Below are 71,494 nucleotides of genomic sequence, written 5' to 3'. Positions count from 1 at the left end.
AACAAACCACCTACTTAATCAGAAGTGGAAAATTGTCTTACATAATCAATTATTGGTTAACAAGTTCTTTTCCTTTTTCATTTCCAATAATTTAGCACCAGAATATTGCCTTCTCAACCCTAAGCATTTCACAGTAGTCTTTGAAGTAAGTACCTACTTCAACTTCCAAAGAAATATGTGCTCTGTTTTAGCCATTAAATTCAGTTGTTTTCTTTGGACTTATTTTTAATCACCTCCCAAAAACCATGACTCTTTTCATGAATTCCCAAACATTTTCGTGGCACTCCCTTCATGTTGTGTTCACCATAAAATTCTTGATCCTCCTTCAATCACTAGACGCATCCAGCTCCTCAGCAGAGTTTTACAAGACCTGCGGCAACACATTCAGCTGTGGCGACACGATCACCGGTATCGGATACCCTTTCCGTCGACAAACCGATCCCATCTACTGCGGCCACCCAAATCTAGCCCTCACCTGCGATGGCCGAAGCAACGCCACGACCATCGACATAATGAGCACGACATATCGGGTGCTGAGGATCGACCAATCCACGGAGACCATGAGGATCGTTCGAGAGGATCTGATGGAAGGGCCCTGCCCCCAAGAGATGGTCAACACCACTCTCGACTACTCCCTCTTCGACTACGCGGGTTCCTACGCGAACTTCACGTTCCTGTACGGATGCCCTGCGTCCAACTTCCCAGGCTTGAGCCTCACCCCCTGTGGGGGCTCCAGGTACAGTGGCGTATACGTGTTTCCCGGGACTCAGGGGCCGGGGAAATGCAATGCTAGCGTGATTGTTCCGGTGCTTTTGGGCGTAGAGGGAGGCGGTGGAACGGAGAACACGACGAGAACTTTGAGTCAAGTTGTGCAGCAGGGCTTTGAGGTGAGGTGGAAGGTTGACGGGAAGGCTTGCAGTGATTGCACGGAGTCGAAGGGCCGGTGTGGGTACGACGTTGGAACTAATCAGACGAGCTGCTTTTGCCCTGACGCGCCTTACGTTTCAGATACATGTACAATGCTACGAGGTATGAGCTTGAATGGTTTCTACTTCCTCACCTTATAATCTTGATTTCAGCTCATCCTCACATGTCCAAGCATTCCACCAAACTTTCTTCCTTATTGCTGATAATTTGTTCATTAGCATGAACACAAAATACTGATACACCATGGAAGTGAAGTTACCATTTAGTTCTGCCGTGTCAGCAGAAAAAATCCAAGATCCATGAGGTTGAGTCAGTTAAGCTTGTTGACTTGATCCCAATGGTCCGGGTCAACCCGATTATTTATAAGCCCTCGAAACCAGTCCTTAGCCTGATACCTTGTCCTTCAATTTAGATCTTGGGATGTTGTGACACGATTGAAGTTCGTGTTGACAATTGAAACATACTGGAGTACAACCTAATAAATAACAATATCTCACATAAGTGCTAAAAGAGAACTGAAACCACTATGTAAGTCTCATAGTATACTCCTCCTATCTCGAATTAGTTTTAAGATGAAACTCTGGATTTCTATCATGGTAGTATTAGAGAGGATCGTTGCTAAATTCAACTATCCCAAGATTATATTTGGACCGAAACTGAAAAATGACTGACTCATGAGTATATCTGGACTTTAAATTTGGGTCAGTTCGATTTTAGGATGAAACTCTGTGAATTGGTTGGTTTGCTTTTCACAATATCAGTTTACCTTGAGACTTCATAGTGCGAGGCCAATTATAACTTCTGGCTATTGGCCTATTGGGGTGTTTTGTTTCTCATATAGTAGGTGCCCCTTTAGCACGTCTTGTAGATAAAGTTAGTAGTTCAAGTGTTAGTCCTGATTTTGCATCTACGTCTGAAAGCGTGAAGTATTTTAAACTTTTAATGTGATTGTTTCACACATAAAATACACTAGCACCTAGTCATGAGTTTGAAGATTTGACAAATGATATAGGTTGGCAAATCTTGACTAACTCCACCACTTAGATATTATGTTACTGTATTTAATACTGATGTATACCCATAAATAAAACGCCTTTAGTTTTAAACTAAAGTCCGCCGCCCACGCAGGAAGCTTCCATTTATGGCAAACTTAGTCAATCCCATACGGCCATACATAATGTAACGTTTAAAACAAGTTGATTAGTTAAACAAACTCATTCTTCCCCATACGGCCATCTTCAAAAATGAATGGAGGATTTGTCCCTCTAATCCTCCTCGTGCTATTCGGAATCCCAAGCTGCGTCGTATCGCAGCAGACTCAGTTAGAAACCTGCAGCCAGCCATTCCGATGTGGAGATCTAGGGGATATACCCTATCCATTCTACGGCGGAGACCGGCCAGTTTGGTGCGGCGCTGAGGGATATGTGATGAGCTGCAGAGACAATGTTCCCCTCTTAAACACCTCATCACTACTCTACCGCGTCCTTGAAATCAACGACCAGACGCGCACTCTCAGGGTGGCGAGAAATGACTTATGGAGCGACCTTTGTCCGCAGCAGGGTCAGCAACTCCCTAACACAAGCATAGATACCAACCTTTTCAGTTTTGATCAGCCCTCTAATGATCAGACCATCACTCTGCTCTATGGTTGCAATGTTCCTCCACCAACCCGACTGTCCAATCAGTTCAACTGCGGTGGCAGCGCGGCTTTGTACTTCGTTAGAACAGAGCAGATTAGTGCCATCTCATGCGATGGCCTTCGAGTTACTGCTCGGGTAACTCAATCTGCAGCCTCGAGCTTGGAATCAAATCTGAACCCCGATTTATCAACCAGTCTATTACAGACATCACTTCAAGGTGGATTCTCGATCCAGTGGGCACTGAATAACCAGAACTGCCAGAGGTGCTTGGGATCCGGTGGAGCTTGCGGCTCCAATGCTTCATCAGGATCGTTTCTTTGCTACTGTGCTAATAATGCTTCATTTCCATTAACTTGTCCAGACGGTAACAATTCTTTCTCTGCTTCATTCATCTCCCAACCGCATCACTGGTTCTAAGCTTAAGTTTTTGTTATTTTACATCTCATCTCATGATCTCAACTTCGCCATCGTTTGACTTCATCTTCATACTGTTCTCAAATTGACTACTAATATGTGCATTATTTGATATTATAGTTAAAGATTATAGGACTAGAAATCGATATCATAAATTCAATAGTGGTCAAGTTGTTGGATGCCTGTTTTCGACATAGAATTTATAGTATACTTTTGAAAATGGGTATAATGATATTGTCAATGTTTGTAGGCTATAAAATTCAATGGTGGGTTTGGCCAGTCACGTAATTATTTTATAATCTTATGCGTTGTCCCCACTTAACAACAACTAATAAAATTGGTATTGAATATATTGTACTAGTACTACATATTTTCCGCATAGAGTCAATATATAATTTAGTCGAAAAGGAAACATGCATCACCCCCTTTACCCGTTATCGATTCCAAAGTTCAACCTAATCCTCCACTTAATCTTCTCTCTTTTATTAGTTATTTCTCTCCATCATTATTTTCGCGCGATCAACTATCTGTCTATATTGGCATTGAATATTTATTGATTTTATGAATTTCTTCCAAATCTATTTGGAGTACTATTTAAGCAATTCGAAATGTATTTATGGTTAAGTTGATCTGATTATATGAACAAATGAAATTTAGTTATTCAAAAACTGAACTAAATTAGAAATTTAATAAATTTCATCTTTTGAATTAACCACGCCAGAGTGAAAAATACCGTTCAAAAATCAACCTAAAAATGCCAACTCACCTCTTCCCTCCCTCCCTCCTTCCCTTCCGCCACCGATGCCGCTCACCCTCTTCTCTCTCCTCGCCACCGCCCTCCTCGCCGCGGCGTATTCCCAAACCATCACCACCTTCTCCAACTGCGACCGCACCTTCTCCTGCGGCGCTATCCAAAACATCTCCTACCCCTTCGTCGGCGGCGCCCGCCCCTCCCACTGCGGCCTCCCCGACCTCGCCCTAACCTGCCGGAGCAACAACGTCACCGTGTTAACTCACAACAAGCTCAATTACCGCGTCCTTCTCCTCGATCAGGCGCAGAAGCGCCTCGTCCTCTCCCGCGCCGATCTCTACCACACCACCTGCCCTTCCCGATTTCGCAACTCCACCCTCAAATCAACTCTTCTCTCCTCCGACGCTTCGCAGAATCAGGATCTCACTCTGTTCTACGGCTGCAACTCCACGGCCACCTCCATGACCAGACTGCCGCACAATCTCTTCAATTGCAGCTCTAGCAGTTTCAATTTCAGCGACGCGTTTTACGTGGTCGGGCCTGTGCCGCGCGATCCGATTTTGAAATTCATACATTGCAATGCGACCATCAGCTCGCTAATTTTGAGTGAGGTCGGCGATCAGCTGGCGAATTCACAGCTGAGCCTCGGGGAGGCTCTGAAGCAGGGTTTTAGTGTGAATTATAGTGTTCCTGAAGAGAGATCGTGCTCTGAGTGCTACAAATTGGGTGGGCAATGTGGGTATGATTCAGCATTGAGTCAACTCGTTTGTGCTTGTGGCGATAGGCCTTGTCCTCTTGCTTTTCCACTACCTCCTGTGTCTACTCTGAGTCCTCAAGGTATTGGGGATTTCTGTTAGCCATAGTTTTTTGAATTTTGATGTTTATGAGTTTGCTTTGGATGGAAATTTCTCGTTTGAATTCATTTACTGGTTCGATTATGAATTAATTCCTTATCTAGGTCTCTGTTCTTGGTTAGCATCTTTAGGCATTTGAACGTGCTTCTATTTTAAATTTTTGAATGAATTTCTACGCTGTCAGTCTATCAACAGCAAAGAGGTCAATGATTTAGTTATAATAATTAGGAATCGTTAGTTGGCTTTAGTTTTTCTATATTTATTGTCGCTTTCTTTGCATATGCAGCAATTATATTCCTTTTCTTGTGGGAAGTGGATGGGATGTATGTTTGAAAACTTTATTACTATGATATGCCACCTGCTTCCAATCTCATCTTGCAACTAACACTTTGTAGTTTCATGGCTACAGGAGGGAATGGTGATAACTCATCAGATATGGGGAGGAATATTGGTATGTAGATTAGCTAACTTGACAAACTATTTACTGCAAACAAATTAGGTTGATAATCTAAAGTTTTCATCTTTCTGTCCTCATCCAGGCCTTTTCATAGGAGGTGCAGTTCTTGCTGGTGTTGGCTTGGGATGGCTGATTTTCTACTATAGACAGAAGAGAAAACAGCGCCTTCAGCTCCAAGCTACTGGATCTACTCAAACCGCAAGCAAGGACGCCTTGACGCCTCCTTCGAGCAAGGACCCGTCTACTACGCCTCCTTCAACTAAATTCGTTAAAAGCATCCCTTCGTATCCGTCTTCAAAATCTGATTTTGGTAGGGACAGCACATACTTTGGGGTGCAGGTATTCACTTACCCGGAACTTGAAGAAGCTACCAATAACTTCGATCCATCTAAAGAACTCGGTGAAGGTGGCTTTGGGACTGTATATTATGGTAAGGACACGGTTTTTTGCTAATTCTTGATCGAATTTAAGAGCTCTCTGCTCACATACTTTATCCGATACAGGGGTGCTCGCTGATGGTCGTGTTGTTGCGGTGAAACGGTTGTACGAGAACAATTTCAAGCGCGTGGAGCAGTTCATGAATGAGGTTGAGATCCTAACTCAAGTGAGACATCCAAACCTAGTGGCTCTGTTTGGGTGCACATCCAAGCGAAGTCGAGAGCTGTTGCTTGTTTATGAGTACATACCGAATGGAACAGTTGCTGATCACCTCCATGGAAAACGCGCTGCATCTGGCTTGCTATCTTGGCCTGTTCGGCTGAATATCGCCATTGAAACTGCTGAGGCGCTTGCTTATCTCCATAAATCTGAAATCATACATCGTGATGTCAAAACCAACAACATACTACTAGACAACGATTTCCATGTCAAAGTGGCTGATTTTGGGCTGTCTAGATTGTTCCCACTCGATGCTACTCATGTCTCGACTGCTCCACAGGGGACTCCGGGCTATGTTGATCCGGAGTACTATCAGTGCTACCAGCTAACAGAAAAGAGTGACGTGTACAGCTTTGGAGTGGTCTTGATTGAGCTCATATCGTCCCTGCAGGCCGTGGACACCAACAGGCACCGCCACGACATCAACTTGGCTAATATGGCTGTCAACAAGATCCAAAACCATACATTGCACGAGCTGGTTGATTCGAGTATTGGCTTTGAGACGAACACTACCGTGAGACGGATGGCTACATTAGTGGCGGAGTTAGCTTTCCGATGCCTGCAGCAGGTGAAGGATATGAGACCATCCATGGAAGAAGTTGTGGAAGCTTTGAAAAGCATCAAGAATGAAGACTTCAATGCTCACAAGGTTGAAATTGTTGATATTTTGGTGGATGATGAGACTGGGCCGCTCAAGAGCAGCGTTGCGCCGCCATCGCCGGACTCCGTTGCGGCTAGCGGCTCAACGCCCAATTCTAGTGCGTGAGTTCACTCACCCTAATGTTTTGTGTTCTTACATTATATACATGTACTTGTTTCCTTTCATGTTTATGTCTGCCTGTCTATGTAGAGCCACATGATTTTGATAACAAGGATTAGAGGAATGTATATAGTGAATGGAGCTGTGTGAATATTTACAGATATTTTTGGCATCATTTACTACTTTATAAGTTTAGGATTAGGCTAGACTAATTATGAAATAAATGTAATCGGATTAATTAGTTTGTCTATTAGACAGGTATATGTACTCAATTTTATTACTCCAGTTTTTACTGTTAATATTTCTTGTGTAACTCACCTACTCAGTGTGTATTTTTTATATCAAATCATGGATAGTAACTGACAGCATCTGCAACACGGATGTTCCGTCACAGTTCCGGGGAATGAGACGGGATCGGGATGTGTTGCAATTTCCAAGCATCCCGTCCTCCATTTGTTCCTCGGACAAGACGACAGTGGGGGCTGTCCCTCCACGCCGCCTAGTTAACCAATGAGAAACAGCCGTGATGCCCATTCACGAGCCTGCTAGTGAGCTTCGTTTTACCCACGTAAATAAATAATTTCAGCCGCCATGTTAATATATTGATCACCGAAAAATTTATGTATTAAACATTTCAGTAGAGAATAAGGTTTCATCGTATTAGAGAAAAAGAAATTACCAAAACTAAAAGTGATTATTTTTATGCAACGGACCATAATGAAAAAGGTCCATATTTTTATTTAACGGCAGAGTATGTAAATAGTTAAGTACTCCCTCCGTCCCGCTCAAGATGACACGTTTTCTTTTTTTATTTGTCCCAACTAAGATGATACATTTCTTTTTTTGGTAACTTTCTATTTCCAATTAATACACTCAATCACTTTTTCTCACTCCTATTAAAATATCCATCTTTCTTTTTCTCTCTACCTTAATACTTACATCCACCTTCTCTCTCTCCAATTAAACACTTTAACCAATAAGTCCTAAAATCCCATGCCGACTAGGCAATGTGTCATCTTAGCCGGGACGGAGGGAGTACTAGTTTAGGATTAGCCGCCATTTTAATATTTTCATCAATGAAAAAATTATGCAAAAGATTCTATTCTCAAAACGTACACTCCCTTCGTCCCCACTTAAGAGCACTCCCAATGCACTCGGCGTTAAATCCGGCGTTTTATCGCTGATTATCGCCGAAAATTCGCCGGCAATGGGGAGGAATCGGCGATAATCCGGCGTTAATTCGGTAGAATTAACGCCGAATCCCGAAAATTCGCCGGATTATCGCCGACCACTGTGGGCGATAATCCGGCGATAAAAATAGTTTTTTTTTTTTTAATAATTAATTTAAAATAATTTCCCCCCTATTTTTTTTTAAATTTTCGTCGTTGTAATTTTTTACTCGTGTTTAATACAACGAACTTTATTACTATTATTTGTCTTGTCTTATAAATTAGCTAGCTTTATTATATACAAAAATAAAACAATTAAATTAGTAATGATGTAAAAATGAAATGTTGAGTTAGGGAGAAATAAGGGAGAAATAAGGGAGAAACCATTGGAGCAGTTGGCTAAAAGTTGGCTAAAAACTGGGGATAAATTTTGGTGCTGATGTGGTGCTGATGTGGCAGGAGTTAGAGAGAAATAAGAGAGTTTTTAGGGAGAGCATTGGGAGTGCTCTAATAAGACGTAAGTATTTTTTTTTTGAGATATCAGAGCATCCTTAACCCCATCCCGGATTTGGGCCGCAAGTCCCCTCCAATTTGGGGTTCCAGGCCACAACTCTATTAACACCGCAGGCCACAACTCGGGCCACAACTATTATTTTGCATTATTCACAACTACTACCTATTTTACTCGTAAAATAGAATACGTTGAACAATTAAAACCGGAAAAATTCATTGTTCAGTCGGAAAATAGAAAATTACAACATTGAAATTTAAAAATTCGAAAATAAAAATTTAAAACATAAGTCAATTGCGGTTCCAAATTTCTTCAATTAGATCCGCTTGGAGGCGTGTGTGTTGATCTTCTTGGCGCATCGCCGCTGAACGGGTCATGACATTGCGCACGTCGGGAGGAACACCTTGCACGGGCGGATCGGTGACAGTGTAGCTACTGCTGGCGCTGGCGAGCGGATCGTCGCTCCAGAAAGTGACGTTTTCTCCCTCGTCCTCAGCGATCATGTTATGCATTATGATACATGCATACATGATGTCGGCGATTAGGGGACGGTGCCAACCACGGGCCGCTCCCTTCACTATAGCCCAACGTGATTGGAGGACTCCAAATGCTCGCTCCACATCTTTCCGAGCCGCCTCTTGCTTTTTGGAAAACAACTTCCTCCTATCCGTAGTCGGACATGTGATGGTCTTCACGAACACGGGCCATCGAGGGTAGATCCTGTCTGCCAGATAGTACCCCATAGTGTACCGACGGTGGTTGGCCGTGAACTCTACGGTAGGCGCTCGCCCGGCACACAAGTCGTTGGACAATGGAGACTCGTTCAACACATTGAGGTCATTGTTCGACCCAGCGACTCCAAAGTAGGCATGCCAGATCCACAACCGTTGGTCGGCAACGACCTCCAACACAATCGTTGGATGTGTGCTCTTGTGCCCGCTAGTGAATGCTCCTCTCCAAGCCATTGGATAATTCTTCCACTGCCAGTGCATACAGTCGATGCTGCCCAGCATCCCCGGGAAGCCGTGGGTCTCCTCGTGCATTCGCACCAATCTGCGAACATCGTCGGACGTTGGCTTTCTCAAGTATGTGTCCTTGAATGCTTCGATCACTGCCCGACAGAATTTGGCTAGGCAATCGCGTCCAGTATGCTCGCTCACATGGAGGTACTCATCAAACATATCTGCAGTTGTTCCGTAAGCGAGTTGGCGGAGGGCGGATGTGCATTTCTGCAAAGTCGATACACTTTGCCGCCGACAGCATCGAAGGTTTGCATAAAGTACGCGTCACGAGCTACAACTGCGTTGACAATGCGCAAGAACACATGCCTCCGCATCCGGAACCGGCGATGAAACATCTGATCACTCCATCGAGGATCTGCAGAGAAATAATCCATGAAAAGCCACAAACCAGCTTGTTCACGGTCTCGGTGGATATACATCCGAGTACGCGGTACCCGGACGTGTTGCTCGTTCCACGCTTGAATAGCAGCTTGATAGCGTTCCACCTCGTTGTTAATTTCTTCTTGGATTGCGGGCATCGCCGTCTCTAACATTTGAGCCATTTGAGCTTCGATTGCTCGTTGACCTTCACGGCGAGGAGGCATTTTTCAAATTTTATTGTGAGAGTGAGAAAAATGAAGTTGAAGTAACATGAAAATGGATGGAAGAGTGGTATTTATGTATAAATTTTCGAATTAAAAAAACTAAAATTATGAAGTAGAGTCCCGGTCCGGCCCGAACCCCAAATAACGCCGGGCCGGGACTCTCCGCGGCACGACCCAACACGTTTAACGCTAGGCCGGGATGGGACTCCGGAGCGGCCCAGGGACGCAACTGCATCCTCGGGACCGTCCGGGCCGTGACTCCAAATGCTCCAACGCTAAAATCGGACCGGGACTCACGAGTTGCGGCCCGGCCCATTACTGTTAATGATGCTCTCACAACCTAAATGAGATGTACAGTATCAATTTTTTTAGAAATAATTAACTCATTTTTTTTTCTTATTTTATCATCTTTACTCTTAATGTGTTATTTTTTCCTTTTTTTTTTCTTCTTATTTTCACTATTTACTAGTATTTAATTCACTAAACACATTGCTATCTATGTTCACGTAACAAAATAGAACACGAGAAAGGATGGAGTATGTAAATAGTACTAATGAGCTAAATAATACTCCATCCATTTCTTAAAAATAACAACTCTTTTCTTTTTAATCTATTTTTTAAAAATAATAACTTTCAAACTTTCCATTTTTAGAAATCTTACACCCTTACACGTCCCTAATAAAGTGGGCCCCATAATCTACTAACATTAATCCCATTACTTTTTTCTCTCTATCTCCCTATTTTATCAAAAAAAAATTTCTCTTTTACTTAACCAATTTTTCTCTCCCTCTCTCTAGAGCATCCACAATGGTCAGCGAGCGACCGGCTAGCCAATTCTTGGCGTTGACTGGTCCGCTCGCCGAACCATTGCAACTGGCGAGCGCCATTTCAGTGAGAATTTCGGCGAGCGCTGGCCGATTCCTGAGCGCTCGCCGATCCGCTCGCCGCCATTGTAGGCTGGCGATCGTCAAGCGATCGACGAGCGATTTTTTTTTAAAATTAAAATTTTGAAACACTATATATACTTGATTTTCACGCCATTTTCATTCGCACCACTTGTTTTAACGAGTTATCTCTCTCTTAATTTATGTACAAGAGCAACAACGCGAAATGAGTAACGCGGGTGGTAGTAGTGGTAGTAGTGATGAGGAGTATGAACGGCAAATGGACGAAGCATTGGAGGCCTATACGGAGGGTGAGATAGACCGGCTGCTAAAAAGGGCTATGCAGCCGGCGGTACCTCAACCTCCACCTGTTGTCCATCGCCGAGCAGTGATTGCTCGGGATCACGTAGCTGCACATCAGCGGCTATATGACGACTACTTCGCTCCGGAGCCGCGATTTAACGCCAACCTGTTCAGGCGGCGTTTTAGGATGCGCATGGAGTTCTTTATGCGTATCGTTGACGCTTTGGAGCGTCGATATATGTGCGTCCGCTTCAGGCACGATGCGGTTGGTAGACCCGGCCACACCCCTATTCAAAAGTGCACTGCGGCAATCAGGAAGTTGGCCTACGGAGGCGCGACAGACATGTGGGACGAGTATCTCCACATCGGTGAGACGACTGCCCTGAAGTGTCTGAAGCAGTTCTGTGAGCGCGTCGCTGAAATATTCAAGGACCAGTATCTTCGAAGCCCTACCCCGACAGACTGTCAGGATCTGATGCAGATGCACGGGGAGAAGCATGGGTTCCCGGGGATGTTAGGCAGCACAGATTGTATGCATTGGGAGTGGAAGAATTGTCCCGCTGCCTGGAAGGAGTTCTACACCACCGGGTACAAGGAAAAGAATCCCACGATGATCCTCGAGGCCATAGCTGATTATCGGCTGTGGATTTGGCACGCGTATTTTGGGGTAGCCGGGTCGAACAACGACCTCAACGTCCTCAACTCGTCGCCCCTTTTCAACGAGCAGTGTCAGGGCGTCGGTCCGGCCATCAGTTTTGTCGCCAACGGCAACCGGCATGATATGGGCTACTACTTGGCGGATGAGATATACCCTAGGTGACCCGTCTTTGTGAAGACGATCAGATGCGCAAATGAGGATAGGAAGACCTACTTTGCGGAACGGCAGAAGTCGGCACGCAAGGATGTGGAGCGCGTATTTGGTTTGCTCCAGTCCCGATGGGCGGCAATTAGGGGTCCAACGCGTTTGTGGCTAGCCTATTGCTTGTCCAGTTGCTTGTCCTGATGACATGGCAGGAGGAATTTTAGTGCTGGATGATGTGGCAGGAGGAGAAATAGGCTAGCATATGACTGGCCTATTTACTATTGTGGATGATGATCTTACTAGACCAAACTTTCCATTAAAATTCGTGCCATTTCAAATGTCCCTAGATTTTCCATTAAAACCTGTCCTGTTTCAAATGTCCCCTATTTTTAACTAACCGGAGGGAGTAGTGGACTACATTTTTTAATTAATGGTCCAAGATAAAATCAAGCCGTTAGCCTTGAGGATACCGTGTGCTTGACTAAAATGAGTAATATGAAAGCTATCCTAATTGCCCATTCGTAAAAGGAAAGCAATTCATAGAATTAGCATTCGGTGGTAAATAAATTATCAAGATTAGATTATAAAACGATAAACAAAATAACCAAGGTGTTACGATTTCCAAATACAGTTACAACAGAATTAAACATCGCCACTGAATTAACACACACCGCCGCCACCTTCACTCTGGAATCCCGCCGAGCACCGGCCGCCACGCTCTCCTCAACAACAATCGTTGCCGGAAAGTCGCCGACAGCGGCCGGAGAGAGCGTCCATCGCCTCTCCTCAATTCGCCGCCGGAGGGCAGCAGCATTTCTCGCACATTATCCGATGGCGGAGGCGACGAAACAAACAAATCCTTCAGCTTGTTGCTCACCAACGACTCTTTCCCCTTCTCCGGCGCGCTTCTCTTCTCGCTGCTCCCCCTCCGATCGGTGGAAGCATCGCAGCATCGCGGAGGCAGCCGTCTCCCGCCGCCGCCGCCTCCGCCCGTCGCGCGGCTGAGCAGCATTCGGAGTGTTCTTCTCCGGCGGAGGTGGATCACTGGACTCGCCGACGGACTCCTAGCAGGACTGGCGGCGACGGCGCACGCCAGGAGCTTGAATTTCTGCAGAGTTGCCATTTCCCCTTCTTCAATTGATGATTTTCTGGCAAAATTGATTTGTTTTATCGGTTGATTTGTGGATTTAGATTCAATGGCTGAGGAAATCGGAGTGGAATAAGATAGAGAAATTAGGGATTGGAATATAGTTAGAGGGGAGAGAGGGGAAAAGTGAGAATTGGGCTTGTTGTGAAGGAAAGGGATGGGGATGGAATAATTTGTTGCTTGTTTATGCTTATTTTCAAGGAATAAGTATGGGAGTGCGTGAAGAGAGAGAAAATAAAAGTGTAGAGAGAGAAAAAGGAGAGAGATGGAGGGGTGGGTCTTTTGAGGCTTCCATATGTCATCATTCTTACATGTGGCTCTCATTCCTTCACTTTACTAGGGTGTATGTTAGTCCATCCGCTATAGGTGGACAAGTTTTGGTGGACAATTTTTTTTTTTTGTCCATAGTCTCATTTTATTTGTCCACAGTCTTAAAAAAAAGTGTTCGCAGCAATAGTGAACACTTTTTGGTGGACAACTTTCACTTTATTTTTCTTGTTGTATTTTTTAATTCAATTTTACAATTAAAATTATCGGACTAAAAATAATTAAAGAACGAGACAATAAATAATAAAATTAAAAAGTGCGATGAGACCAAATATTCGTTGTATTCATGGATACCGAAAAATTACACAACGAACATTTAAAAAAAAAACATACAAAAACAAATAAAAACACCGCCACCATCTACTCGGTGGCGGAGTCGGAAACATCGGCCTCATCTTCGGAAACATTAGGAAAAAAAAAGGTTGGCTTGAACTCATTGTAGGTCAACAAAACGCGCTTCCAAAAGCCAATCTCGGTATGATCGGTGCTAACACAGGGGTCGGATGTGACGGCATCCCATGCCCTCGCTACAGCAATCGACTCGTCTTTGGTGTAGTGCACGGCCCGACTTGTTACCGGCGAATCGCTACCGCCGCTGCCATCCCCATCGCCGTCGCCGCCGGCCCGCCCCCCACCGCCGTCGCCGCCGCCGCCTCTCCCCCCACCGCCGTTGCCGCCGCCCCTCCCACCACCACCGTTGTCGCCGCCCCTCCCACCACCACCGTCGCCGCCAGATCTCATCGGCGGGGTCTCCGGAAGGCCCGGACTCATCATCCCCATCATCTGCTCCAGTGTGAACCTATCGAAATCAGACAAGGGAGTCTGGGTGCGCTGGAAAGAGTGAGAAGGGGTATCCGGCCGCGGATGGTTGGGCGAGTCCATAGTGGGTCGATAATCTCCAAACGCCGAACGACCCAAATTCCTCTGATGAGAAGATTGAGCCCGATATTGGCTTTGTTGCCATGGCGGGGATGTCGGTGACCACGACTGGAATGGAGGGCGACTGGGACTCGATCCCCGGGGGGTGGGACTCGATCCCCACAGCTGAGATGGCTGGGAAGAAGGATAGTATCCATATCCCGATTCTTCCGTGCCGGGTGAATCTTCGTCTCTCCCGTGCATCTCGGTAAAATCTAGGGTTGTGAAATTGGGGGTGGAGTGAAAATGGGTGTGGAGTGGAAGACAAATTGGTGGATATTTATTTAAATAAGTCAATAAATTAAATAAAAATTCGAAATTAAAAAAAAAAAAAAAAGGGAAACCGGCGGTCCGCCGCGGCGGTGTCGCCGCGCAATAGGTAGGCGCGGCGGCCGCCGCTTTTCTCTCTCCAGCGGCCCGTCCTCGCCGCAAAGCCGGCGATACCCCTTCCGCCCCAACAAATTCGTCCGCCCCCGGGGCGGACGCCTTCCCCCCTATACACCGCCGCGGCGCCGCCGGGAAGGGGGCGGCCGGCGCGCCGCCCCTATAGTGGATGCCCTTACAAATACATTCTACTACTATCCCGTGTCACAGCAGTGGAGATGTTTTTTTACGGCACATAATCTAGAAAAAAATATATTAAGTTAAATTTTAAAAAAATAAATAAAATATAAAGAGAATAAAGTAAGTGAGAAGAAATATGATTGATTTTTACTAAAAAAAAAATAATTACTATTAGAGCATCCATAATAAGGATAGCCTAGCCATAGGCTAGCAATAGCTTAGTCAAAAACTCCTCCTATCATATTATCATGCTCTTCCCACACTTCCCACAGCCTAGTTATAAGCTAATCAAACAACATTCTAGCAATAGCCTAGCCAATGCCCCAGCCTAGCAAATAAATTTACAAATACGATTAACTCATTTTAATTATTGGTATTTATAAAAAATGAAGTGCAATGAGTTTTAAATATAGAGTATAAATTAAAAAAAATTAAAAAAATGGATTAGCCTATCGCTCGCCGCGCAATAGGCTAGCGATCGGCTAACCCGTTAGTCCGTGCCTGACCTCTCATCCATCGCCCGTTCATCCGTCACGTTAGCCTAATGCAGTAGCGGATGTCCGCCACACACTAGCCGCCCGCCTGTGGCTAAGGCGGGCGGACGTCCATAAGATGCTTTTATGGAACGTTACAGTATATTTTTTAATTGATAATATTAATTTTAGAAGTTTTTAGTTATTATAATTGTTTAGAGAGAGAAACAAAGTTAAAGATTTAATTGAAAGTAAAAAATAATTAAATATATTAATTAGAGAAATGAAGTTATTTAAAATAAAAATATGTTATATTGGTCGAGATAAATAAAAAATGTATGTCATTTTAATTGGGGTGAAAGGCATAGTAAACCTTTATATTTTGATACTTTCATACTATTATCATATCATTTATTTTAATTAATCTTCTGTAAGAAGAATACTAGAAAACTATGTTATACATTATCGTCCACGTTTTAGTTTAGTGTTAGATTCTGATAAACACGTGTAATTAATATGCAAGATGCCATTTTAGATGCATACTTATCTTCAAATGAAAATTGTTTATAGGATCATCCCACTTTAGTGTGTCTATAATTTTTTTGTAGTAAAGGCCTAATTTAGTTTAATGAACTATCAGTTGTCACTCAGATGTACATCAAAAGTGTGAGTGACGAACTACTTATCGTACTTATTTTAAAAATATCGAAACTCTATTATTGATGTATTGATTTTTTTTTTGAATGTAGATTGTAGGCAAGAATCTCTAATTAGTCCCCACTTTTATTGTAAATGCTTTTTCCATCTCCTCAAGAAAAGAAAAAGTAAAGGGGAAGATGGTCAAAAGGTGCTTGGGCTACTTGTTCTTTTCCAATATTTTTTAAAAATCAAATTTCGTTACTTTCTTATTCACTTATAGGGACTATGTTGCATAATATTGGAGAGTGCAAATCTATGTAATGATTTGCATGTCTATGAATAATTGCTGAGAACATAGTGTTTATTTGCATGTCTACTTATTTTCCAATTATGAATGTTTCTATTAATTTTGCTATAGTGAAAATATATACGCATGTTATAGGCATGTATGATGAACATAGATAAACAAGGAAGCTGCAAGAATTAATAAGTATATGCAATTTCAATTGTCATTTCAACAAAAAAAAACACACTTAATAATGCTCATTAATCAATAAAACAAAATGTGAAAAATAATTTTATAAATTTACAATGAGTCATTCCAAGTTTTTTCAAGACGATTGGGCACATAGTGACATAGATATATTTTTCACAAGCAAAATGCCCCAATAACTAAATTTGGGAGAGATTTTTGAATTCAACTTTCGTTTAACTTTTATTCTATATATTCTTTTCTTTTTCACTGGTGGGTCGGGACTACTCAAACTTGAAAGTGCTTGAATCAAGATGACAAGCCTTATGTAAAGATATTGAAAAAATGATTGTTCAAATAATAATCCGAATTAAAGTTAAATCTCATTTTAGTTTGCCTTTGGAAATGTTTCTGCTTTTTTACATTTTAAAGGGTAATTATTTCGGCTATACTTCTAACTTTTCCGCTACCCAAGTGTGATTTTAAATCTCATATATTGTCACATGTGATGACCCGTTTTGATTTTATTAGCACTAATTTTGAATTGCTAATTAAATAAAATTATCTAAATTTTAGAATAAAGTATAAAAAAACTCATGTTGATTAATATAATATTGGTTTTTGCAGAAAAAAAATGTCCATATTCTTGACTAAGCATTCAATATTAACATAAAAATAATAATAATACGAAGTAGTATATTTTTTCTAATCTTAACTTTGAGGATTGGAACCTAGGTTGAACAAGTAGAAAAAGAGCATTTTATCACTAGGTTATTCATATTTTTGGTGTTTTGGGTATACCCCCTCCGTTCCATAGTAATAGAGTTATTTTACTATTTTGGTACGTTCTGTAGTGATATAGTCATTTCCATTTTCAGTAAAAGTCAACACATTTTTCCACACTTACTACTCTCTCTTACTTTTTTTCTCTCTTTATCTCTCTACCAGTCTACCGAACACAATTTTTCTTAATCTCCGTGTTGAAAAGAAACGTCTCCATTACAATGGAACGGAGGGAGTATATAATTGTTCCCCTTATTCTTAATTTTGTCCTCCAGTGCTCTGTCTAGAGGGAATGGTAATGAGTTTGGTCAAACCATTTTTGCTAGGATGAAAAAAATATAAATAATTTAAAAAATAATCTAAAATTGATTAATTGAACCAAGAACGGTGTCGTTTTGGCCTATTATAAATCCGGCGTATCCATTTAGATTTATCCTTTGCTTAATTTTGCCAGAAATAACAGGTTGGGACAGATTGAGAAAATTAAACATGAATACAAAAGTTTGTGATTTGATTTTTGAAGTTTACACAAAAAATCAAAAGACGCGCTATGTTGATTATGTTGACAGCTATTACTCATGTATAACATTTTAATACTCCCTCCGTCCTGACTAAGATGACACATTTCTTAGTCGACACAGAATTTTAGGAGTTATTGATTAAAGTGTTTTGGAAAAAGAAAATATAAGTTTAAGTATTAAAGTAGAGAGATAAAGAAAGATGAATATTTTAATAGGAATGAGAAAAAATTGTTGAGTGTATTAATTGGAGAGAGAATGTTTCCAAAAAAGAAAATGTGTCATCTCAGTTGAGACAAACTAAAAAGGAAAACGTGTTATCTTAAACAGGACGGATGAAGTATATTACTATATCAATTAGAATTAGAGTAAAGGCCAAAACTGGTCCTGAATATATGGTCATTTTACGATTTTGGTCTTAAACTTTATCTTTTGGATTTTTTGGTCCTGCACATTTCAATTAGGATCACAATTGGTCCTGCACATTTCAAATCGGATCACAATTGGTCCTCCGTCAATAGTTGCGTTAATTTTATAAGAGTCAACGGATTTAACCCAATTTTGACCAAATTAGACTTTTAATTCTTATTTTGAAGTCACTAATTAATTCATATCACTAATTAATTCAAATTCACCTGAAATTGCGATAACGCGATGGCGCGACAGCGCCCCAATTTGCCAGCTTTGTTCCACATTACGGTTGTCTTCGCCACCCTCATCGACAACACAACCTTCTGCTTGGAGTTGTAGGTCGCATTCTCGCAGGCGCAGCGGAGCTCGATTTCGCCATCTCGGCGGTTATGATTCGTGTGATTGCAGCTATGATTCTAAACTTGTGCTGAAATTAATTTTTTTTCTCAGATCCTCATTACACTGCCGATCAAAACCTCGACATTCACGAAAATCATCCAAAAATTCACAGCCCACAAATTTTCCTCAGTTAAAAACTCCACCTTTTCCCCGAGATGGGCTTCCTCTACAATCTAGTCGACGTTGTGCTCTTCTTCTTCTTCCTCAACATCGCCGCCCAATCCTGTCTCCCGCGGCACCTCTTTCCGCCGCTCCTTTTGGAGCTCAAGAGCTGGTACACGGAAAAATACGGCGATTATTTGACCTCTGAAAGTCCGCATTTCTTCGTCGGGCTTGTTTGGATGGAGCTCGTTTTCCAGTGGCCTCTCGCTCTCGCTCTCGCGTCTCTCTACGCCCAATATATATTTACTAAAATAATAATTATGGAATAAATTAGTGACTTTTAAAAATAAGAATTAAAAGTTTAATTTGGACAAAATTGGGTTAAACCCGTTGACTGTTATAAAATTAACGGAACTATTGACGGAGGACAAATTGTGATCCGAATTGAAATGTGCAGGACCAAAAAATCCAAAAGATAAAGTTTAGGACCAAAATCGTAAAATGGTCATATGTTCAGGATCAGTTTCGGCCTTTACTCTTAGAATTATTAGAACATTTCTGACTGCAAAATACTGCCTAAGATCTTACACTTAAAATGATTAATCTCATTAACAAATAGCCTACTATTGCTGTGTTTGTACATACATGGAATGTGTTACCAACACTCCAATAACGCTATATATATGGATTGGAAGTGTGCATACACTCCGACATACTTGATATGATAAGCTAAGTGTAGTAGGTATTCAATATTGCTTATATACTGCTGCTTTTTGTATATACATACTCACATTGTTGACCAATATTTTTATCATTAAGATTGCAAGATGGAAAAAAATATGTTGAGATACAAACACACAAACGAACAAGAAAGAAAATGCACACTGAATTCACGTGGTTCAATCTTTTGATCTACGTCCATGGAAAAGATGAGATGTTTTACTGATTCACTGTTGCTTGTGGAAGAACAGAGACAAACGAAAACGATCAAACTACTCTCAAAATAATCTAATTGTGTATATTCTAACTTCTAAAGTTTTTATTCATCAGTCGTAAAATTAGTGTTGAGGCCAGATTTACAGTGGATTCTTCATCCTATCTAACTTACCATTAATCCTCCTACGCCGTCGCAGAAGCTTCCAGTCATTGGAAAAATCGACTCAAAATGGCATACTTAGTCAATGCCATACATATGTATAATGTAATGTTTAAGACCAGTTGATTAATCAAAATCATATTCTTCAAAAATGAATGGAGGATTTGTCCCCCTAATCCTCCTCGTGCTATTTGCAATCCCAAGCTGTGTCGTATCGCAGCAGACTCAGTACGAAACCTGCAGGCAGCCATTCCGATGTGGAGATGTAGAGGATATACCCTATCCATTCTACGGCGCAAACCGGCCTATGTCGTGCGGCGCTGTGGGATATGAGATAATCTGCAGATACAATGTTCCCTTCATAAACACCTCATCACTACTCTACCGCGTCCTTGAAATCAACGACGAGACGAGCACGCTCAGGGTGGCGAGAGACGACCTATGGAACAGCCCTTGTGCGCAGACTCAGCAACTCGCTAACACAAGCCTAGATACCACTTTTTTCAGTTTTGATCTGCCCTCTAATGATCAGAATATCACTCTGCTCTATGGTTGCACTGCTCCTCCGTCCCAACCCCGACAGCCCAATCAGTTCAACTGCAGTAGCGGCGAGACTTTCTACTTCACAACAACAATTGAACTGACAGCTGGTACCACATGCATCGGCCCTGAAGTTACTGTTCGGGTGACTCAATCTGCAGCCACGAGGTTGGGATCAAATCCGAACCCCAATTTATCATTCAGACTATTGCAAGCATATCTGCAAGGTGGATTTTCGATCCAGTGGTCAGTGGATAACCAGAACTGCCAGAGGTGCTTGAATTCCGGTGGAGCTTGTGGCTCCGGTGGAACGGGATCGTTTGTTTGCCACTGTTCTAATAATACTTCACTTCCATCAACTTGCTCAGACGGTAACAATTGTTTCTCTCTTTCATTCTCTGTTGGTCAATCAAAGGCTGCTGCAAAATGGTTGTTTTCTTGGATGCATGGCCTACTACTACTAGTCGTAGATATATTGCTGGACTTTTTGTGCAAGAAGCCAAGAATATTACTCCATATAGGTTGAAATGAGTGATATGATTCAAATACAGTAATTAAATATAGGTTGAAATGAGTGATATGATTCAAATACATTAATTATCACTACCTCCGTACTTGAAAGTTTAACACAGTTTATCATTCTGGTCCGTCCCTGAAAGTTTGACACACTTCACTTTTTACCATTTTTAGTAGTGGATCTCATATTCCATTAACTCATTCATACTCACGTTTTATTATAAAATTAATACTTTAAAAGTAGGATCCACATTCCACCAACTTTTTCAACTCAATTTTCATTACATTTGTTAAAATCCGTGCCGGGTCAAACTGTGTCAATATTTGGGGGACGAAGGTAGTTGCAAATTTTCTTTAGCATTGCTAATAAAAAAAATTTCATGGTAATTCTGAACTATCACTTATCTGATTTTGATAAAAAAAAGACCAGATTCCACGGAAATAGCGTCACATAATTGTGGAAGTGTGATTTACTCCTTCCGTCTATTAAATATTATTCAAGTTTGACTCAACATGGACATATATACGCTATGAAATAAAATGTACATGAAAAAACGAACGGTAAATTAATAAACTTTGATCAATTTCTAACTAACTTTTAAATGTCCGATTTTGCGTAGATATTAATTAGTATTAAATATATATAAATAATGATATGGTAACGAGTATTCACATTAATCATTACACACATGATCTAACCGGTTAATCGTTTTGATTTCAGGAACTAATGTACCGAAATTTGCAATTATTGCGGGTAAACCCTTCTACTGTTAGTCCTATAATAATAGCTCTTTCTTTTGTTATTTTTGTGGTCTTATTAAAAGAGTCTCTTTTCACTTTTACTAGATCTCACATTTTTGTGATTAGAGATTTTTTTTACCCGCTAGCCTTTATGATCGTTCATTCTTTCTGCCAATGGATCCAGAATCCTATTAATAGGCCCTCAGAAAGAAGAATAGCAGGATAAAGCCTTTGTCTGACCTAGGGGTGGATATACCATACCGAAACTGCGGTGTGACAAAATCTGATATCATATCGAAATTTTGATATACCGCAATGCGGTGTAAGGAAAATTCGGTATGATTAATTTTTGATACCGTTACCTTACCGTTATTGCGGTATTACCGAAGTACGGTAAGGTATACCGTAATGCAAAATATTTAAAAGTAAGATTTTCAGAGATATTTTTTTTAATTCTATTTTATACATACCGAAAATTAGGTATAACGTGGTATACCACGGTATAAGAAAATTGATACTGCTGTACTGAAAAAATTGCGGTATTCAGAGAAATAATGATTTCTCTTTTTTAAAAACAAAAAATGACTTTCATTCTATTTACATTTTATTATAAAAGTAATACTCATAAAAATGAGACTCGTGTTTTACTAACTTTTCCATAATTCTTTTTATATTTCTTAAAATCTGTATTGAGTCATCTCTACGGACTCCTATTTCGGGATGGAGGAAGTAATTAAGTATTCAGTTTACTAATTATATGACTTATTGCACTCTATGAATTCCCAGGAAGTTCAGTCGGCGCACTTGCTATAATTTTATCAATCATAATTTGCTTCTTCAGAAAAAATCGCATATTGCAATACTTGAGGAAAATCACTAAAAATTCGAACGTGGAGCAATTCCTACTCAACCATGCATCTCTGTCACAAAAGAGATATAGCTACTACGAGATCAAGAGAATGACCAAATTCTTCAAAGACAAGGTTGGACAAGGAGGATATGGCATTGTCTACAAAGGTGAGCTACATGACGGTCAACCTGTTGCAGTCAAGGTCTTAACCGATACTCACGATGACGACGCGCAGGAATTCATCAACGAAGTTGCAAGCATCAGTAGAACCTCGCATGTCAACATTGTGAGGCTCTTAGGATTTTGCTTCGAGAGAAAGAAAAGGGCTCTAGTCTATGAATTCATGCCCAACAAATCATTGGACAAGTTCATCTACTCAAATCCAGAATCTTCGTTGGGGTTGGACAAGCTATACTTGATTGCGGTTGGGGTTGCTCGAGGCCTTGAGTACATGCACACAGGCTGCAACACGAGGATCCTGCATTTCGACATCAAGCCTCAGAATATACTCTTGGACGAAGATTTTTGCCCCAAGATCGCTGATTTTGGGCTTGCTAAACTTTTCAAGAAGAAGCAAAGCATGATATCACTGCTTGGGATGCGAGGGACTATAGGGTACATTGCTCCTGAAGTGTTCTCTAGAAATTTTGGGGTAGTGTCTCACAAGTCGGATGTGTATAGCTATGGAATGATGCTCCTTGAAATGGTGGGAGCGAAAGAGATGGCTAAAACGACCGAGCCTATAATCCAATCGAGTGAAAACTATTTTCATGAGAGTGTTTATGAGCTTGTTTTGGCGAAGAAGGAGAAGATTGATGATGTGATTATGGGAGATGAGAAAGAAGAAAGTAAAATGAAAATGTTAATGGTAGGGGTTTGGTGCATTCAGACGGCTCCATCGGATAGACCGTCGATAAGTAAGGTTGTGGAGATGCTACAAGGGAGTGTGGAGTCTATAGAGATGCCGCCGAAGCCATCTTTCCCTTCTGCTCCGCTGCTTGAATCACTACAGTTTTCATCTTCCATGCATATGGAGATACAATAGTTTCCATCTTTAAATTGTGGACGTCTCAAGAGCAAATTAAGACATTATTTGAGGAAGATGCAGTATCTTTTACGGCATTTGTTTGTGCTACATATTTTCAGGGTGAAACTCTTGAAGTTAGAGTACTGATGTTGTAAGAATTCACCAATCAAATCTTTTTATACTATTGATTAACTTGTTTATGCACATATACATATAAGCCATTCAATAATCATCATGTACAAATCACAAAGAAGACAAATTGTACTAACATATTTGATGATAAATCAGAGATTAAAATCATTTAACGTGAATTTATATGACTAAAAATGTAAGTTTTGAACCTATATAAAGAACACAACTTTTGGTAAAATAAGATTAAATATAAACATCTAATAGTAAAATTGATACATAAAAATGAAAAAAAAAACATTCTTTTAATAAATTCGTAAATACAAGCAGAATAAGAAAATCAACGGTAAATACTGCAACCCAAATATAGTAACTGTGATTAAATTCTCAGGCACCTTATTTCCCCAATCACTCGAATATCTCGGGCTCCACCGGAATTGCGAATTAACTACGTCGCTGTTCTCCAGAAAAAACTCGCCGTACCTCACCACCGCCGCCACGTCAGCTACCTTCTTCCCCACCTCTGAATCCGCCTCCGCGCACGCCGCCAGGTCCGCCGCCGCTGCGCCGATCCACGCCTTCATGTTGCCGCGGTCGTAGCTCTCCAGATCCGGATCGATCCCCAGCGTCTCCAGAATATTACTGATTTGATCCGCCGCGTGACTCAACGAAGTCGAGCAGCTACTGAGCGCGCCGTCGGATCGAGTTATCGGGATGATTTCGGAGATTTTGGTGAGGGAGGATTGCAGAGAGAGGAGAAAGATCTGGTTAGGGTTGGCGTCGGGCGGGGGATTGGTTTTGGATGATATGGAATTGATACATGCGGATTGGAATTCGAAAGGGGAGCAGAATTCAATAACCGCTGGATTCGATCTGATTGATTCGGAGTTGAGTTTTTGAACGAGGGAGGTGATTGTTACACCGGTGATTAATGCTAGTAGGATGATTAGGGAGAAGAAACTTGCGATTACGATTTTGTTGCGTCTGCGAATTGATGCGAGTTTGTCTTCTCTCAGGGGCTCTGAAGCAGCTTCCATGGCTACCTTGCTGATATGCAGAGTAGTAAATCTATGAGTTCAAGCTTTGAAGTTTGAATCAAGTACAATTTCTGGAATTTCAATCTCACAATTATTCCAAGGTTTTTTATGGTGTGGATTTAAAATGGAAGAAATGAGTATCTTCAGTGGACTGACTTGACTCTAATTTTATTGGAAGGTAAGTCAACTCTATGATTTTATTTATGATTAATTGCCAGATAATGGTTGAATGTAGTATGTACAAGACACAACTCACTCTGGAGTTTGATTATGTTGGTTACAAACCCATCCCACATTGAAGTAAGGAAAGTTGGAAGATGTATAAACGGACAATATCAAACTAATGTTGCAATTAACGATCCTAACAGATTCTGATACAAATTGAGATAAATTTGCTTGGATGAATGAGACATGCCATAATCATCAGAAATGTTAAGCACATGTAATGCCTTCCCAATGGCAGTGGTGGGAAGTGGAGTTGATATAAGGCCATCCAAAATTCTTCTGTGCTTGGAATTCTCTGCTCGAATTTGAAATATTCATTGCTACTGCTTTGCTCGACATTAATGTGGTGATTATGAGAATCGATGATGAAATAAGTACCGAACCCTAAATCCATCACTTTACCTAGTCTGTATTACCTTTACCTAGTAGTTGTAGCTCTGATGAAATTCACACAAAGCAATTCTATTAACGATATTCAATCTATATGGTCTGTATTATTTAGTTGTTGTAGCTCTAACAAAATTCACACAAAGCAATTCTATCAAGTAGTATTCTCGACTGCCTTGCTGCAAATTTTCTAAAATTTCGTTATCTATTGTGTAATCATGCAATCCATTTGTCTAGTAAGCAAGTGCTATTAGGACAAGAAAGTAATCTTTGTCTTAGTGAACAATTCATTTTATGAGGTTGCAACATGCATTGCATTACTATGAAAAAGGGAAGTGTGGAAAATTTGTAGCAATAGTTTAGGGTTTGGAATATCTTCTGTTTATGAAGCTCATCAGACTTTGTTTTGTTGACTATTGAATGCAATACCAATTTATACTCATGCAAGTAAAATAACTTAGTTTGAAAAACAGAGTAAAAGAGACTAGGGTAGCAATCTACCTAGATGAAAAAAACATTACTCCCTCCGTCCCAGATAATTTGACCCAGTATTTCATTTCGGGCCGTCCCACATAATTTGTCCCATTTTACTTTTACCATTTTTGATAGTGGACCTCATATTCCACTAACTCATTCCTACTCACATTTTATTATAAAACTAATACTTTAAAAGTAGGACCCACATCCCACCAATTTTTTCAACTCACTTTCCATTAGATTTCTTAAAACTCATGCCGGGTCAAAGTGTTCCAAATTATCTGGGACGGAGGAAGTATTTATTAATCACATAAATATGTTCAGAGCAGAGATACTTAACTAAACCCAACAGTATCTAATCATATATACATATATCAACATTTATTTGATCTTGATTTCACAATAATTTACAACATTTAAACGAGAAGAAGACAAAGGAAACAGAGACATTTTCATATGACTACTGAGCATCTACATATTTATCATAAAAGAAGTTGTTTATCCAATTGTAAGCTCACTCTGAATGCATGAGATGAAGCACAGATATCAAGAGGAACGGCATTGCCAACTGTGGTGGGCGCGCACCAAGTTGCTGAGCCACTTCCTTCATTGACGGCCGCTGACTCTGGATCACAACATACACATTTCAGTGCTGTTTTGACCACTCCAACCACTTCCATCACCATTCTTACATCGTCGTCCGGAGATGCTAGCAGCTAGTCCAAGAGTTGTTGCACCATCATGTTTTCAGCAAACCGTGCGGATCTCGCCACCAAAACAAACTCGCCGATCTTTATATTCTTGATTCATTACGCTATTTCTCCTCTTTGTGCCTTCTAATTTTATTCTCTTCTCAACTTTCCTATTCCACAATATTATTAGTTCTCTATTTCTTTTGAAGGGGAAGGAGAGGGGCCGTTGATTTTTGAGGCGACGCTTCGCTACTGGATTGATGAGTTCTTCGACGAGGTGAACCTCATCAGTGGAATTGTTGTAGTAGTTGCTCTCTTTTAAGTTTTGGAGATTTTGGTGAAATTCTTGAGTTTCTCCCTTCAGATAAAAGGTAACAACAGTGGCGAAGGTTGAAATAATATACCGTTTTCTGACCACTCTTCGGTGGTTGATCAGAATGCCTCTGCATAGAGACAATGATAATGAGCTTACTTGAATGAGTGCCGGAAAGGATCACCTAAGCCATTTTCTACAACATTTCAAGCTACACCAATAATAAATTGATATGCTTATATTATTAGAAAAGTTTTAAAATATATGTAAGTCATTTCCTACAACATTTCCTCCTATACCAATAATAAATTGATATGTAAGGACGAAGAAAAATAACTAGTATTAAACATATTTTTAAAATATGAATAAATAAAAAAAAATTTAAATTGATTGATTGAACCAAAATGACGGTTTGTCCTATTAAGTCACGCGTATCCACAGACTTATTTGCATACAAACTCTACTTAATTTTGTCAAAAAAAAGACAGGTTGGTACGGGTCGAGAAAATTATACACAAAATACTAAATTTTGTAATATAATTGACTATTTTTTATAGTTTACACGAAAAATTAAAAAAAAATGCTCTAAGTTGATTCTATTGACTGCTATTACTCATACACAAAATGATTATCTATTGCTAAGTCAATTAGAATTATTAGAACATTACAGACGGCATTATGTTGGTAAATACTAGAAACAAGAAAAGTGCTAACAACAATTCAATTACCTAAGAATCTTTTCACTCAAAATGATGAATCTCACTTTCAAATAGCCTATATTGTTTAGTGGAGTGGCGAGAAGACGTTAATACGTTGGGAAATACTAGTAACATGGAATGTGCTAACAACAATTCAATAACGCGTAAGCATTGACTCCAACATATGTAGGTATTCAAATATTGAATTTACAATGGTGAGGACTTGTTCTCCTAATCACCGCAATAGCTGTTATTCATTTTTCTCAAATTAATATATTGCCTATCTAATTTGTTTAAATACCAACTTTTACAGTTTTTATTCATCGATCAATGATCACGTGATTACTCCTCTGTATCACTTCAACTGCAGCGCAATGGATTAATGAAGGGTTAAAAAAAACTTATCATTTAGGAACAAAAATTAGACGCAGTTACTTGTGTTTGGAAATTTTTAAAAATAATCATAATTTAGGATGCAAAAGAAAGCGTCCCTAAGTGTATGGTAATCTTAATCTTTTGCTTTTTAAGACGTTTTTATTTGTGTCCCCTAATTTTAATTGGGACGCAAACAATAAGGACATTTTATGAAGCATTGGTGGTATAATTAGGCACACAATTAGCGTGCTTAATAGCATTAAAAAATGTCATTAACTATCCAATTTTTTTTTTTTTGTAGTGCTACATCTACAACAATATTCATTGTCTACTTGAGTCAACTCTGATACTATACTAAAAATGTGTCACTTATCCTTTTCAAATGCCTCATAAGAGGAAAGTGGTAATCCACACTTATATAAATGAGATAGAAAGCATCGTCAAATCAAAGTGGGATAAGATATAAGATATTTTAACGAGGCCAAATTTACATACATCTCATCAAGGTGGATTCTCCATCCTATCTAACTTACCATTCAATACTACTGATGCATTCACAAAATAGAAAATACTATAGTCTGTGATTTAATTGACTATTGGAAAAATCGACTCAAAATGGCATAGTTAGTCAATCCCTCACATATGTAATGTTCAAGAAAAAACAAAATCATATTCTTCAAAAATGAAAGGAGGATCTGTCCCCCTAATCCTTCTCGTGCTAATCGGAATCCCAAGCTGCGAAGTACCGCAGCTGAGTCAGTTGGAAACCTGCAGGCAGCCATTCCGATGTGGAGGGTCGGTAGGAGATATACCCTATCCATTCTATGGCTCAAACCGGCCTGCGTCGTGCGGTGCTGTGGGGTATGAGATGAGCTGCAGAGACGATGTTCTCTTCATAAACACCACATCACTAACCTATCGCGTCCTTGCTATCGACGACCAGGCGCGGACCCTCAGGGTGGCCAGAGACGAGCTATGGGACGGCCCTTGTGCGCCGATTCAGCAACTCCATAACACCACCCTAGATACCAGCCTTTTCAATTTTGATCTGCCCTCTTATAATCAGAATATCTCTCTGCTTTATGGTTGCACTGCTCCTCCGTTACCAACTCTACCGCCTAATCTGCTCAACTGCAGTGGCAACTTGGCTTTCTTCATCACACGAACAAGTATGCAGCCAATTAGTATCCCATGCGCTTTGATTACTCAATCTGCAGCCACGGGCTTGTAATCAAACCCAACAACCGAGTTATTGCGGGCATCACTGCACGATGGATTCTCAATCCAGTGGTCAGCGGATAACCAGAACTGCCAGAGGTGCTTGGAATCCGGTGGAGCTTGCGGCTCCGATGCATCGGGATCGTTTCTTTGCCACTGTGCTAATAATGCTTCACTTCCATCAACTTGCCTAAACGATAACAATTTCTTTTTCTCTCTCTCTTTCATTATTCCTTAACTACATCGTTTTATTCGTCGGAAGATTTGGCAACATCAGATTTTCAGGCTGTCGTATAAGTTTTAAAGTGGTCAGATCCAACTTTTAAGATAGTGTTCAACCCACAATTTAGTTGAAGTTTAATCATTTATGGGCATTTTTACTGCGTAATCATAAACGAATTTTAGATTTTCTGGTTCATTGTGTATAGTTTTGGAACATTGACTTAAACTATCCCTATCATTAATAAATAATGAGATACTGTACTAACTACTAATCAAATCAAATTAGATAAATAAGGAGTCGGGGACCTAGTCAACTATGACCAATAATGTGATGCATCGTGCACCTCCATTCTCATTTCGAATGTTCAACGTAAATTAATGGCATCCAAAATGGCAACACTCACTCTCACAATGCTACGTCCTCTTCTCACGCCTAAGCATTTCATAATAAAAATAATACTTCCCTTCTCCCTTCACACTTTAACTCGGGCACGATCTCAAAAAATAAATAAAAAATTATAGAATGTGTATCTTATTTTTACATATTAACTTTATAATAAAATATGTTAGAATTATAAAATATGTTAGAGGAACTAAGATTCATACAAAAATATAAAAAGTAAGTGTGACAAAATTATTGGACTAAAAATAGATCGAGTGACAAATATTAATGACAGATGAAAAGAGAGTAATAAATATTGTTTGAAAGTTGCGAAATCATCACCATAACTGAAAAATCATATTCCAATTATCATACTAATAAGTAGTAGTACATGTTAATTTTTTTAATGAGTTTCGCAAAATAATTAAGACAATAGAGAATAAATGTAATATTACATTAATACACTTCTTCCATCAATAATAAATAGATCAATTTGTAAATAACACGAATTTTAATACATAATAAGTACTCCTCCTGTTTCACGATAGAGGTGGCGTTTCTTTTCGACACACGATTTAAGAAAAAATATGTTAATTAAGTTAAATAAATGAAGAATAATGTAAAAAATAAAAAAGGTAAAAAAATAAAGAGAGAATCAAGTAACGGTTCTAGGAACTAAAAAGGAGCTTACTTTTAATGCTTCAAGTGAAAATAGTTTTCCACGAGTGAAAACTATTTTCATGAGAGTGTTTATGAGCTTTATGAAAATAGTTTTTCTATTTTCCAATCTAGTGAAAACTATTTTCGATAATAGTTTTCCCTCCGACTTACTTACATTCTATCGTTTTGGTTTCAGGAACTAAAAAGGGGCTTACTTTTAACGTGCAGAAATTGGGTATTATTGCGGGTAAATCCTCTTACAATTGTCTTCTCAATAGTCAATAAATTCATTAAAAAGCAAATTGCCAAATAGTAAATCACAATAATTAAATACCACTTAGTCACACATTTGAACGATGAAAGTTTCACAATTTATCAATCTACCTCATTTTCGACGAAATGTAAAATGACGTGCAAGCCGATTTTAAATCAGCCGACCACGTAAACATATACTCCCTTCGGAGTCCAATTCATGGACGGCACGAGTTTTAAGAAGTGTTATGAAAACTGGGTGGAAAAAAGTTAGTAGAATAGGAGTCTCATTTTATATATTGGTTTCAAATGAAATGTGAGTGGAATGAGTTAGTGGAAGGTGGAACCCTATTACCATTTATGGTAAAAGTGAACCGGGACTCTTATTCGCGGATGGACTAAAATAGAAAAACGGGACTCCTATTCGCGGATGGGGGAAGTATCAAATAAGGGAGTTTACATAGCCACACATTTCTACTTGTTTATAATCTGTTTCTACGTCATTGCATATTTCGACGAGAATGAGGCGGGTAGGATAATTGTGTTTTTCAGCTTTCATGATTTAATTTTCAAATTTACAAAAGTGCGAGACAGACCAGAATTTGACCGTGATTAATTTGGCTATTTGCTCTTTACTAATGGTATAACTTATTGCACCCTGTGAATTCCTAGGAAGTTCAGTCTGCGCACTTGCTCTAATTTTACCAATCATCATTTACTACTTTGGAAAAAATCGCATATTGCAATACTTTGGCAAAAATACTAGTAATTCCAATGTGGAGCAATTCCTACTCAACCATGCATCTCTGTCACAAAAGAGATATAGCTACTACGAGATCAAGAGAATGACCAAATTCTTCAAAGACAAGGTTGGACAAGGAGGATATGGCATTGTCTACAAAGGTGAACATGGTGGAAGAGGGTGAATCCTCAAAGGCTGGTAAAGAGAAACGTAAGTTTCAAGGCAAACGGAAGTTTCAAGGGAATTACAGTAAGGATGGGAATAAGAAGCCCAAACTGACTTGCTGAAAGTGTGACAAATCCGGGCACTTCAAAAGGATTGTAAGTCTGGAAAGGGTGGAGGAAAAGGCAAAAAGGAGGCTGGTCCAAATGGATCCAAGGATCCTGAAAAGCAATCGGGTTCGTTTTCTGTACCTAATGATCATTCGGTTGAGAATTATTATGCATCAATAATCTCTGAAGCATTTTATGTGCAGGATGATGATCTCTCATGGTGGATTGATTCGGGTGCAACATGTCATGTATGCAAGGATCGTCAATGGTTCAAGGACTTTAAACCAATTGAAGATGGATCTTCCTTGAAGATGGGCAATGTTGCAACTGAACCAATCAAAGGAATAGGATCTGTTAACCTAGTATTTACCTCTGGAAATTCCTTATTGTTAGAAAATGTAGTTTATGTACTTGGAATTCGTAAAAATTTAGTTTCTGGCATTGTATTGAATAGTTGTGGCTATAAACAAGTATTAGAAAGTGATAAATATATTCTGTCAAGGCATGGTAATTTCATTGGTTTTGGTTATCTATGTGGCATGTTTAAGTTGAATTTAGATGTCTCTTTTGTTAATAATTCTGTTTGCATGACTTCTACTAGTTCTAGTAATCATGTTAGTAAATCAGAATTGTGGCATGCTAGACTTGGACATGTACATTACAAGAGATTGAAAGATATGTCGAAAATGAGTTTAATACCAGCTTTTGAGTTGAATGGTGAAAAGTGTAAAACTTGCATGTTAACTAAGATAACTAGACAACCTTTCAATAAGAATGTCATTAAAGAAACTAAGGTATTAGAACTTATACATAGTGATCTGTGTGATTTTCATTCGACTCCATCTCTTGGTAATAAAAAGTATGTAGTTACTTTTATTGATGATGCGACTAGATTTTGCAATGTCTATCTCTGTCATTCCAAAGATGAAGCTCTTGATAAATTTAAAATCTTTAAAGAAAGTGTAGAGCTTTATCATGGTGTGAAGATTAAAACTCTTCGCACTGATAGGGGAGGTGAGTATTATGATCCAACGTATTTTGAATCGACTGGTATAGTACATCAAACGACTGCTCCATATACACCACAACAAAATGGTGTAGCTGAAAGAAAGAATAGAACATTGAAAGAAATGATTAATTCAATGTTGTGTTATTCTGGGCTAAGTGAAGGATTTTGGGGTGAGGCTATGTTAACAGCATGTTATTTGTTGAATAGAGTTCCTAACAAAAGGAACAAAATCACCCCTTATGAACTTTGGCATAAGAAACCACCAAAATTGAGTCATCTCAGAGTTTGGGGTTGTCGAGCAGTGGTAAGACTAACTGACCCTAAAATGAAGAACATAGGTCAAAGAGGTATAGATTGTGTGTTTTTGGGGTATTCAGAAAATTCTGTTTGTTATAGGTTCTATGTCTTAGAACCCAATGACTATGTATCTGTGCACTCTATTATTGAGTCAAGGGATGCTGAATTTGGCAATGAGGATAGATTCACGTCTATACCTAAACCTGGAGGCATGATTGCAAGGTCTAGTAACTCTGATGATGTAACTGGAAAAGTTATGGATACACCTCCTGAGGCTAGGAGAAGTAGTAGAGCAAGAAAAGCTAAGCCATTTGGAAATGATTTCCAATTGTACTTACTTGAAGGATCAAGAAATGAAATTAATTTTCAATATCAATATTGTTTTACTATTGGTGATGATCCAAGGACCTACAAAGAAGCTATGGCTTCAAGAGATTCTGCATTTTGGAAAGAGGCAATCCAAGAGGAAATGGATTCTATAATCCAAAATGGTACTTGGATACTGACGGATTTGCCACCCGGTTGTGAAGCTTTAAATAGCAAATGGATCTTCAAAATGAAGATGAAGGTGGATGGAAGCATAGACAAGTATAAAGCCAGATTGGTTATCCAAGGCTTTAGACAAAGGGAAGGCATTGACTACTTTGATACCTATGCTCCTGTTGCTAGGATTTCCACAATTAGATTATTGTTAGCACTTGCTGCTATACATAATCTTGTAATTCATCAAATGGATGTTAAGACTGCCTTCTTGAATGGTGAATTAAAGGAAGAGATTTATATCAAACAACCAGAAGGCTTTGTCATGCCTGGTAATGAACATAAGGTTTGTAAGTTGGTAAAATCTCTTTATGGACTAAAGCAAGCCCCCAAGCAATGGCATCAAAAGTTTGATGACGTGGTGTTGTCGAATGGTTTTGTATTAAACCAAGCAGACAAGTGTGTATATAGCAAATTTGATGCTACCGGTAAAGGAGTTATCATTTGCTTATATGTAGATGACATGTTGATCTTTGGTACTGACCAAGATCAAGTTGATAAAACTAAAGAATTTTTGTCATCTAAGTTCGAGATGAAAGACATGGGGAAGGCTGATGTGATTCTTGGAATTAAGATCATACATGGAGAACAAGGAATTTCCATTTCTCAATCACATTATATTGAGAAAGTGTTGGAAAAGTTCAACTTCAAAGATTGTTCTTCAGTTAAGACTCCTTTTGATCCTAGTGCAAAACTCGTGCCTAATAAAGGAGTTGCTGTGAATCAGCTTGAATATTCAAAGGCTATTGGATCACTAATGTATGCTATGATTAGTACTAGACCCGATATAGCTTTTGCAGTTGGAAAATTGAGTCGATATACTCATAATCCAAGTTTAATCCATTGGCAAGCAATGAATCGAGTATTTAAATACTTAAAAGGAACCATGGATTATAAGTTGACTTATTCTGGATTTCCTTCTGTTCTTGAAGGTTATTCGGATGCAAGTTGGATCACCAATATGGAAGATCATTCTTCCACAAGTGGTTGGGTATTCCGGCTTGGAGGTGGTGCTATATGTTGGGCATCAAAGAAACAAACTTGCATCACGAATTCAACAATGGAATCGGAGTTTGTGGCATTAGCAGCAGCTGGTAAAGAGGCTGAATGGCTAAGAAATTTAATATATGAAATTCCATTGTGGCCTAAACCGATATCACCTATATCTATCAGATTATCAGATGTGATAGTGCATCTACCTTGGCTAAGGCATATAGTCAAGTGTATAATGGAAAGTCTAGACACTTAGGTGTTAGACATAGCATGATTCGTGAACTTATTATGGATGGTGTGATATCTGTGGAGTTTGTGAGAACTCATGATAACTTAGCCGATCATTTAACCAAAGGGTTAAGTAGAGATCTTGTGTACAAATCGGCTATAGGGATGGGATTAAAGTCCACCACAAATCTTTGATATTAAGATACCCAATTCCCATTTAGTATGATACTAGATGCAGAATTCAATGTGGAAGACTTAATATTTGAAGATTGGAACACATTTGAAAATCGTCCCAAGGTATGTGTTCGGACCTACAAGTTAAGGAGGTTGAATATATATATTCTTAATAGTTCTTTTGAAAAATTGCAAATGTAGGTGCAAGAATAAAGGAGCTACCTATATAAGCATGAAGTTTAGCCGCTTCAAGAAATTGGGACTTGGTTTCGACGTGTTTATGAAGGATAAGGACATAGGCTAGTAAAATATAGTGTCAAGATAGAACATATTCGTATGTAAACTTTTGTGTACATTATTTTCGTGTATTCAATGTGAGTTCTCAGGGTTCAATCCTTAGAGACACCTGGGGTATTCGAATATTTGGAATGTGTAATGTACTAATATAAAATTCAATCATTACGATATTTCATTTATGCAAAAGTTTGAATGTTTGAGATGACTTGTTTTAGTTAATCAAGGATTGCACTAAAATAGGAGAGGAATGTTGGATATTTTAGTGTAATTGGATTAACTTGATTGATCGGTTATTGTTATAATGATACATCATTTTAAGTATGGAGGTGCGGAGTGCACGCTTATTTGAATTCATTATGAAGTTAGGGGCGAAGCCCCTAAACAGATGAACGGGGGTCCGGGGGTAGCGCCCCCGGGTAGCGGGGTCCAAGGGGCAGAGCCCCTGGGTCAGCTTGGAAATTTTTATTTCCAACGAAGTTGCTGTTTCAGAAATTCATCCGAAAATGTAATTTCTGAAAATCGAAGGACTAATTTGCAATTTCGGAAACCTCTGAAAATTAGTTATTTTCGGTTAATTTCCCAACGGATGCACTGTTTCGTCAACAGCTGCATCGGTTCATCTTCTTCTGATTCATGATCTCGAATACATATCTGAATGTTCTCTATTTCTCTGAATTTTATCCGATCTAATAACTTTGGTAGAACCACCGAAATTGATTTGATCTGAAAGTGTTTTGCACGACTTTCAGATATCCGTTTTTCTGTTCTCAATATTGAATCTCCCTAACAAGGAATTCATCAACGAAGTTGCAAGCATCAGTAGAACCTCCCATGTCAACATTGTGAGGCTCTTAGGATTTTGCTTCGAGAGAAAGAAAAGGGCTCTAGTCTATGAATTCATGCCCAACAAATCATTGGACAAGTTCATCTACTCAAATCCAGAATCTTCATTGGGGTTGGACAAGCTATACTTGATTGCGGTTGGGGTTGCTCGAGGCCTTGAGTACATGCACACAGGCTGCAACACGAGGATCCTGCATTTCGACATCAAGCCTCAGAATATACTCTTGGACGATGATTTTTGCCCCAAGATCGCTGATTTTGGGCTTGCTAAGTTGTTCCAGAAGAAGCAGAGCAAGATATCACTACTTGGGACGAGAGGGACTATAGGGTACATTGCTCCTGAAGTATTCTCTAGAAATTTTGGGGTAGTGTCTCACAAGTCGGATGTGTATAGTTATGGAATGATGCTCCTTGAAATGGTGGGAGTGAAAGACATTCCTAAAACGACAGAGCCTATAATCCAATCGAGTGAAAACTATTTCCATGAGAGTGTTTATGAGCTTGTATTGGCGAAGGAGAAGATTGATGATCTGATCATGGGAGATGAGAAAGAAGAAAGTAAGATGAAAATGTTAATGGTGGGGGTTTGGTGCATTCAGACGGCTCCATCAGATAGGCCGTCGATAAGTAAGGCTATGGAGATGCTACAAGGGAGTGTGGAGTCTATAGAGATGCCTCCGAAGCCATCTTTCCCTTCTGCCCCGCTGCTTGAATCACTACAGTTTTCATCTTCTATGCAAATGGAGACACAGTAGCTTCCCTCTTTCCTCTCTCGCTACCTATTATATATATGGTATGGTGCCTTTTGAGATGCCAATACCTCAACAAGAAGAGTAAGGTTTGATGGAATATATTTGCAGAAATATGGATGATAAACAATTTGTATTGCAATGTTACTTGTTATGCCAGTGGAGTGATTATATTCAATAGAGCGAATCCAAATGGCGAAGATCGTGAAGACTAGTTCTAAGCCACCAAGGTTCATCGATGCTTGGTCGTCCCTGTGCAACACGGCCAAGATCATCACCAGTAAATGCCTTCCCAGTGGAGTTGATATAAGGCCATCCAAAATTCTTCAATGCTTGGAATTCTCTGCTCGAATTTGAAATATTCATTGCTACTGCTTTGCTCGACATTAATGTGGTGATTATGAGAATCAATGATGAAACAAGAGTAAACTAAACTAGGGGTGGCAATTTACCTAGATGAGAAAAAGATTACTTATGAATTGTATAAATGTGTTAAGAGTAGAGGTATTTAACTAAACTCAACAGCATCTAATCGCATATCAACATTTATTTCATCGTCATTCTACAATAATTTACAACATTTATTCAAGAAGAAGACTACGAAAACAGAGACATTTTCATATGACTACTTAACATCTGCATATTTATTATAAAAGAAGCTGTTTTAGGCAATTGTGAGCTCAATCTGAATGCAGGAGATGAAGCACTGATATTGAGCGGAACGACATTGCCAACTGTGGTGGGCGCGCACCAAGTTGCTGAGCCACTTCCTTCATTGACGGCCTTGACTTTGGATCACAACATACACATTTCAGTGCTGTTTTGACCACTCCAACCACTTCCATCGACATTCTTACATCGTCATCTGGAGATGCTAGCCTCTTGTCCAAGAGTTGTTGCACCATCATGTTTTCAGCAAACTGTGTGGATCTCGCCACCATCGTGTTGATAGAGGAAATGAAATCTCCCGGATGATCTCCAAACATGATTTCCAATGCCACAACTCCGAAGCTGTATACATCACATTTTTCTGTAACCGCCATTGTGAAGGCCAACTCTGCAACCAACAAACATGTCATCGTCATGAATACAATTAGTTTAAACAATGTTATGGAATGCATACCCGGTGCAATATAGCCTCGAGTTCCCACAAGTAGAGTTTGATTGGATGAATCAGGATCCAACAATCTAGCTGTCCCAAAATCAGATAAACAACCTTCGAACTCTGAATCCAAGAGTATGTTGCTGCTCGAAATGTCTCTGTGCAAAATAGGAGGGCTGCAATCGTGATGCATGTACGATAGTGCATTTGCAACGTCCTTCACCACATTTACCCTTTTCTTCCAGTTCAGCTCCACAGCTTCATCTTCATCCATCAACACACGAAAGAGGCTTCCTCGTTCCATGTAGTCGTAGATAAGAAACATGCTTTGTTTGTGCAAACAAAAGCCAAAAAGCTTGACAATATGTCGATGGCGTATCTGAGAGAGAACCATGGCTTCATTCCTAAAACATGAATCAAAAACAGGATTATCTCCTTCAAATCTGTGAAGCTTCTTAACAGCAACAACTTTTCCAGTGGGAAGTTTAGCTCTGTAGACGCTCCCGTAGCCACCAGTTCCGATGCAGTATTTGAAGTCAAAGTCTTGTGTCGCTTCAGTGATGTCTTGGTAGGCGATGTTGCCATCGAAGTTCCACATCTTGAAAATGTCTCCATGTTTGAGATCAGGTGTGACTGAGGGGACTTCTTTCTTTCCTTTTTTGGAGAATATTAAATGGATCACACAGAATATAAAAAGCACAAAGACTACATAATAGACGGCTTCCACAGTAGCGTTGTATCCCTTCGGAAGAAGTAACTTAGGATTTCCGATGAATGATTCTCTTGGAAACTTACGCCAAACGCTGTACGAAATCTTGCCCTCTAAACTATTGTAGGACAAATCGATTCCATCCAAACGCGAAACGGATTCTGGGACTTCACCAAAAAGATGGTTCCAAGAAAAGTCTATACTAAGAAACTTGGCATTAGGAACATCTCCTAACCGAGGAGGTATCCGTCCTTGGATTGAATTCCGGCTGAGGCCTATGGTTTTGATACAAGGAAGCATGTGTATCCCTGCTTCAAAAACACCTTCCACACTATTGTTGTCCAATTTCAAGATTTTCAGTCTTGTTAATTGGGTCATAGCAGGGGGCAGAGAGCCATTGATGTTATTGAAGCTCAAATCAAGAACAATCAAACGACGAAGGTACCATATTCCAGAGGGAATGACACCAAAAAAACTATTAAAAGAAATGTCAAGCACCTCTAAGTTTGTGAGATTTGGCAGTGAAAGAGGCATCGTCGTCTTGAGTTGATTATGAGACAAATTAAGATAAACTAGCTTGGACAAGCTTCCTATGTTAGGTGGAATGACACCATAAATGTAATTGTTATCAGAAATGTCAAGCACATTCAAGTTAGTCAGATTTACCAATGAAGGAGGCAGCTCAGAACTAAGAAGATTATGAGACAAATTGAGGTAAGACAAGTTGGAGAGGTAACCTATGTGAGGTGGGATGACTCCATACAGACCACACGAGCTGAGATGAATGCTGGTGAGGGATGTGAAAGAAAGCGGATCGAAATCATGCCACCTAGGCTGAGTGTTGCAACCTACATGAGTTTGCAGGCTTAACTCTGTAACGCGGCCTTGATCATCGCAAGTGATGCCTTTCCAGCTGCAGTGATGAGCAGTGGAGTTGATATAAGGCCACCCGAAATCCATCAACGCCTTATATTCTCTGCTCGAGTTTGAAGCATTAGATGCAACTACATTGCTCAACAATATGGTGATGCTGATTATGAAAATAGCATTAGCAGCAAACACAACATCCATCATCACTTGTATTTTTCTTTAGTTTTTGTGTATTTATAATTTTTTCTTAATTAAATTCATAGCTCTAATATCCCTTTATATACGACTCTCGGTTCTAACAGGATGAGATTAGTCTGCTCTTGAGTCTTGATGTCCACTGCAATCGTTTAATTGCTTATGTCATTCTCATATTTTGTGATTACGTGGTCATTATTGATAATACACGTTTAATGAATGAAAATTATAAAAAATAAGAGTAATCCAGGTCAATGCTTGAACTGTCATAGATTGTTCGATGACTACAAATTTTACAAGACATTCCTTTTCCAAAATATTGCAACGTATCATATGTATGGTTACAAAACTTTCCATCTACTCCTAAAAAAACAAAGGCAAAACACATTCTTAGGTCCTTATACTTTAATCAAATTGTTCATTAGGTCCTCGTACAATTTTTTCGATTTAATAGGTCCTTATACCTTTTTCATAAATTTCATCACATCCTCGTACAATTTTTTCGTTTTAATAGGTCCTTATACTTTGATTATAAATTTTATTAGGTCCTTATACAATTTTTTATTTTAAGATATTTTTTACTTTTATCTTAGATAATAATTTATATTTAATTAATTAAATTTAATGAACCTTTTAATTTTATTATTTAACTTATCTTATGATTATGAATATTCAGGGAAACGTATTTTTCAATATAAATATAAATAATTAATTGAAAATTCGGATAGTTATACTAAAAAAACACTTCGATTTTAATCTTCAATCATCACGGTTAATCTTTTTATTATTCTCTACAACTTATTGAGATTATTGGATAACAAGATGATATTATCTTTATAGACTATGCTAAGTTAAATAATGGAATATTAAAAAGTTCATTAAGTTTAATTAAATATATATTATTATCCAAGATAAATGTAAAAAAGTCCCTAAAATAAAAGATTGTACAAGGACCTAATGAAATTTATGATAAAAGTATAAGGACCTACTAAAACGAAAAATCGTACGAGGACCTGATAAAAATATTGTGAAAAGTATAAGGACCCAGTAAAACGAAAAAATTGTACAAGGACCTAATTAACATTTTGACTAAAGTATAAGGACCTAAGAATGTGTTTTGCCAAAAACAAAAGATAGAGTTAATTTGTCATTAATTTTAGAAACGTTTATTTTGCGTCCTAAATCATTGTTAGTTTGAGACGCTTTATTTTGCGTCACAATTTTTGTGTCCCCTAAAAGATAATAAGTTTTTTTCGTAGAGTATTCAATGACTACAAATTTTCCGAACTTTCCTTTTAAATAGCATTGCAATATGTGAAATTGTTTTTCCATGAATTTCCTGCTATGTCTAACTTATAGGATTTTATCCTAAAAGCTATTGGTGATAAACGGAGTGATCAACTCTCTTTAAACTGATGTGGAATAATGTTAATTATTTCTGATCACGACATATCCTCTATTGAACTTGGCCCATATTTAAAGCTTAGATATATTATTGGGTTAGTCGTTTAGTTTCTAATTAGATATATTGTTGGGTCAATCAATTTAGTCTACAATCGGAGACTTACTTTGATACCGTGATAAAAAAAAAAATCCATGGTCTTTAAACCAATCAGTGATAGTAATGTGATTCATTACACTTGTATCATAAATTTAGTTTTTTTTTTTTGTTTTTTTTATGTCGATATAGGATAATCGTAATAATTACTTTTGTTTCATTTGTCAAACAATATTTATTTAATCCAACTATGCTCAACCATAAACAATTTATTTATATGGCGAAATATAAATCAACAGTGCTACAAATTTTAGATACTTTAAAATGTGTCTAAAATACGTCAATTGTCATACAATTGACTTATACATATTATTGCAAAATTTTAGTAGTCTACTCTTGTCATCACTACCCTAAATTTCCATCCCGGTCTACATGTTATTGCAAAATTTATTTGTACTGACTATACATATAATGCACGTTTTTTCCATTTTGATATTGACATCAGAAAATATTTCACTCATATTCCCGATCAAAGTTTTTTTTTCCATACTTCATTTTCACTTCTGAACTTTCATGAAATATTTTAATAATTTTAGAAAATACGAAAATTTATGGTAAATTAATTCCTAAATAATACTCTATTAAAAAAAAAAAAAGGAGATGTCACATTTTTTTTTCCTTTTTTTAATAAAACTCCCTTTCACATTAATATAAATATAATATATTATCTCTCCACCTACCATATTTACCTTTTCTATAAAAAAATTCATGCTCCAATGGAAAAGGTATATAGGGACATATTATATGTTCTTTCATTTTGAGAAGGTATCTTTACCTCTTCTTGGTAGAAAGGATAAAATGTTAGTTATTTTTATTTGCCTTTTTAATTTATCTTCTTTCCTTGGAGTACATTACTTTTTAATAAGTTATAATTACCTTTTTTAGAAGGTAAATGAGAAATATATCTTCTCAATTTACCTTTCTCTCTTAGAGATGCTCTAAATAGAAGAATTTTTCATAAAAAAAGGTAAATATGGTAATTATATTAATTTAACTCTCCATTTACCTTTTCCTTGGAGATGCTCTTACGGAGTTTTACATTTCTTAGTTATTTCTAGGGAGCCTGAATTGCGCTTATAGTACTTAAATTGCATTCACTTAAAAGCGGGTTCAGTAGCAAAATTTACCCCCGGCGTTACAGTAAGAAAACAAATACAGTACTTATATATAGAGAGTACAAAAAATGATGATTTTTTTTCATAAAAAATGAGGAAAAGGAAAGGAAAAATTAAAGAGCAACAACTTAACTAGAATGAAAGTGTGTAGATATATATGTCAACTAAAATAGCATTTTAACAATATATTTTATTTTACTATTCCATAAATTAATATTGCAAATAAATAATTAAATATCCACGGGAGCCTGGACACTTGTATAGTTGTATGCAATACAACGATATGGTGTGAATATTGGTGCATATTTTTCAAATATAATACGGGCAAAACAGATTTAATAAATGTCCCTAAAATTACTATCAACTTCAAGCATACAATTTCAAAGATAGCACTTAGGGAGCCTTATGATTTTTAATATAACCTAATATAAAAATTGAGAGCAAAGATTTTGTACTCCATAAGAAAGTTAAATGTGAACATTTATTAATTAAACTTTTCTTCCACCTTTAATATTTTATTTTCTCTCAAATACTTTTGGGCCGAAGACAACTATTGGCGAGCCCAATTGTAGATAGGGCCAATATAACTCAACTAGGAACTGTTGTGCCTATAAATACTCCTTAATTACTCAAGGTCCTATTCTAATGCTTTTAGCACCTTAATCCAAAATCAAGACTAAATCTCCACCCTTGAATTTTAAAATGAGTAGATGAGATTAAAGCTTACAAAATCTCAATAAATAGTAGACAATGTATCAACAAAAGGGTAATATCGTCATTATGTTATCAAATGATAATTTTCGTGGGTGTTTTTTTATATCAACATTGTGTATTACAAATATCAACAATATGACATTGGAATATCAACACATTTTTATTGAGATTGGACATGCATAATATTGAGATTTTGCCTACAATATATTGAGATTTTTTGTTGCATTTGTTGAAAATAGCTGATTATCAACATGTACGAAAATTGAAATATAATTTATTAAATTTCATCACCCGAACATCGTCGGAACATATGCAATTGAGATCTCGTTGGAATCCTTATTAAATTATCTTTAATTTGATATATTTTTTGCGAAAAAATAATTTAAATTGAGAGAGTTAGTAAATTTAAAGATTTGAGATGATTTTGAGGAGAGAGAAAGTAGTTAGTTATAATTACTACATATAGGATTTGACATTAATACCCTTTTAATTTAATTAATAATTATTTAAATTTAAAATATATTACACTTGGCATCATATTAACCATAAGATCTTCTAATCTAATGGTTGAAAATTGATCTCAATTTGGGATTGATAATTAGTTAGCAATTGATTACATCCCCTTCCTACCTAACTTTAACTACTCGGTTTCGAGTTTCTACTCCCATTTGTATTCCCATATTCCGTTTGTGCCACCAATTTTCGCCTAAACATTTATTGGTTTAGACCTTCAATGTAGGGCATAACTTTTGTCGATAATATCGATATTTAGCTTTCGGTGTCAAGGTTTCTTCGTATCTAGCTACGCATTCTCTATAACAAGTTGATCGGATCGATGTCCATGGACCATGGATTGCAGTGAGATTAAGATAATAATCATGTGGATATCGGGCGTCGACATAATTATTTAAGAAATCATCGCACTATTCTACACGATGTTATTGCAGCCTCAGTTCCATAAACAACAACTGCACATTCTAGAAGATTCCAATAGAGTCTCAACCTTAATAAGCTTAAGGTTTTGACCACATGAATCTTGACCAATAGCTATGTAAATGAAGGATCAAATCTGAATATTGGGTGCAATAACACCGTTGAGCGTGAATATTAATAATCTAAGCCCCAACCTTCAATATGACATAGCCATCATCTCGTTCTTAAGCTTTCTTAGTACATTCGCGGATCTTGAATTAGCAAATTCAAGTCTCCGAGGGATTGGGATTAGATGAGCCCTTTCAGCATAGGGGTGGTGCGGTACGGTATACCTCGCCGAGAATGTCATACCGCATACCGTACCTCAAATTGCAGTATGATAAAATGTCATACCTATATCTTACCGAATTTTTCGGTATACCGCATTATACCTCAAATTCGATATGACAATTTCCGATACCGTTACCATACCATTTATGCGGTATACCACACCATATTTCGGTATACCGTACTTTTAAGGTATACTAAAATAAGGTATGACATACCAACTACGGTATACCAAAATAAGGTATGGAATATCATTATACCCGTGATTCATATAAAAAAAATCCTATTTTATAACCAAATATTTAAAATAAAATTTCACCTATTTAAATAATGTCCAAAACATTAAAACTCCGTCACAATCAAATCTTGATCATAAGATTCAAATCAACAAAACTTCAACCATCACCATACAGTGGACTTGATTTGCATCGCTTCACTAAATGATTTCACAATCCACTTGTACTGCCATAGCTACATGTTATTTCAATTGTGTAGTAGTTGCATATCGCAATTAGTTTTAAACTGCCATCACCCATTTTCGTTCTTTTTTTTTTTTGCAATGATCCCAATATGGGCTACCGCTTCTCTTTTTAGGAGTTAGAGGAGGTTTCTCTGTGAAAGTTATTTTTAAAGTGCATATTGCAATGATTTCTCTTTTTGCAATGATCCCAATATGAGATTTAGGGATTCTAATTTCTATTTCTTAAATTATTGTTAATTTTAAGTATTATTTATATTAATATATAATTGAAATATATAAATACATATAATCTGTAAATACCTCATTTTTTAATATATACCATATTTCAGTATAAATTAATAACGGTATGATTCCACATAGTCGGTGTTGTAATAATTGAATGAACAATTATATAAAGCTCTCTATGATGATTAACCGAGAACGACGGAGAAGGAGCATAAACTGTAGAGCGGAAGCATACCTTGATCCATAATGAATAGAAAGGCGGAATTGCTTTGCAACGGCTATGGATCTTCCAAACGATCAGAGACGTCCTTCACAATAGTCTGCCGAGAGAATACAGAGATATTGAACGTTCTTCTAACGTCTGAGGACCATAACCCTAGCTTATATTTATATTAAATATAAACCCTTTTATTTTCTATTCGGTCTCTGATCAAATAGAAAATCACTTTATGGTATCTACACTTATTTCCATAACAATTAAATACACTTTAGCCCAAACCTTAATCTTTATTGGATCACTTTAATTGGGCAACTGAAAGATAGCCATACACTTTAAATTAGTCATGTGGAAGCCCAAAAATTCTAACAGTCGGTATATACCGAATGTGCGGTATACTGCAGTATGCTACGGTATATGAGAATCTATACCTTTACCTTACTGTAGTCTAGCGGTAAGATATCATACCATACCGCAAATTGTGGTATACCGCAAATCGGTATTTTTCGATATAATTTCGGTACGGTAAGTGCGGTATTTCGGTATATTTACCCAGCCCTATTTCAGCATGGTGGGCTTGAGCTCGTACATCTGCTAAGGCTTTGATGGAAATTTTTGCAGCATGCTTATCGAGCATGTTGTAGTGGCCAGTGGCCTCTGCTGGCTCTCACGTCTATCACTAAGTTCTAAGCTTAATTTGCAAGTACCGTGGGAATTTCAAGTCATTCCGATAAAAAATATTTTTAACGTGTTTTCAACTTTGCCAGCATTTTCATCTCATCCCCAAAGTCTTTAATTTTAAGAGACATAGTACGCGCTTTTCCCATTTTTTTTTCCAAAGTCCAAAGTCCATTTAGAATGTTGCATATATTCAATGCAATGCTTCATTAGTCGTTGAACATTCTAACTTATTGACTCAATAGTTTTATACTACTATCTAATGGAGATTAATTGGACCAATAGCTTTTTCTATTCTTTCCAAAGCCATTAAGATTTTTGCATATATTTCAAGCAATACTTAATTAATTAGCCATTCAATTTATTGACTTGCATTGTTAGCTTTCTCATACTTATCTAACGAGTTTAAATTGGATTAATTACTTAAGAGTTATTTTTAATCTTTAACTGTATTTATATATTTATTATTCTTGGATAAAATACCACAAGGCACTAATTTTATGGCTGGTAAAATTAAAAAAAGTTGAAATTCTTATTTAGAGAGTATAATTGCTAGTATAGTGTAATTTGTTATATTTAATGATCAGTTTTATGGAACCAATTACTTAAGAGCCTCTTTTTTCTTTAAACGTATTTGTTAGTCGTTGGTATATACTCCTAATGATTCTGGATAAAAACTAATGAAATTCTTTTCATGAAAAATAGGATAAAGAAATGAGGAATTTAAAGGAGAGGATTCTGCAAACTCTGATTTCTCAGTGACAAATTTGCAATCAGGGAGAAAAGTGGAAACATAAGATAAAAGTAATGATAAACAACTAAATTTTGTACAACCAAAATAAGGTTATATTAATAATTTGATAGATTAATTATATATTAAAATTATAAATATAGTAAGTTATTAAGTTAAAAAGACTTATTAGCCTTTAACTTCACTTTTTATATTTATATTTAAATTTTTTTTCTATTGTTTTAATATTTGAATTAAAGTATGCACTAATTATATTTATGGTTCTAAAAAAATAAAAAAATTATACAAAAATTATAAATATATGACCACAATATTATGCACTTTCCATGTATTATATATGCATCTAAATATTTTAGTTAAATGCACAAACAAACCTATTTTTGGTCAAATAAACTAAATTTTGGTTGTACAAAATTTGGTCACATAGATTTGTTGCATAAAGTCTTATGTTGAATTATATTTCCACGCGTTTCAAGTTATTCAACACTTTTTTAAGTCAAGGCAACAACTTTCATTAGATTATAGTACTACTATTATAGAGACGTGCAAGCTCAGGTCCACTACGCTACAGTCATAGGTGAACTCAGCATACAAGTATTTCAAAATTCATTTTTATGATGACATCATTTTATTCTTAAAATTTATTACTACAAGAAAAGAATGGATAAAAAAATTCTATCTAAAAATTCTATCTTTAAATTCCCAATTTTTGTGGATGATGTCCATGTCTTATCTCTTTATTCTTAATGATGGTAATGTTCCTAAAATTTTTGTATTTTCAGGGAACTAAAACTTACTCCGTCTAATTGATATTATGAATATACGCTTTGTAGAAAATTTCTTGCGAGTTAGGAACATTAGTTTGTGGACGATGGAGTAGGCTCTTTACATGAATATAATACTCATTAATAGATGACGTGTTTTCATTTTTAGTTTGTCCCAAAAATTATTATATTTTCTTTTAAAAAAATTATTTCTCACATTAATATAAATATATTTCCTCCGTTCCTTCATAGTTGAGTCATTTTTCTATTTTGGGAAGTTCTCTCATAGTTGAGTCATTTTTAAATATAGTAACTTTTTCTTCTTTCGTATTTTACTCTCTCTTACTTTATTCATTTTTTACTTTATTCTCTCTACCTTTTTTCTCTTTCTTACTTTTTTATCCATTTATTTAACACACTCAACGTTCATTTCTTAAACTCCGTGCCGAAAAGTTTCGCCTCAACTATGAGGGAACAGAGGGAGTACTATTTTCTCTCTCCACTCAACATACAAAACAACATCTCTTAAAATTCCATACAATTACCCAAGTGTATCATCTACTACGAGACGGAAGGAATACCTATTTATCTAGGGATGTAATCAAATACAAACTCTAAATATTGCATAAATCCCAAATAATAATCTGGACCGCTAGAAAATATCAAAGAGTAAAGGTCATTTTTTGTCCTAAACATATGGCCGAAATACCAATTTTGTCAAAAACATTCACTTTTAGAAAACGGGTCCATAACATATGAAATTCGTGTCATTTACGTCCATTTTTTACGGTGCCGTCAATTTTTGACGGTCAACCGTCGATTAACACAATTTTGACCCGATTAAGCTAATTTTGACCCGATTAAGCTTATTATTATTATTTTTTCAGGATCGATTTGATCTTGATTATTAATATCATGGACTACTTTGACGTTTATGAAGTTGTATGTTTTCTTGCATTCAAAATCAATTCAAATTCAAAATCCAAAATTCATTATTCAAAATCAATTCAAAATTGAATTCAGATTCAAAATACATCAAAAATCCAAAATTCATCATTCAAAATAAGGATTTTAATTGCATTCAAATCCATCAACACTTGAATACACAAACAATTGTTATAACAACAACAAACCATAGACAATAAGACACAACATTCACCAATTTCTCAATTTTTTATCCTTTATTTCGGATAAATTTAGTGCTAAACCCTCAAAAAATCGGAACCACCCACTGAGGTTGACGAAAAACAGCCTTCGACTTCACGAATTGGCTCGCACGACTTGAAGAAACAACATTCATTGCTCTCACATACAAAGTAAAGCTTCCCCTATGGGTTTTGCTTGGTTGGTGACTATACGAAGCGACGCCACCTTCTTGCAATTGCAGAAAATGTAACTATATCGAAGATCTCGCGAGCCGCCGCCATCACTGGAACCCTACTGCACCTTGACTCGGCCATATCTAATGGGTCGGACGACGTATGGTGGTGTTGCAAAGAAAGAGCTGAATTAGGGTTCTTGAGAAAGAAAGAGAAGAAAGAGAAGAAAGAAAGGGAGAAATCGCGATACTTCAGTTTTTATTTTACGTTTTCATATTCAATTTTGCATTTTCAATTTTTTTTAAAAAAAATAATAAACTTAATTGGATCAAAATTAGCTTAATCGACGATTGATCGTAAAAAATTGACGTAAATAATACGATTTTTATATATTATGGACCTGTTTTTTAAAAAGTGAATATTTTTAGACCAAATTGATATTTCGACTATATGTTTAGAACAAAAGAATGACCTTTACTCATACTAAAATAACGGTAAATAAATTGTTAATACAGTGGCAATGAGATATTGTGTAACATTTTTTATTGGCGTGATTTTATCATCCGTACAAACTCTACACTTTATCAGGAATCATCTAGTATCTATTTATAAAAAAGCATAGTTATCGATGAATATGACACCATGGCTACATCAGCAGTACTACTCCTCTCAGCTCTCTTCCAAATACTTCATTTCTCTTCCGCCGCCGTGAATGGAGGCTACTGGTTTCCAGAGGGAGGCTTGGCCGCCTCAGACATAGACTCCACTCTCTTCACACACCTCTTCTGCGCATTCGCCGACCTCAACCCCTCCACCAATCAAATCACCGTCTCCTCCGCAAACACACCCCTCTTCTCCCAGTTCACCGCAACCGTCCGATCCAAAAATCCAAACGTCAAAACCCTCCTCTCCATCGGCGGCGGGACCGGCGGCGAGGCTTCCTTCTCCGCCATGGCCAGCCAGCCCGCCTCTCGGCGCTCCTTCATCGACTCCTCGATCAGGCTGGCCCGCTCCTACGGCTTCTCGGGGCTCGATCTGGACTGGGAGTATCCGCGCACGGCCACGGACATGGCCAATCTGGGAACCCTGATTTCGGAGTGGCGCCGCGCCGTCTCGGCCGAAGCCCGGGCATCAGGGAGGGCCGCGCTTCTCCTCACCGCGGCGTTCTACGTCTCGTCCGATCTCAACGGCGCAATCTACCCGGCGCGGGCGATCGACACGGGTTTGGACTTCGTGAACGTGATGGCTTACGATTTCTTCGATCCGTCATGGTAAGATTGAAATTCATAAGGTTTCATCCTAAAATTGTTACTTATATATTTATTTCAGTTCAAAAATAAAAATTATTTTTATTCTAGTCCGTTCCTAAGTTATAAATTTTATATTTTTGAAAACTTTTTTCTTACTGATAAGTTGGGCACTTTCTTCGTTATCAATACGTTTCTATTTTTTAAAACAGCCATAGTTAAATTTCATACTTTAATTTTAAATTTATCCCAAAATATATCATTTCTTTTTTTAAAGAATTTTTTTCATACTAAAATATAAAAATATTGTGTTTTCCATTTAACATCTACTTTATTGTATCATCGCAAATGACATCTACTTTTAGACGGAGGGAGTATTTATTATTGTATCATTTGGCAATAGGTACAAGTTCACGAACTCGCACGCGATGCTGTACGACCCGGTGAACTGGGTCAGTGGCAGCAAGGGCATCGCGGCTTGGATTCAGGCAGGCGTGCGCGCGCAGAAGTTGGTTCTCGGCGTGCCATTTTACGGCCACGCGTGGCGGCTGGCAAATGCGAATAACCACGGCGTTTTGGCGCCGGCAAACGGGGCTGCCGCTGAGGATGGAAGTAAGTATAGCCAGATTAGGAGCTTCATCCAGCGGAATAATGCGGCGGTGGTGTATAATTCGACGATCGTGTCGAATTATTGCTACTCGGGAACTACGTGGATCAGCTATGACGATATTGAATCCATCGCTGCTAAGGTTTCGTATGCTAAGCAGAGAGGGCTGCTTGGTTACTTCGCGTGGCACGTTGGTGCTGATAGCGACTGGGCTCTCTCTAGACAAGGTAATTTTGGTTAGGGCGAGAATTCAGATTTCGGTTCAATTTTTCCTTAGTATGAACTAATACCCGATTTTGTCTAATCGGGATTATTTATAGGTAATTTTGATTTGAATATGATTTGGTTAATTGTTTGCTAATATAAATTTGTTTACACATTGCAGCTAAAAAGTCGTGGGGAGCATAAGAAATCGCTTACTACTTCTCTGATATCCACACTCCTTTGGAAATAATGTATTGTACTCCATAAACAAAATAAGGAAATATTTATATATATCCAATCTCTAGGTTCTTCTATTTTACCGATCCTCAAGGTCTTAGGATGTTAATTTTCCTATGGTGTCAAGTGGATTGAGACTAGAGGTGTGCACTTTTAACTGTTTAAAAAATATTTGAATTGAAACCACCGATTAACGATGGTTCCAAACAACCGATTCAGCCATTAAGTGTCGGTTAGGATAAATATAAAAAAATAAATTTACTAATAAAAAATTATATTTTTATTATATAGAAAATACAATTTAAAAAATTAAATCAATACTAGAATTTGATAATAATAGTATAGGTTTGTGTTAAAATGAGAACACTTCTTAAAGTAACACCATACCACCATTTCTAGCTAGCCAATCATTTGTACATGTGGACGAATAATAAACTATCATGTGGCAATCATAAATAATGCTCAAGGATAAATTTTCAAGGACGGCAATTTTTCCCGTCTGCAATATCCAATATAGATTGCAGTCTAGCGTTTATACTATTGCAGTCTAGCGTTTATAATATTGCAATCTAGCGTGGTATCATAATGTCACTTTAAGAGGTGTTGTCATTTTAACGCACCCCTAATAGTATATACTTATTTACTGGACATATATAAATTAGTAGGGAGTAGAAAATTAGTCTCGGTTATTATATAGATATCCTCTACATGAGAACGGAATAGTCATTAGATACCATGTCATCCAGAAAACTAAGTAAATTGTAATTATTCACAAGCATTTGAATGTGGATAATATTCATGCAAAATAATATTCAAAGGAGTGACACCTTATTCTAAAATTTTCAAACTCCCCTATTCAACGTATTAATGTTTGTCGAGGTTTGACATTAACACGTGGGAAGATTTAGCAGAAGTTTACGACTAAAATAATAACGAAAGAAGGATTTAATTAATTGTTTTACGTGCGATCATTTAACTGACAACAAAAGTTCATATCAGTTCTTGTATTTTATTTGTGTTTGAAATAAAAACTTAATGACTTTTGATCAGATTGATGAATGGTTTGGATTTCCATCTAATTTTTCCTATTCGTCGTTGTCATGGCCCTGACTAGCAACATGAGTCCCAGACGTTAACAATCATTAGTACGGAGTGTTACTTTTCTAATTGGCCTACTCTTCAAGAAATTTTCCACACGTTTCATTTTATTTTATTTTATAAAAGACTGCATTTGTACTATTAATGCAATTTATATACAGATAATATTAAGTGAAACAGAGTAAAAGAAACAAGGGGTCACAACTCACAATCTATATAAGTGGAACCTACCCTCCATGTGGCTGAACTAATAAACTCTTCTTTGATGTGGTCCTATAAATTTAAAATTCATTTATCTATCCGGAAAAAAAAATTCACAGCAGCAAAGTGAGATACTATAACCACGTAAATATGTCACGAGTGGAGCTAATTAACTATACCCAATACTATAACTACTCCTTGCATCCAGCAATAAGACTATTTAGTTATGGCACAAATTTTGAGAAATGTAAAAAAAATGGATTGAATAAATTAGTGGAATATGAGTCTCACTTATATATATTAGTTTTATAATAAAATGTAAAAGGAATAAGTTGGTGGAATCAGTAGCGGACGCAGGATTTTTACGATAAGGGTTCCAAACCAATATTCCTTACTATGATAATTTTTAGCGCCAATGAATAAGAGAATCAATTATTAAAGTTAGAGGTGATTGTTAATAGATGCAATGCTAACGTAAAAAAAAGCCAACTTAACTTGTTGAGAAAAGGGTTTTAAAATAAATAAAACAGAACATAAATCATTGAAGAAAAAATGAGTTAAAACTGAATTCTTAATATTAGCAATGTAACATGTAGGATAAAAAGTTATAATAAATAGGAACACATAGAATATAAAAGAAAAAGTCAATGTAAAATGAAAGAAAGTATAGTAATTGTTGTTATAGTGAGAATGGGAAAATTCTTCTTTTGTTCTAGGAAGCTAATTGTATTCCATCTTAATGAAGAAGAATAGATTTGAGTGCTATGTAGATATTAAGTTGCCGATGAATATGTTAGTTTTGTTAATGACATCTCTGATTGATATGTTGGAGGTTATTGGATATGTAGAAAACTTATGTTATGTTGTATGATTCATGATACTAAGCAGATGGCATCTTCAAGTTCCGAAAGACAGTTATGCTATGGACCTGAGGATCCATCACTACTCTTTAATCAAAACAAGCACATTTCAGCCTCATTGATGGCTGATGGCACATCAAATGTTTTCAGAGTTCGTCGGACGGAAAGTAAGGTTTGGGCAGTGCCAATACATGAAAATGTGAAGTATTTGCTTGATGTATGGGGTTTCAAAGGGGTGTTGGAATGTAATAGGCCGATGAGGATGGACAATAAGCTTGTCACTGCCCTGATCGAGCGCTGGAGGCCTGAGACACACTCTTTCCACCTACCAGTTGAAGAAGCTACCGTAACCTTACAGGATGTGAAAAGCCTGTGGGGTTTGAGAGCAGACGGGCGTGTTTTCACTGGCTATGAATACCCTATCGGATTTGAAGATTGGCCCAGCAAGTGTCGAGATATGTTGGGATGGATACCTGACGTAGAAACAGAAACGAAGCAGGGCGGGTTGTTAATGACATCTCTGATCCACCAAGCGACGCTACCTTTGGGTGATGGGCTGCATGATTATGCATACATCCAAAGGGCACGTATACATGCCCTGATCTTGTTAGGGGGACTTATTATACCGGACACCACAGGGTGCAAGATCCCCTTTATGTGGTTAAATGCCTTTGACGATCCGAACCAAGTGGCTAATATCAGCTGGGATAGTGCTGCTTTGGCGTTTCTGTATCATTATTTATGCGAGGCTTCTGTAGGCAGGCAGAAAAGGGATTTGGGTGGACCTATGGTTCTATTGCAGCTATGGGCGTGGGAAAGAATGCCCACATTGAGGCCATCCTTTGTGATATCGCTTATGCACACGTCGTATACCCCGTGTGGAGCCAAGTAATGTATTTTTTACATTAATTCACTTATAACTCACTTAATTATTTTTCTTTGGTAACTTTTGACATTAATTTTATGTATAGGCGGCACGGAGTTACTGAAATAGGAAATGTTCCCCGATATTCAGTTGCTTACTATCGTGATCAATTATCACTGATTCGTCCCGGCCAGGTGAAATTTATTTTTGTTGTCTTAGTTAATGAATTTCCTATACGATGAGTCTAATATGATTTTTATATTATATGTTTGTAGTTTCTGTGGACACCGTATGTAGATTGTATCTTGTCTGATTACTACATTGATTCGACTGCATCCTTCTTGTGCGACACTTACTTGGTATGCTGGTCATTTGTCGAGGCACACGAGGTTGAACGAGTTTGCCGACAATTTAACCGCTACCAGCGTATTCCTGAGTACCGTGATAGGATGCTAAAGAATGCCGGACATTTGTGTAAAAGTCACCGCCGTGGGATGAAGGGCACTGATTGGGCAAAGAAACATAAATTCTTCATTGATGATCGGGATATGAGACACGTGAGGTTCCAATCAACTTTTGACCATGCAACGGCGACCATGGAAGGTCGCATTAATCCGGGCTATATGACGTGGTACAATAGGATTACAGTGTCATACCTAACTCAACCCGGGGCACAGTCAACTGCTGGGATAAACGAGTCAGCCCCTTCTATGAAAGTGTTGGTATGTTTTTGTATATAAAAATGTATTGAGTTTTAAGTTTTTATAGATTGGTTGTAATGATTTTGTATTTGTATTATCTAGGTTGAGAAGATGTAGGGGATATGGCATTTGACTTCTGAACATGACAACGATCCTCGGTTACGACAGATTCGAGAAATAGCGGCTGAGGGGCTTCGTGCGACGAACCATGCAGATGTGATGGAGTATCCAATTTCGCAACGACGAGATATGGTCATGCCCTCACGCCCACCAACTTCTACTCGATATGGACTGCCGGGGGTTAGGGTAGGTGGACACGGATATACACGACAGCAAAGGTTGTCGCAGCCGCAGTAGCCGCAGCCTGAGTATGCGGAACCAGAGCGACTGAATCCAGAGTACGATGCCCCCAGTTGGTCTGTCTACCCACAGTCCCAGATGAGAGGTGCAAGCCACGAGTACTCACAATGGGGAGCACGATTATCATGCGATTCATTCTTTGACGATGGGTCTGATTGGGATGCAGCTAGAGCATGACGTGATACATATTTCCAAAATTACCAATTTGTGGCTCCTGTGGGGGAAGAAGAGGGCGGGGATGAAGCTATGGGCGGGGAATCAGGGTCTGGGGAAGAATATGAAGAAGTAATATCTCGACCACCAACCGAGGGATCGTCACGACCAACTGTGAAGAGTTCATCAAGTAAGTTTGGGAAGGTCATGCACAATGTATTCACGGGATTGTCAACAAGGAAGAAAAAAGGGAAAGCTCCAACAAAATTCACCCCTTCGGGGAAATAGGTTTTTGATAGGGGTTGGCGTCATATGTATCTTTCAGTGTGAATTTATATGTTGTAATGGTCTTTGGTGAACTTATTTTTATAAATATGTTGGTATTTGTGTCACGCCCGCATTTTCTAAGGATAGAAAACACGGTTGATCGCGACTAGGGGTGAGTTAAAGAAGCGGGGAAGAAAGGGGAAAACAACAAAACTCGACCAAAGCTTGATATAATAGAAATAAGTCGAATAAAATCAGAGTATCGTTTCAACAATCAACAACTCCAAATGTAACTATCTCAACAATACACGAACTCAAAAGAAACAACATTCAACGGAAGCATTTCGAGAGTAGAATAATGCTATGTATGAAGACACAACATATTCTGAACATTTGATAAACATTCTTCACTTTTATGCTCAACACCCACCGCGCTCGTCGCCGCTCAACCTGCACATATGGAAAACACATGCAGAGCTGAGTACTTGATGTACTCAGTGAACAAATGCCAAAACAATTTGTAAAAACAGTTATGTCATGCCGCCATTGAGTGACTTCGGGGTTTTAATTTGAAAAGGCCCGAGACACTAAAAATCTCAAACAGAAACTTTCAACGCATCCTCAAATCCTTTTCCTCATCATATTAAAACACAACCATTTTTCCTTGACTTATTTAAGAAACTGTCATATCTGTTCTTTAGGGTGCCGTGTAAGGTGGCCACTTTCCACGAGCACGAAAATCGGCCAACCCATTCGATGACTCACAGTCCTCATCGTGTACACTAGTCCGAGTAGGGACGCACCCTTTCTAGGACCCGAATTCGATTAAACTCATAGTAGGGACTCACTCCCCACTAAGCAATCATCAACATCATCATCTCAACAACCTCAACATCAACAACCTCAACAACATGTGAAATGAGAATGTGGCCGCAAACTCGATCACCGGACCGGCCGACCCGAAAGACGGCTCACGATTCCCAATGGTGTACACTAGTCTAAGTAGGGACTCACTCCCTAGTCAGACCTGAATTCGATTTCAATAGGTCTAGTAGGGACAACTCCCTTGCTAAACAAACAGATAGACATTTCTCCAAACAAAAACATGGCATGACATACCCTTTTGCAACCTCCAGTTTTCTCATAAACCGTATTTGAAACACAAATCATTTTCTCTCAAGTTCGAGCATCACATCATATCAACAAAATCGAGAAATTCACAACTACTCAAAAAGCTACACTTCGCAATAAACCACAATCACTTTCACTTCAAGCATAGATATCACATCATCACGGAATAAAATTATAATTGCAATCACAGGCATTTCGTCACATAAAATGATGCTCAAAGCGATATGTTAAAACTAAAGCTCTTGAAAATATTTAGTTCGAAAGCCCACCTCTTTCGGTGAACATCTTACTTGTCCTCCTGCTCCATCCTCGAAAAGCGTGCATGAACAGCCCAAGATTTAATTCAGCCCATCCTTTACTTTCTTTTTTATCTTACGTGACCAGTGAACTCCCAAAATCAGAGAGCTCCAATTCCTCTTTTCTCTCCATCTAATCGACTCTCTCCAATTCCTCTTTTCTCTCTTTTGATTCTCAATCTCGTCACTTCTCTCTAATTCGTTGCTGCTGTCACAGTCTGCCGTCATCACCTTGCAGCCGCTGCTGAGGTCGCTCCCTGTCATCGCGTTCCAGCCGTGAGTCCATCGCCGTCACGGCCAGCCTTTGCTGCCCGTTGCTGCTGCTGCAGCTCTCTTCTCCACGGCGCCGCTACCTGCCTGGTCTCTCCGTCGCCATTGCCTCCAAACTCGTCACTTTGTCTCTCTCGGTCGAACGTAAGGCTGCACTTCCCTCAGACAGAACGCAGTGCCGTTGCTGTCACGGTGCATTGCAGCGCTGTTGTTCGCACCCGATGCCTGCACCATCATCCTCCTCATCTCCTCCTTCTCTCTCCGTCGAAAATCACGGTGGCTTCAGCGCCGTTTCCGGTATCCACTCACGCTGCTGCTCTAGCCCGCTCGGAGCCACGCCGCCATCGCTATCCATCGTCGTTGCTGATCATTCAGCGCTGCCGCTGTTGTCCGGTAGATGCAACGCCGCCTGTGTGTCTCCTTTTTCATCACTGTTCGGTCGAGGATCGCCACCGCCGGTGAGCGCCAGCCACCCTCTTCTATCTCACTCTCTTCTTTCTCTCTTTCTCTCAAACTCTATCTCGCTCAATTTTGTTTCTCTCTCTGCACTCTATCTTTCTCAATTGTTTGAAACAGAATGAATGTGGTATGAATGTGGTGTCAAAAAGTGTGAACGTGAGGGTGAGGAAGACGTGTTTATACTCTGTTCCATATTTTTAGAGGGTGCCGATTTTGTGGAAATAGATTTGTGAAATATATCGGCAGATTCAGGGTAAGCTAATTTGCAGAAAAATAATTAAGATGAATTGGGGCTCAAAAAGAATAAGTGGGCTTCCTTAAGAAAAATAATTGGACTTGCAAAAGAATAATTGTTTAAGCCCAAATTGCAAAATCATTCTCTCCATAAAAGAAACAAAGGCGAAATTTTTTTTTCAAGTGCACAAACGACGTCCTTTCAAGAACAAATAAAAATGACGAAAAAGTCGGGGTGTTACAATTTGTTTATATTGAAACAAGTTTGGGTCACATAATTAAGGTAAATTCTTGCAAAAAGTATTTAAAAATTGACAATACAAAGTATCGATTGTCAAACAGTCATTCCACCTGGTTGAAAAAATGACAATAATGTTCATCTGGCATAATAACTGTCAACAAAAGTCAATACAAATCATAATAATTGTCAACATCTACCACAAAATGTTGATAAATAAACATAGTAACTGCCAAATAAGATCCATCACATATGCCCCAAAAACAAACATCAACAATATTCAGCCTCGAAGCCATGGGCCCTCTCTTGTCAGCCGTTCCTGCAAATCAACAAAATTGTCAATAAAAAACCTAACAACTCTCAATTACACAACTCAATGCCAAAAGCTAGGAAATATATACCACGAAATTACTGAAAAGCACCGTTTGAGCAATTTCTTCGGTCATGCCCTTCTTTCCCGCAATTTCTGCAACGACGAGGAGCTCTCGGTTCATCTTCCTCATAGACTTCCATTTGATTGCGTATCCTCCTTCTTCTAACTCGGCCACGCCTTCTAGGAATCAACTGTTGAGGGGTGATGTACAATTTCCATGAAGATTCAACCCAATAATCTTCGTGTCTTGATGCATCAAATTAAACTTGACCATAGTACTGTGATTTCCATGTACCTAGGTAGTAGCACTTATCTATGAGGTCAATCATGACGTGACCTCTGTCTCTAGAAATGCACAACCATGTGAACAAGGAATTCTCCACGACTGCCACTTACCAAAAGTGCACGTCGAATCCAGATACTTGACTATTTGAACATTGTTGCCCTTTGACACTCTATTTTCTATTCTTCCTCGAGTTCGGACATGGTACTTCCCTGTATCTCGGTCAATTACAGTAATGTAATGTTTTCGCCCCTTTGAGTCATTCTTAGCAAGCATGTCCCTCGCCCACGGGGTTAACTCACCTTCAGTGTGTTCAATTTTTGTCTTCTTTTGCACCCACCATTTCACCGTCCTCCAAAATGTCAAATCAACCAAAGCTCTAATTGGCAACTCTCTAAAACCCCGCAACACGTTGTTGTAGCACTCCGACATGTTTGTTGTGGCCACCTCCCATCGAAGTCCACCATCGTAGCATAGTGACCAACATTCTTTAGTAATCCTATTGAGCATTCGCATTGCACCACAGCTGACATCAGATAGTGCTCGACTTCTTCTGTCAAATTTACGTACCTGAGTACTGACCCCCAACTTCCAGATCATGGCCTTCACACTGGGGCCCTTGTGCTTCTTCAACACATTTGCCCTCACATGGACCAAACAAAATTTGTGGTGTATCCGCGGGGCCCTTTTCATGATTTCAGACTCCATTGCTTTGAAGATTCCTTTATGCCTATCTGATATAATGCACACCCCCCTCTCATATTTCACCACATGAGTTCTTACATGATCCAAAAACTACGACCAACTGTCATTGGTTTCTTCATCCACCACAGCATATGCGATTGACAAGCATGTCTTGTTAGCATCAAAACCACAAGCAACAAACAGCTTACCTTTAAATCTTCCTCGGAGGTGAGTCCCGTCTATTGTTAACACTGGTGCAGTCTTCTGGAAAGCATGTATTGCAAGCCCAAATGCCCAGAAAAAATAGTTGAACACATTTGTACGTCTCTGACTCAACAGCTCGTTGTGCTTCCACTCAACAATTGTGCTCGGATTCTGTGACTGGAGTTCAAACATGTAGTTTGGCAACTGCCTAAATGATTCCTCTCATCCACCATATACAAACTTTATAGCCTTTCTCTTTGCATACCATGCCTTCTTATAACTGATTGACACACCAAATCTGTCTTGAACATCAGCTATTATTGAGAAGACCTTGAAATCGGCATATTGTTGCACATGATGTCGAATACACAGAGCAATCATTGCCGATGAGAAGTTAGCATGATCTCTGTTAGCACGATGGCCTACACAAGTATGTCGACCCACCCACTTTCTAACTTCCCACATATCGTCATGCGCCCTTTGTGTAACTGAAACCTCCCACTTACATTCCCTTGCTTTTTCAGCGTCGGTGGTGCTGATGATGTTTATACCTGTTGTTGTCGTTCCTGCTGGAAATTTGCATACGGCATGCCACCTTCTTAATTTGCTCTCGACGATCTTAAACTATTTTTCCTGTCACAAACTCCACATAGTTATAGCAGTCTTCACATGAACTTGGAATCAAATTTTGTTCCCAACACAATCCGATGCGGCTCTTTCTCATCCCAATACAAATTGTTGTGTTCATTATCAACAACATCATCAGATACTCCAGAAGGACGACTTGGTAATTTGTGAAAGAATTTCAACCCCATAGTGTTGTATTCCGGAAGTGGTTGTTCACCTTGTACAACAGGTTTATATGGTATTATCTCATCATCAGAAGAACCATCACCATCACAGAGATCGGGTTCTGGCTCAGTCTCAGATAGTGCTGTTGGCTCATTAAGAACATCTGCAACATCTACCTCATCATTCAATCCAACACCAACATCAACAACATCTACAACATCTCTCTGCTCATTCATACTATGATCAAAGCTCATATGCTCAACCCTCGCAGATGATCCACTACCACAGTCAGAGCTCATAAGTTCAACCCTCGCAGATGATCCAATAACACAATCAACAACTGGTGGGATTTCTGAACTTCTAACGGGTGAATACTCAAGAAATAATTCAATACACCCACTTGAATTTTGAGCATTGTTGAACATAAACATTACACTTTCATCATTGCAAATCACAGAACATGTATAACTCATACCGGAAGCAAAAACTATACATTGTCTCCACAATAATTCAATAGTGTGTTGGTTCATATCTATTCTCATCGCGTCACATATCATTGCTACCAATTCAGAATAGGAAACACACGAATTTAATACGATGGAGCTCCTCGCACGAGGTGGATCATAACCAATACCCATATGTGGTAGTTGAACTACTCTACCACCCCAATACAAACTCACAAATACTTGTTCGATTTCTGCATCAAAAATATTTCCCAAAATCAACAATTAGGGACATTTTTCCTATAAGCCCTAATTTAATATAAATTGGGTAAAACTAACAAATGAAAGCAAAATAAACATGAATAATGATGAATGTAGCTGAATTGAAGAACAATTACCAAAACTTATGGAGAAAATGTTGGAAATCGACCGAAATCGCCGGACATCACCGGAAATCGCATACGCCCGTGAGGAATTGGAAGTGAAATCTGTTTTGTGTTCTGCGCTGCTTCTGCCCGATTTATAACAACTGAAAGACGCATAACGATTATGCGTCATTAAACAAAGACGCATAATTGTTATGTGTCACACACTAAAGACGCATAATCGTTATGCGTCACTTAAGACGCATTATTCTTATGCGTCGCCGCGTAAAAACGCACAACGATTTACATTTCATTAACAGTGACGCATAATCCTTATGCGTCACTCCCTGTGTTGGAATAAATCTATTCTTCTTCATTAAGATGGAATGGAATTAGCTTCCTAAAACAAAAGAAGAATTTTCCCTAGTGAGAATCAAACTCTCAAATGCATATAATAAAAAATAATTTTTTTTTGTAAGAATCAAACTCAAGTCAGAGAAAGAAGCCATCTGCGCTATTGACATGTTTTGTTAGAAGTGTCAATATATATATACTAATATACAAAATGTATGTAGGTCCGCCACTGGGTGGAATATGAAGTCTACTTACCATTTATGGTTAAAGTGAAAGATGACTCTTATTGTGGGACGGGCGAAATGGAAAAACACGACTCTTATTGTGGGACGGAGGGAGTATATACATGGGCGGATCTAGTCAAGGCATAGGAGGGGCACTTGCCCCACCTCATATTTTCTACTCCATATATATATTACCAATTATAAAATTTATTTTTTTAATTTCTCACTAAATGTCCCTCCTAAAATTCTTAAATATTCTTCATAGATAGATTTGCCCTTCTTCAAGAAAATTCCTGACTCCTCCCCTGAGTATATATGATGGGGAACGGACGTTAATGACAAAAGTGGACAATTAATGGGACGGAAGGAGTACATAAATTAGTTTTCATTGATATAGCTTTTAGTTCAGTTAGTTAGCGATTAGCCCAAAATTCAACTTATTAGGGTTATGGTTAGAAATTTTTAATCCGATAAATTTTTAACCCGATTAGCTCATAATCCGAAGAGTAGTGACCTAACATTAATTTATCGGTCACTTAGGCTCTTCTTGGTACGATGGAATGGAATGAAGATAGAAATGAAATGACAATTTCTTTGTATTTTCATTCCAGTCAATTGTAACAAGCAAATAAATAGAATAAAAATAAGGATCACATTTCATTATGCCATTCCATTCTATCGTACCAAGAACATACCAAGAATGTTCTTAGTGCTTTGAAAACCACTCAAAATGAAATACTTGGAGAAAAGTAGTAACAAATTGAATGTGAGTAATTTCAAGAGCCATACAACTACTTTAAGATCAAAAAAATGGTCAAATTAATCTTATACACACTTCCAACGCAGATTTTCAGACCCAATCATTATGTGGTTTTACCACATCGTGGGAAAATGCACATTAGGAAGTTCATAAATTTTAAAAATGCAAAATAGCCAAAGTATCTAATTCTTACTATTTGTTAATTATTAACACTTACTATTATATATAAGGCGAACTTTAGTCTGATGTTACTAGGTATGACAGATGTGTAATTTTTATCATTTTCGGCCGCATATTTTTATGCCCCTCCAAAAATTGAGCGTTAGATTTGTCTAACCCAATCTAGAAGGCAAATTAACACTAATATTCTTCTCTATCTGTTAATCAACATTATTAGATACTGCTAAATGTTTTTCTGAGGTTCTTAGGTTTATAAGAATATGCACATTGTGTTTGATTGCTGTCTTTGGAGAAATGATGCAAACGAAGTTTGTTACTAAGGTACTATCACATTATGACACATTCATTATTAGAAAACATGGGACATGAGAAAATAAAAAAAAATTTGTAACATTTTAGTAGTCCCCAACTATAGACATTGTGCACTTGATACTATAGATTTATTACTGAAGGCAGTATGCACTTAAACATCTACCAAGTTTTAAAAAACACAATATAATATTGTCGGAATGTTTGCTATTTTGTGTAAATTGTTGTACAAAAACCTCTATCGTTACAACGAAATAGGAAAATTATCGTCTCGAAATTTAGAATATACTTAACAAAACAAATTTATGTGTCTACCCTTGACTATAGTTCTCACTATCCAGGATCTTAGCCTTGAGATTCTACGACAACGTCTATCCGGAATCTCAGAAAAGACAACACGGCTGCGGGCTACAGGGATGTTTTTGAGGTCTTATCATTTATTATGTAAATCATCTTATCAATGCATAATTACAGCTGTTCTAACCTGTAAACTTTTTTCACCATTTTATTATTATCATTCTTAAAAACATTGGTACATATCCTCATACAAATCAATACTATTAAGACAAATGGAACAATACACTAATTGTGATTACCAAAGTTACCTTTTTGTCAATAAATTGAAAGTACAAGAAACATTGATAAAGGCTTATTTTGTGGTTTCAGACAAGAATTAATATCTTTAATAACCCAATGTTTCTTTGTTGATACTCATTTAGTATCCACAAAATGTCTGCTGCTGTAGTGTTGTTGCTCCTCTTCTTTTCTTGCATCACTTCAAATGCAGATGAAGTAACAAACTTCCCTATTATCCTATCATCTTATCTAACACCTTCCACCAATTCTACATGGATCTCACATTCTAATAAATTCGTCTTTGGGTTCTACCCCACACCAAATGGCTTAGCCGTCTGCGTCTCCTTCACCAACTACTTCGACAAAAGCAGAACCGTGGTGTGGACTGCTAACGCAGACGATCCAATCGTTCCAGACAACGCTGTCATGCTGCTAACTGAAGATGGCCTAGTTTTAAAGACATTTGATAGCAGTCAAACAATCTCTATAATTGGCAAGTCTTCCCGGCCTATAGGAGGCGCTGCAATGCTCGACAGTGGCAACTTCGTGCTGTTGGATCGTCGTGGCAGTGTGGCTCGGCAGACCTTTGATTACCCGACAGACTGCCTTATGCCCGGGCAGTTCCTCTCACCGGGCACTCAGCTGGTATCCCATGCCTCAGAGACAGACCTCAGGAAAGGTATGTTCAGGCTCAAGATGCAAACTGATGGAAACCTCGTGCTCTACGATTTAGACAGCCTAGACAAGCCCAGAGACGCTTACTATGAATCGGGGACTGCTGGAAGTGGAAACAAAACCTGCTTGATTCTTAACAATGTTGGTAATCTTTTTCTCTTTGATGGAACTTCTGTTGTAAAGAATATCACCGCGGGAGGGAGCTCCCCTTCACTTGAGGTTCTGTATCTAGCGAGGATTGATCCTGATGGAATTTTTCGCGTGTATAATCGCTCGTGGGAACCACAAGATAATTGGAGGCAAATATGGGCAGTAAGTGATGACAAATGCTATCCTAAAGGTGTATGCGGGATCAACAGCTACTGCGGTATCAAAGATATTGGGGGTGCTGCTGACTGCAGATGCCTCCCTGGGTATGATCGCATCAGCTCAGTTGTCGGCTGCATCTCCAACCTTGTCGTGGACTGTTCAGACAAGGATCAGAGCAGCAAGTTTGAGATGACGAGGATTGAGTACGTTACATGGGAAGACAACTACTACAGTGCTTTGGAAGTGAGCAGTGAACAAGGCTGTATTGAGGCTTGTTTGAAGGACTGCAGCTGTCGTGTGGCCTTGTATCGAGATGGACAATGTCGGAAGCAGAAGCTTCCTCTCAGATACGGGAGATGGCAGATAATTATTGAGGATGTTACTTTTGTTAGAGTCGCCAATTCTTCCACAGCCGCAGGTAACAAAAAAATGTGCTCAAGTTTGTAGTATGTTTAAACAGCTCCAGAAGCATTTCTAACGTTTCGATTTTTTCTTTCAGGATCTCCGCTGCCTTTTCGACATAAACGGAGGCAGCATCTAGTACTAGGTACCTATTCCAATACTCATTCTAGTTAGAAATTAAGTAAAACGATTTAAGGTTTTGTTATCAGCTTCTATCAATCTTCTCGCAACCTGCAGGAGTAGTATCATTAGGTACAGCTGGTCTACTTTTATCGCTATTAGTCATCATCTACTGCACTGGAAGCCGACAAAGATCACGCAAAGAAAATAGACAGACAATCGACAAACTTCTCCTCAAGCATGGATCTCTGGCTCCGAAGAGATACACCTCCAAACAAGTAAAGAGAATGACAAAATGCTTCAGAGACAAACTAGGCCAAGGAGGATTCGGAATTGTCTACAAGGGAGAGCTACCGGATGGTCAGCTAGTTGCGGTGAAGGTCTTAAAAGAAACTCACGATAACGCAGACGAATTCATCAACGAAGTTGCAAGCATCAGCAGAACCTCCCATGTCAACATAGTCAATCTCTTGGGATTTTGCTTCGAGAAAAAGAAAAGGGCTCTCGTGTATGAATACATGCCCAACAAGTCGTTAGACAAGTTCATCCACAAGTCCTGCTCCCTCGAGTGGAAGAAACTGTACGAGGTTGCAATCGGGGTTGCCAGGGGTCTTGAGTATCTGCACAGAGGCTGCAACACGAGGATCGTGCATTTTGACATCAAGCCTCAGAATATCCTTCTGGACAAGGACTTCTGTCCCAAGATATCGGATTTTGGGCTTTCGAAGCTGTGCATGAAGAAGCAGAGTGCGATATCCATGCTTGGGACGAGGGGGACCGTAGGGTACATTGCTCCCGAGGTATTCTCGAGAAACTTTGGCGTGGTTTCTCACAAGTCCGATGTGTATAGCTACGGGATCATGCTTCTTCACATGGTGGAGTCGAAATACGTGGAGATGGGGTCGCCTGGTTCGAGTGAAAACTGTAACTTGGATAGAGTTTATGAGCACGTGCTAGTGCAGAGCGAACGAGCGGATCATGATCGGATGAGTGAAGAGGAAGACGAGACCGCGAGGAGAATGGTGATGTTGGGATTTTGGTGCATTCAGACATTTCCAATAGAGAGGCCAACAATGAGTAAGGTGGTGGAGATGTTAGAAGGGAAACTGGAGTCTATAGAGATTCCACCAAGGCCATTTTTGCTCTCTTCCCCACTACCACAAATTTCATCTTTCATTTCTTGTAATTCTACATGTACAAAATTGGACTTGGATTCACATCCTACATCTTGTTCTTCTCAATTGCAAGGTTGGTGTCAATAAGAATCGAATGATATTGCTTCATTCTCGTCGCTAGTAGCGTACGAATCATATCGTACAATTGACATGATAATAATGAAGAGACCGAGATGCAAATTAAACAAAAATAAATAAAATAAAAGATAAACACTCCTCTCATGACTAAGAGGTCATCCTCCGAAAAAGAGTAAAAGACCACGAACTAAATTTTGAGTTTCCGGTTCGAATCAGTTTTTATGTTTCAATCAGTTTTTATGTTTCAATCAGTTTTTTTGGTTCAATTTTTCGGATAATTCGTTTAGGTTCGATTTTTATTTTCAAATACTCGCCCCTAAATATCGATATCACTAACATGTCATTACGTACTCCAATGTCTCACATTGTACGTATTAAAGGAAATTGATGTGAGATTTATAGGTTCATAGGAAGTGTGTTTGGAATATAGAAATTTACCTGCAAATTTAGATTTGTGCCGCCATAGCATCTACATTGTTTACTAGAAGACGACTTGCATTAGCTGTTACCAAAGATGATCATTTTGTCTGTACATGTACAAGAAATGTTGATAGTAATTACCGAAGTATATTAAGACTTGAACAATTTTGCATGGTAACCCAATGCTTCTCATTCTTGATGAAAATAACTAAAATGGCCGCTTTTGCAGCCTTGTTTCTCTTCCTTTCTGCTCCCATTTCAGCAGAACCCCCCTCTTTTCAACGAATCAAATCAATCAGCCTCTTATCTTCCTTAACACCCGCAGACAACACTGCTTGGTTCTCGGCTTCAAACACCTTCGCCTTCGGGTTCCACGAAACAGAGGATGGCTATGCCGTCTGCATCTTTTTCGGAAGCATCAGGGAAAGGACAGTGGTGTGGACAGCCAACACTGAGAAGAATCCTGTCGTTCCTGTTGACGTCGTTCTTGTGCTAACGGGAGATGGACTGGTCTTGCAGAAGAGTGATACCAACGATATATTGTCTCGGATTGACAACTCGTCCCAACCTATAGCATGGGCAGCAATGCTTGACAATGGAAACTTTGTGCTCTACAATGCTAATTCCAGTGTCATTTGGCAGACCTTTGATTACCCGACTGACTCTCTTCTGCCCGGACAGCGCCTTCCACGGGGCGGGATGCTTCTGTCTAGAGCTGCGAAGACGGACTTCAGGACAGGGATTTTCAGGCTGTGGATGCAATATGATGCAAACCTTGTTCTGTACTATATGTACGGATTAGACACACCGATAGATGCTTATTTCTCGTTCGAGACATGGGGGCTGGGCAACAATGTGTCCTTGAATCTTGAAAACGATGGCCGTCTTTGTTTGTACAACGGAAGTGTCTGGAGAAAGAGTTTAACCGCGGGAGGGAACCCTGTCACAGGGGTTATCTATCTCGTGAGGCTCGATTCGGATGGCATTCTTCGTGTGTACAATCGATCGCTGGAGAAAGAAGACAGTTGGAAGTCGATATGGTCAGTCACGGAGGACAAATGTTTACCAAAGGGTTTGTGTGGCATTAATAGCTACTGCACTAACACGGATGGAGGTGCGGAGTGCAGATGCCTCCCGGGATTTGATATCGCTCGTAAAGGAGAATGGAGCGCTGGCTGCACCTCCGATTTCAAGGTAGACTGCAGAGACACGAATCAAAGTAGAAGCTATGAGATGAGGAGTGTTGCCAATGTAACATGGGAAGACAATTACTACAGTGCTTCGAGAGGAATGGCTGAAGAAAGTTGCAAAGAGGGCTGTCTACAAGACTGCAACTGTATTGTAGCGTTGTTTAGAGATGGAGAATGTCGGAAGCAAAAGCTTCCGCTAAGCTATGGCAGATTTTCTCCAAATGCCACTGACATGGCTTTTGTGAGAGTGAACACCCTCACCCATATCTATCCAGGCAAGACAGTTATGAACTATCACACTGTTCACAATTTCTTTTCCATGTTTATGCATTTCTGAGGCTTCACCTTTGCAAGATTTCTATCAGGATTGACAGGACATCGACAGAGGCTTACCGATGTGCAGAAGCGTGCATTACTAGGTAAGTACCGAATAAATAATCGTGTACAACAATCTCACTAGAACTGGCAGTCTACCTAATTGTTTGTTTTTTCCAGTATCTATTTGGTTAAAATTCTCCAACCTATATACTATTTGTACCACTCGGCAGGAGTATCGCTTGGTTTACTTGGTCTACTTATATCCGGCATTTTCTACTACGTTAGAAGACAGCGTGGATGGTGCAATCTGGGAAAGGAAAACAAACAGCGTATCGACAAATTTGTACTCAACCATGGATATCTGGCTCCGAAAAGATACAGCTACAATGAAATAAAAAAAATAACAAAATCCTTCACTGAGAAACTAGGCCAAGGAGGCTATGGTGTTGTGTACAAAGGAAAGCTACCTGAAGGTCAGCTAGTGGCAGTGAAGGTCTTAAAGAAAACTCATGATAATGCGGAAGAATTTGTTAACGAGGTCGCCAGCATCAGTAGAACCTCCCATGTCAACATTGTCAATCTCTTGGGATTTTGCTATGAGAGAAACAACAAGGCTCTAGTCTATGAATTTATGCCCAACAAATCATTAGACAAGTTCATCCACAAGAGCCGATCTGTGGATCCAAATTGCTCGCTAGGGTGGAGGAAAATGTACGAGATTGCAGTTGGGGTTGCCCAGGGTCTTGAGTACCTGCATAGAGGCTGCAACACGAGGATTGTTCATTTTGATATCAAGCCTCAGAATATTCTTTTGGATGAAGACTTTTGCCCAAAGATATCGGATTTTGGGCTTGCTAAATTGTGTGTGAAGAAGCAGAGCATAATATCTATGCTTGGAACAAGGGGAACTATAGGGTACATTGCTCCTGAAGTGTTCTCAAGAAATTTCGGTGTAGTTTCTCACAAATCAGATGTGTACAGCTATGGTATTATGCTTCTTCGAATGGCAGAAACAGGGACTAATGTTGAGAATAAGTCATCTCAATCAAGTGAACATTATTTCCTTGAAGAAATTTATGAGCATGTGGTAATGCAAAATGAAAAGATTCATGCCCTCATGACAGAAGAGGAAGAAGAAGTTGTGAGGAAAATGTTAATGGTAGGTTTTTGGTGCACTCAGACAGCTCCATTAGATAGGCCTTCGATGAATAAAGTGGTGGATATGTTGCAAGGGAATCTGCAGTCTATACAGATTCCCCCAATGCCATTTTTGCTCTCTTCCCCAAAACCACAGCTCTCATGTTCACTTCCTGTAATTGTAGAAACATATGCAACTCCATATGGTTTAATAAACCATTACCAACCTAGAGGCACACTTCCGTGAGCGCGGGCAAATTGAGTGGCAGCAGCAGAGTGCAAGAGGGAGAGGCGATGATCATGCAGGAGGGAGGAGAAAGTGGAGAAGATGGAGGCAGCAGTGACGGATGAAGAAGGAGCAGATGCAATTGTGGGGGAGGGGGGAAGAAGATGTGCTGTTGGGAGTGTTTCCCATTAACCTATTGTATACATGTTTTTTGGTAAAACAAAGGTTGAATATCAAGTTCCATCAGTTTTCTGCTAAATTACTCCCCCCATTACTATGAATTTGCAATGTAAAGTCATTTATGCAAATAAGAAAACTGCTTTAACACTATCAATCTATCATAAAATCACCACCCCAGTATATAGGAATACTTAAGGCCATGTTTGGTAGGAGTGATAACTCATCTAGGAATGAAAATCCATGAAAAAAACATGTCATTACTAAACAGCTTATCTAATCTGATGCAACCGTCTCTTTATCCTTGTCCAGCAAAAGCGCCGAGGTTGTCAACCAATGTTGCTACCAGCCACCAGTTGGGCCTCTTCCATCGCAGCAATTTTCTCCACTGCACTCCTTAACACATCCCACGGCCTTGCCATACTGGGGTTCCTGCTCCATTTAGCTTGACCGACTTCTCATTCCTTGCCTGCGTTTATACACATTAGCTCATGTCCTCCAGCACGAGTATTAGTCCCCCTTAGTCTGTTTCAACCCCAAACACAAACCTAGTACTCATCCTACATGTACAAAATTGGAGTTTGATTCACATCCTACACCTTGTTCTTCTCATCTGCAAGGTTGGTGTGATAAGGACTTTATCCCTATCGACGTCAACTATCACAGATTCTCTCCTCCGTCGCGGATGTCTCTCCTTCGAACAAGAAGAAAGAAAGGAAATAGGAATAGTTCTTTAACTGACGAAGAGAAAAAATATTTAAAAGGGTTCTTATTATTGCTTAAACTCAATTAAGATAACAAGTTCCCTATTTATATTAACTAAGGACCCTAGTGTTGATTCGACTCTCTTTTGCATATCGGGAAAGAATGGAGCTTATAACACGCTCGACTCTCTATTCCTATTACATTAGATAAAGCAACTGAACGAAATACAACACACATAGCTAATAACTAACATAGTCTTGGAGACGTGAAGGTCGACGTCTTGTGCGACGAGTACTCGAGTCGCGCTTGCTTGTCTGTCCCTGACCATCTCTGTTTTCCTCTGATGGCTGCTCATACTCAGCTGTGGATGATGAAGGTTGACTCGTATCAACTCCCCCCGGATAGAGACGTCCTTGTCCTCAAGGAGAATTGAAGGAAAACGCTTAGAGAGAGACGACAGTGGCTCCCAAGTGGCTGAAAGGTGGTCTGCCCCAGTCCACTGGACTAATCCTTGTTCAACTGGTGTCCCCTGCTGTACCACAACACGACGATCAAGCAGCTTAGCCGGTTTAACAACCGGGCGTGACATGAAAAAATCCTCTGGTAATGCCGCTGTGCTTGGATCAGAAGTTCCTTCAACAAAAGGTCGAAGAAGGCTTACATGAAAGACATTGTGAATACGACAGTTCGGCGGTAGATCAAGGCGATATGCCACTGGCCCAATTCTTTCAGACACGGTGAAGGGACCATAGTATCGAGGAGCTAACTTGGCGGACAAGGGGCGAGCGACAGAGTGTTGACGGTATTGTTGCAGCTTCAACAAAACCTTATCTCTGACAACAAATTGAACATCGCGGCGACCTCGGTTAGCCACCTCCCGCATACGTTGTTGTGCTCGTTCCAAATTTGCACGTAATTCCACCAGAAGTGCACCCCGCTGGCGGATGAGATCAGCCACTGCTGGAGGTATGGTTTCCGAAGGTGGAGCAGCCACAAGCTGAGGCGGTTCATGGCCATACAAAGCTCGAAATGGAGATGTCCCAAGACCAGAGTGATGAAAGTAGTTTAGAGCCAATTCTGCCCACGGAAGAAAGTTAGTCCACTTGGTCGGCTTGTCGGACGTGAAGGCTCGCAGATATTGCTCGAGACCTCTGTTGCGG

General features: G+C 38.8%; 7 protein-coding genes and 4 pseudogenes across 10 annotated transcripts in view; 8 read left to right on the top strand and 3 right to left on the bottom strand.

Annotated features, from left to right (window-relative positions):
• LOC125216454 (LEAF RUST 10 DISEASE-RESISTANCE LOCUS RECEPTOR-LIKE PROTEIN KINASE-like 1.4) overlaps window positions 1–6,759 on the top strand; it is a 10,815-nt gene extending 4,056 nt beyond the window's left edge. Inside the window, exons 2-5 of one of the 4 annotated variants that reach the window (XM_089063916.1) lie at window positions 337–1,029; window positions 4,996–5,037; window positions 5,126–5,473; window positions 5,547–6,759. In XM_089063916.1, the coding sequence (XP_088920042.1) occupies window positions 337–1,029; window positions 4,996–5,037; window positions 5,126–5,473; window positions 5,547–6,466 (2,003 nt within the window). In that variant the 3' untranslated portion in view covers window positions 6,467–6,759. The other 3 variants (XM_089063919.1, XM_089063918.1, XM_089063917.1) reach the window with 3 other exon arrangements.
• A 5,532-nt stretch (window positions 6,760–12,291) lies between these two features.
• Window positions 12,292–13,130, bottom strand: LOC148931621 (uncharacterized). The gene has a single exon (XM_089064396.1). It carries the CDS (start codon window positions 12,856–12,858, stop codon window positions 12,418–12,420), a length of 441 nt encoding a protein of 146 aa, XP_088920522.1. The 5' UTR covers window positions 12,859–13,130; the 3' UTR covers window positions 12,292–12,417.
• A 6,584-nt stretch (window positions 13,131–19,714) lies between these two features.
• On the top strand, window positions 19,715–22,159 carry LOC148931620 (LEAF RUST 10 DISEASE-RESISTANCE LOCUS RECEPTOR-LIKE PROTEIN KINASE-like 2.4). Its single transcript, XM_089064383.1, has 2 exons — window positions 19,715–20,495; window positions 21,362–22,159. Exons 1-2 carry the CDS (start codon window positions 19,736–19,738, stop codon window positions 21,412–21,414), a joined length of 813 nt encoding a protein of 270 aa, XP_088920509.1. The 5' UTR covers window positions 19,715–19,735; the 3' UTR covers window positions 21,415–22,159.
• On the top strand, window positions 21,367–23,446 carry LOC125202617 (LEAF RUST 10 DISEASE-RESISTANCE LOCUS RECEPTOR-LIKE PROTEIN KINASE-like 2.5). The gene is made up of 2 exons (XM_048101058.2): window positions 21,367–21,394; window positions 22,168–23,446. Exon 2 carries the CDS (start codon window positions 22,341–22,343, stop codon window positions 23,274–23,276), a length of 936 nt encoding a protein of 311 aa, XP_047957015.2. The 5' UTR covers window positions 21,367–21,394; window positions 22,168–22,340; the 3' UTR covers window positions 23,277–23,446.
• A 4,773-nt stretch (window positions 23,447–28,219) lies between these two features.
• LOC148931619 (LEAF RUST 10 DISEASE-RESISTANCE LOCUS RECEPTOR-LIKE PROTEIN KINASE-like 2.4) lies at window positions 28,220–29,172 on the top strand (annotated as a pseudogene).
• Window positions 29,173–30,755: 1,583 nt separating this feature from the next.
• On the top strand, window positions 30,756–36,475 carry LOC125187352 (PR5-like receptor kinase pseudogene; annotated as a pseudogene).
• Window positions 36,476–36,998: 523 nt separating this feature from the next.
• Window positions 36,999–39,372, bottom strand: LOC125187347 (putative LRR receptor-like serine/threonine-protein kinase RPK1). Its single transcript, XM_048083921.2, has 2 exons — window positions 37,593–39,372; window positions 36,999–37,526 (listed from the first exon to the last, which is right to left on the bottom strand). The coding sequence occupies exons 1-2, from the start codon at window positions 39,352–39,354 to the stop codon at window positions 37,150–37,152; spliced, it is 2,139 nt and encodes a 712-aa protein (XP_047939878.2). The 5' UTR covers window positions 39,355–39,372; the 3' UTR covers window positions 36,999–37,149.
• Window positions 39,373–49,034: 9,662 nt separating this feature from the next.
• LOC125207400 (class V chitinase-like) lies at window positions 49,035–50,799 on the top strand. Its single transcript, XM_048106728.2, has 3 exons — window positions 49,035–49,698; window positions 50,078–50,508; window positions 50,667–50,799. The coding sequence occupies exons 1-3, from the start codon at window positions 49,070–49,072 to the stop codon at window positions 50,687–50,689; spliced, it is 1,083 nt and encodes a 360-aa protein (XP_047962685.1). The 5' UTR covers window positions 49,035–49,069; the 3' UTR covers window positions 50,690–50,799.
• A 7,464-nt stretch (window positions 50,800–58,263) lies between these two features.
• LOC125187339 (uncharacterized) lies at window positions 58,264–59,780 on the bottom strand (annotated as a pseudogene).
• A 3,775-nt stretch (window positions 59,781–63,555) lies between these two features.
• LOC125187329 (G-type lectin S-receptor-like serine/threonine-protein kinase LECRK2) lies at window positions 63,556–66,170 on the top strand. Its single transcript, XM_048083897.2, has 3 exons — window positions 63,556–64,804; window positions 64,886–64,933; window positions 65,029–66,170. Exons 1-3 carry the CDS (start codon window positions 63,556–63,558, stop codon window positions 66,168–66,170), a joined length of 2,439 nt encoding a protein of 812 aa, XP_047939854.2.
• Window positions 66,171–66,794: 624 nt separating this feature from the next.
• On the top strand, window positions 66,795–70,422 carry LOC125187312 (G-type lectin S-receptor-like serine/threonine-protein kinase LECRK2; annotated as a pseudogene).
• Window positions 70,423–71,494: the final 1,072 nt, after the last annotated feature.

This window comes from Salvia hispanica, chromosome 2, assembly GCF_029641045.1.
Source record: "Salvia hispanica isolate PSC_SH4W2 chromosome 2, Shi_PSC_v1, whole genome shotgun sequence".
Lineage (NCBI taxonomy): Eukaryota > Viridiplantae > Streptophyta > Magnoliopsida > Lamiales > Lamiaceae > Salvia > Salvia hispanica.
This window is presented reverse-complemented; position numbering and strand designations above follow the sequence as displayed.

Bases quoted from the DNA above. Each gene is read 5' to 3' on its own strand.
- LOC148931621 (XM_089064396.1), bottom strand. From the start codon at position 12,858: ATGGCAACTCTGCAGAAATTCAAGCTCCTGGCGTGCGCCGTCGCCGCC.
- LOC148931620 (XM_089064383.1), top strand. From the start codon at position 19,736: ATGAATGGAGGATTTGTCCCCCTAATCCTCCTCGTGCTATTTGCAATC. The intron at 20,496-21,361 runs GTAACAATTGTT...TTTTGATTTCAG, and splicing joins TCCATCAACTTGCTCAGACG to GAACTAATGTACCGAAATTT.
- LOC125202617 (XM_048101058.2), top strand. From the start codon at position 22,341: ATGACCAAATTCTTCAAAGACAAGGTTGGACAAGGAGGATATGGCATT.
- LOC125187347 (XM_048083921.2), bottom strand. From the start codon at position 39,354: ATGATGGATGTTGTGTTTGCTGCTAATGCTATTTTCATAATCAGCATC. The intron at 37,527-37,592 runs GTATGCATTCCA...TGTTGGTTGCAG, and splicing joins TCGAGGCTATATTGCACCGG to AGTTGGCCTTCACAATGGCG.
- LOC125207400 (XM_048106728.2), top strand. From the start codon at position 49,070: ATGGCTACATCAGCAGTACTACTCCTCTCAGCTCTCTTCCAAATACTT. The intron at 49,699-50,077 runs GTAAGATTGAAA...ATTTGGCAATAG, and splicing joins GATTTCTTCGATCCGTCATG to GTACAAGTTCACGAACTCGC. The intron at 50,509-50,666 runs GTAATTTTGGTT...TACACATTGCAG, and splicing joins CTGGGCTCTCTCTAGACAAG to CTAAAAAGTCGTGGGGAGCA.
- LOC125187329 (XM_048083897.2), top strand. From the start codon at position 63,556: ATGTCTGCTGCTGTAGTGTTGTTGCTCCTCTTCTTTTCTTGCATCACT. The intron at 64,805-64,885 runs GTAACAAAAAAA...TTTTTCTTTCAG, and splicing joins CAATTCTTCCACAGCCGCAG to GATCTCCGCTGCCTTTTCGA. The intron at 64,934-65,028 runs GTACCTATTCCA...AACCTGCAGGAG, and splicing joins GAGGCAGCATCTAGTACTAG to TAGTATCATTAGGTACAGCT.